The 72089-nt window shown below is 43.4% G+C and overlaps 1 protein-coding gene across 1 annotated transcript; it reads left to right on the forward strand.

The window, feature by feature from the left end:
* Positions 1-9366: 9366 nt before the first annotated feature.
* On the forward strand, positions 9367-49603 carry LOC126188645 (odorant receptor Or2-like). Its single transcript, XM_049930247.1, has 4 exons — positions 9367-10157; positions 25204-25303; positions 31620-31721; positions 49421-49603. The coding sequence occupies exons 1-4, from the start codon at positions 9367-9369 to the stop codon at positions 49601-49603; spliced, it is 1176 nt and encodes a 391-aa protein (XP_049786204.1).
* The last annotated feature ends 22486 nt before the right edge of the window (positions 49604-72089 follow it).

Genomic DNA, 72089 nt, shown 5'->3' on the forward strand with positions numbered 1-72089 from the left:
CTTGTAACTTTCATGGAGCTCAAGTGGATCCGGACTGGGAATTTAGTCGAATGTACTTACCACATATAGATTAGGAGAATTTCTCGCTATAATACTCTTGGTAAGGAAGGCCCTGGCGGTCGGCTTAATGTCAGATCGGAGGAATTAAGAAAGATATCCAAAATACTTGTATGCGCTGATATGAATATATTGCCAAGCGACCGCTACGGTCGCAGGTTCGAATCCTGCCTCGGGCATGGATGTGTGTGATGTCCTTAGGTTAGTTAGGTTTAAGTAGTTCTAAGTTCTAGGCGACTGATGACCTCAGAAGTTAAGTCGCATAATGCTCAGAGCCATTTGAACCATTTTTGAATATATTGCCATGAGGAAAATATTATTGATGAAATAGTATGGGACGTGGCGAATGTAATTACCGACGTAGCGGTCGGGGAGCTGTGGTTTCTTGTACAACACTTTCCTCGTTTGTAAAGACAAACAGAGCCTATGCCGTAAACTTTCAAAAAGTTTCATATTAAAAGAGTAAGTGGATAAACTTGTTGAGCAATGACTCCAAATCGTACACTGCACGCACCTAACTGTGAAGAAGGGAAACTCACAGAATTGCAATACTTATGCGCGATAGTGTTTTATGTGGGAAATCATACCGACTTTGAGTGCATGAAGCCGTGAATGGGGTCACACGGAGAAGTATCGTGTCATTTGAAGGCCAGGAGGGAGAACAGACTTAAAGGTTTCGTCTACAATAATATCACTAGAAATGAGGCACAGTTTCGGATTGGGGAATGACGGGGGAAAGAAATCAACGGTGTTCTTTTCGAAGGAACTTCCCTATCATTTGACTAAAGAGATTACCGGAAATCACGGAAAATCTGTTATTCACGCGCTCTAAGCTGATATCTGGTGCGGTGGATTATGAGAGTGATCATTGAGGCATTACCCATTTACTATTTCTCCCATCAGCCATAGCTATGAGTATCAGCTCAAAATGCACAAATAGTAGATATGGATGACCAAGTGAGAATTTGAACTATCTTGCAGTCGGATTCCAGCCCACTGACATACTACTGCACCGCGCGGGATTAGCCGAGCGGTCTCGGGGGCTGCAGTCATAGACTGTGCGGCTGATCCAGGCGGAGGTTCGAGTCCTCCCTCGGGCATGGGTGCGTGTGTTTGTCCTTAAGATAATTCAGATTAAGTAGTGTGTAAGCTTAGGGACCGATGATCTTAGCAGTTAAGTCCCATAAGATTTCACACACATACACTGCGCCAATTCTTTCGGTTACCCTTTGCAAGACAAGGACTCATGGAGCAGTCTCTCGACTGAGTCTACTGAGTTACCGCCCATGACACTGTTTAAGACAATTGATGGACATACATATTATCGAATACATCTGAGACTAGATATAGACAGGTCCTGAATTCGCTCCACGGACAGTTTTGTAGCGACCGTTATCATCCACGAAAGTGTGGCCATGGCCATATGGTCCAAATAAAAGTCGATTTAAGGCGACATATATATATATATATATATATATATATATATATATATATATATATATATATATATATATACCCACAGTACTGTTCCTGTGTTGGAATAAACGGTGGCATTCTCGAACTTATTAGAACACGTGCTCAAACCATATCTGCCCACTGACTGTGAAATGAAGTGGGTCATAGGCACAGCCAAGCATAATATCAAGGACATTAGGGTCTCCGCCAGCTGCAGTCCATCACCTGGTGATGAGGGACCCAATCTCATGTAGCAACAACCATGCCTAGGTCACTGGCCTCTATTCGAGATGCTTCTGTGTGACACAGAAGGTGCTGTTTTCCACATCGTCAACCCTGTACAACTGCCTTTAAACCCCCTCTGGTCACCCTGTCTTGGTCGAACAGCTGATCTTTGGTATGACGTCCAGCACGTAGCTTGCAACAGCGTACCAATAATGCACCTGCCACCACCACCAACACCGGAAGTCGAACTTTTAACAACTGCTATGAGCACTCAGGTGCTTTGGCAGATGTGCCAAGGTTGGAATGGAGAACCCTTCCGCCTTCTGTCACTGGCCAAGATGCAACCTGCCATATTCTCAGGGACAGTAACCGACGCTGTGGCTAGCTTTTTATCACTGAGGAACACAACCCATCCTCTGTCGTGCACAATCTGCCCTACCACTGACCGGGCCAGACTGGGACGCCAACACACCAGGAGATCCTCTGTCCAATCACCGCCCACACAAAGCCACCCTAGATAACGGTTATAACAGTATCACTAACCCCAGTATGGCTTGGACAAGACAACGTATTGACACCTGAATCGATGAATACAATGATTTAGTGCAGCGCGGGATTAGCGGAGCGGTCTAGGGGGCTGCAGTCATGGACTGTGCGGCTGGTCCCGGCGGAGGATCGAGTCCTCCCTCGGGCATGGGTGTGTGTGTTTGTCGTTAGGATAATTTAGGTTCAGTAGTGTGTAAGCTTAGGGACTGATGACCTTAGCAGTTAAGTCCCATTAGATCTCACACACATTTGAACGTTTTTGAACAATGATTTAGTCAACGTAGTCACAGAATAATAAGTAAAATAATTTGTAAACTGCCCATTCCGAGTCAGAGTCTATGAGAACCTAAAACAAAACAAAACAGTTTAACCAGAATGTCCAAGAACCCAGAACCAACTCTTATCCGATCACTATAGTATCCACAGTAGTAAGCAGGTATGCATCCAAGTACAGAGGCTATCGGAAGGTTTCTTTGGTCAGTTCAGTCACTAGCTGCTTCTTGATCCAAAGTGAACTTGCACTTCCGTTGCACATCCCTATAAACTGCCCGCACGCCGCAGTTCAGGGAATTTGGAAATTTGTGGTAAATTCCTATGGGACCAAACTGCTGCGGTCATCAGTCCCTAGGTCTACACGCTACGTAATCTAACTTAAACTAACTTACGCTAAGGACAACAAACACACACCCTCCGACGGGGGGAGCCGCGCGAACCATGGCAAGGCGCCTTCAGACAACGCGGCTACCCCGAGCGGCTGCAGTTGAGGGCAGCACTTGACATATTGTGAGCGCCTCCTAATACAGATCACAGTGTCTCGATAACGAAATCTGAAGCGGAGTTTGAGTCACCGTTTAGCCGGGATACGATAGTAATGGGATCACTGTTTTCTATGCAGCAGTCGATAACCCAAATTCGCACGTTATACTGAAGTGGGAATCACTATGAACCAATGTCAGACGTTCCAATCACTATAGTGGCTTCCAGTTTCCGAGCATGCATTTCTCGCAGAAATGAGAGCATCTATAGCACCAGCGAAGTCGGAAACAGTTTTTGCAGACTATCTTTTCTGCAAATGCACCGAGTATTTACCTTTTTTTCTGTATTTTACACCTTCATTGACGTCATCAACGGCTCTTCCATCACATGTAGAGCCGAGCAACGAACCAATCAGTTTTAGATATATTGAGATTGTGTCTTGTAGCCATTTTAGAATAAATTACCTAGTGAATTTAGCAGCCTCACAATCAGTATTTCTGCCACATACAAAGTTTTACTCTGACCGCGACGTACTGGATGACTGCAAAAAAGTGAAATCCGATGGCGTTGTTGCGTTTGTCACTGGTACATATCGCTCTTCAGTCATTTGGTACCCTCTGCCAATAGCGTAGAGCAAATAAATACTGGCACGTGGTTTCCAAGCAGCTGTCTAACTGACTATGTTGTCTTATGCTGGATGTGAGGATTTTCCACATGAAGCAGTTTGTGTGCGATTGCTACTGAGTTAATGTTGTTTACTTTCTTGTTAACTTATGACGTGACTTTCTTCTCATAATTCAAGCACACGTTCTTAACAATTACAATTTTATAAATGATGGAACTCTTTGCCACTCCATCCCTCAACAAGACAGGACAATGAATCGGACGAAAAATTGCATTTGTAAGAAAAATCCGGAGCTTCTTTCTATCAACTTGTAATCCTACAATTTAGATAAGATATTCCTGTTAGTATAAATAGAATAAGAATGCATACTATCATAGTGTTCGTATAAAGTACAGCCTCACCTAGAACCTGCAATCAATGATAACGCTTTATGAAGAGAAAGATGTTAAGCATACTGTATTGTATAGAGCCATGGGAATTCACTACGTCGATGTTTGACTGTGAGAAGGAGGCGGAGGAGATTAGTGTTTAACGTTCCATCGACAACTAGGTCATTAGAGACGGAGCACAAGCTCGGATTAGGGAAGGATTGTGGAAGGAAATCGGCAGTGCCCTTTCAAAGGAACCATTCCGGCATTCACCTGAAATGATTTAGGTAAATCACGGAAAACCTAAATCAGGATGGCCGCAGACTGGTTTGAACAGTCGTCCTCCCGAATGCGAGTCCAGTGTGCAAACCACTGCGCCACCTCGCTCGGTCTGACTGTGAGAATAGGGACATATTGGTGAGTGAGAAGACGCTACTTGTCCTGTATTCCAAAACTACGTTAAAATTGCAACACAAGAAGAATAATAAATAAAAAGATTTACTTAGTGTGGTTATACAGTATGACAGGAAGAATACATAATTAAACTCCTGGGAATTAACTCGTAGAAGAGTAGCGACACAGAAATAAGATACTGGAATAGATTTAGTGTTGGAATCCCCCTTCTAGTGTTAAGTTCTTCATGGTCTCCACAAATCACCTAAAGCAAATATCGAGACATTTCTTTGAGGAAAGCGTTTCCAATACAGTTCACTCTCTTGCTCCAACAGAAAAGTACCTCTATCCTTACATACATATAAAACAGGATGTATGAATGTATGATCGATTTCAACATATACTGCTTGTTATATGAGAATCAGCACTGTCGGGGGGTTTGACGCGACAGCTACAATAGGAGCAGAGATATGAGCCAAAAACGGATTTCTGCACCTGACCTGTAGGCTGTTCTACATAACAGGCATATTGTTCAGGTAGTATCACCATACCTTTCAGAGGTTGCATGAGTGGATGGGAGGATGAAGTGAACAAAGAAAGAGCTAGAAGAGAATGCACAGAGGGGGAGGATGAGATGGACAGAGAGAGAATAAGCAGTACAAGATGGACAGAGAAGACAGGAGATGTGTTGTGTGCAAGTAGTATCGACATGCCTTACAGGGGCTACTAGTGTGGACGAGTATAGCTGAGCAGAGAAAGCGAGGGTTGGGAGGAAATGGATAGTGAGAAAGAGAGGGGGAAGATGAGGTGGACATGAGAAATAGAGGAGGAGGAGATGGACAGAGAGAGTGGGAGGAGGGTATGGACAGTGGAAAGGAGGAGAATGGGATGGACAGAGAGTGGGTGAGAAGACGTGGACACAAATGGAGTGGGGAGGGAGGAGATTTGTAGAACATGTGTTTCGAATGCGTACACTAGTGAAGCTGCCAGGGAAAAGACTGCTGTATCATAATAATGCATGTATGTGTATATAAGGTATGCCCAAAATGAAAGGAAACCTTTACTGAAACAGCGTTGTATGTAATCCCAGCGGTGAATGTTTTTACCTAGAGGTCGTGTGGTGTTACTTCCAGTTGCACAAGAGAAGTTAATGGCTATGCAGCAATTTCTTCATATCTGGAGAGTTATTTCCGTAGTCTGCTGCATGATGAATTCCTACAGGTCAACACAATGAGCGGTTACCCAATTTCTTCGTGCAGAAGGGGAGCGTGCTTCACATATTTGTAGCGAGATGAAAGAGTTATATAGAAAGCAATGTCTCGCACGGTGCCTAATATTCCGGTGTATCACAGTTGTGAGGCGAGATGTATAGCCAAGAAAATATTGAGCTCCTTCTAAAATTTCATAACATCCTCCTTACAGCTCCGATATGTGCCCATCTGATACACGTATCTTTGGCCCCATGAAACAATCTTTGGAAAGTCAGAGTTTGACCTGTGACATGGAAGCGCAGAACATTAGAAAACTGGATCCGTCAGCAACTCAGGAGTTTCTAAACTGGAGCTATCCACTGCTTTCAGAAGCGCTGGCGATTATGTGCAATTGTGCTGTTCCACATCATTGTAATTATAATACTGTTCTTAAAATTCCTTTCCTACAACTTTAGTTTCGTTATCATCACGTCCTAAACCATTCCATACTTTTCAGTTAAACTTGGTACACATATCGATTACTGTCTGTAAAAAAGCGCTTTTGAGATAAGAACTACCTGGCGGCCAGGGTGATAAAAAAGCATAACTAACCGCACCCAAATCCCAGATTATACTTGTTCAGTATGTGAGATTGAGAGCACTTTGCCGGCCGCTGTGACCGAACGGTTCTAGGCGCTTCAGTCCGGAAACGCGCTGCTGCTACGGTCGCAGGTTCGAATCCTGCCTCGGGCATGGATGTGTGTGATGTCCTTAGGTTGGTTAGGTTTAAGTTGTTCTAAGTCTAGGGGACTGATGACCTCAGATGTTAAGTCCTATAGTGCTTAGAGCCATTTTGAGAGCACTTTGTGCCTTGTAACTAACTTTATATATGATCTGAAAGCCATACGAAACTTTCTCTCGCTGACATCGCCCTAAAATTTTCGTTGTTCTTGCAGCAAACCGATACGAATTCCGGTGCTGCCACTCATTCCAGAGGATACTTTTTGACAAGATAATGCACACATACTGTTTTTGTAACCCAACATGATCTGCAAAGTGTTGACATGTTGCCTTGGCCTGATCGATCACCAGATCTGTCTCTCCAATCAAGCACATATGGAACATCATTTGACAACAACTCCAGCGTCGTCCACCAACATTACTATGGATCCTTGTATTGACCAACAAAGTACAACAGTCATGGAATTCTATCTCACAATCTGTCATCAGGCAACTATACAGCACAATGCATGTACGTTTGAATTCAGCATTCTGGCGGTTACACCGGCTATTAACGCACCAGCATTTCACATTTGCAATGTCTTATCTAGTGCTTACATTAACTTGTGATCTGGGAGCCTTAATCACTTAAATATGTTACCTAGACAAACGTATACCCGAAATTTTATTACTCCACATTAATTATTTGTGTTTTGCAATTTCTTTCTGTCAGTGTATTTCGCAGAGTCTTCCCGTCTCACAACTTCGAACAATAAGGATATTTGAGAGGACATATCAACATATAATGTGCCGTGAGACCTGAAGTCGTCACCTTTAACAGTTGCTGTGTTCTTACGTCGTTGTTCCAAAGTGTAAGCTGTTGTTGTCAATAAAGGAGCTAAAAATTCATCTCAGACTATTAATGTCTAACTTCAAAGTACTCACTTTAGGATCATCGGCCGAGCGTATCATCTTTAATCTGAAGGCCTGTAATTTTGGTTATATATTGTTGTGTATTATGGGCTTACAACGCATGAAAGTAAAAAAAAAAAAATAGCATGAGAGGGAAGGAAAGCTGCCTATTATTGTGACTGTATGATCATTGGATACGTGGTAGGCCTCCTACATTTAACCAAGTCACTTAGTTCTTCTACATTACTCTCGTATGCAGCTACTCTTATTGTTTGGAGCAGTTCTCTCTCATAACTGAATAAAAATTGGTCCCACTTCATTTTCTTTTATTATGAATAAGATTTTCATGATGATATAGCGTTACGCTTGTCAGCAAAACAAGTGCTGGAAAGAGAGATCTTTTTCCACAGTTTTCCGAATTGCTCTCCGATGACCTATGGAATTTGTCTGAAAAAATAAGTCACACAATTCAATATGCTATCTTGAGGAAAAAATTTCTGAGAATGTATGTTTGGAGCACTGCATTACATGGTAATGGAACGGGGATATTTAAATAAACTCCGTTTCACCCTATTTTACATTCAACGGCTGCATTACATTTGCATTAATAACATCATCATTTATTATATTATACTTAAAGACTGGGAAAATCGGAACAGAAGAGAATCGAAGCATTTGAGATGTGGTTCAACAGAAGAACATTGAAAATTAGGTTGACTGATAAAGTAGGGACTGAGGAGGTTCTCCGCGGTATCGGCGAGAGAAGCCGACAGTAACAAGAAGAAGGGGAGTGATGGCAGGACATCTGTTAGGCTATCAGGAAATAACTCCCATGACACTAGGGGGAGCTGCAGAGGGTAAAAATGTAGAGAAAGACAGAGATTGGGTATATCGAGCAAATAACTGAGGACACAGGTTGCCAAAGGAAAAAAAATCTTCAATTAGGAGAAGTTACCTTATCTAGTGCCTCAACGTAGCCTAGTAGCCCATTGGTTAGGAAACTTATTTAGACGGTATTGGAATTTATGGAAAGCGAAACGCAATACACGTAAAAATGTTGGTGCTCCTTCTTATAACTATTGTGGGACTCAAACGTACTACAGAAAATCTAACAGTAAGAATCGGTTTAGACCTTTTGTTTATAGTTATTAGTACTTACATAATACTGAAAAAGACGAACGACGCAATTTATTAAAAATTAAATTCACGTGTAGCTGTAATCAGATCCTTTCCTCATGTCAGCAGTGAGACTGTTGGACTAAGTCTCTATCGCGTGTTACTTCCACGGTATTCCTAAAAATTCATTATGATTTGATTTACAGGTTAAATGAAGTCTAGTGCGGTACCAGCTCCGAACTCAGATATACTTGCTTCAGCGCGTAGGTGACTTTTATTTGACAGCAGGGGAAAGTCAGCTGTATTATCGATCTTCTATTCATCTGTTCGGAGAAACAACGGTTCTTCGTAATAAATTAGGAAGTAGAATTTCAAAATGTTTCATTAATCAGTTTAAAATATAGATATAGCTGTACAGAGCTAGGCTGTGTTTACAAATGGTTTGTAATTACACGTAATGTTAAGTGCGTCTTGTTAACTATTCACTCGTGAATCTTCTCGTTGTGGCGTGTGAAGTAAGATTTGTACCGAGAGTAATATTCCCTTTGAGCACGATATTGTAATGAAACCTCACGAAGCAGAACTCGATATCAGGATGTATCACTTATGCATTGCCGCATATAATTCTAGTTACTCCTACACAACAGTTAACGTATAGCAGATGTTCTAAGCTACGTACGTTGGAGTGACGTAAGACCACTACTGTCACTGCACCATACACCTTTAATTAACAAGATTCTGCTAAGCTTATTAGGAATTCTCTTTATGGTGCATCGATGTCAGCACGACGGCACGTAAGCGGTGAACGAAAAATGCTTACCGTCTCTGTATTGATCTCTCGTCGGTTTCCACTGTACAAAAAATGATGGTTCGGGGGAGAACACATCCACCGGGTAGGACACTCTTCCGTATTGTCGATCTGTGGAGCTGGCAGCGGAATAGAGCTTAAATCTAAAGGTACTTACTTCCGCCTGGACAGTCTGGTGTAAGCTGCTGTCCGCCCATGGGCTGGGATTCGGAAGAAAGTCAGCCACTGACGTGGCAGTACACGGGGGGCTCCGTGCTCAAGTGCGACCTGCGCATGCTGCACCTGATTGGCGTGTGGCCCCTTTCAGGTACGCGGCTGTATCGATGCCTCGTGACTGTCGTCATCGCTCTTTGTTTCGGGCACTTCGTCGAGGCCGTGATCCATCTCTGCACGCTGGACGGATATCTGGAAGACTTCACCTTGGCTCTGTCCAACATCTCGTTTGTTATCGTGGGTGTCCTCAAAGTGACCTTCTTCTTGAGGTATGAGTGTGCCTACTGCCGCCTGGTGCGATGGCTGGACGACCTGGTGACCAGCCAGAGGGAGTACACTCGAGGAAGACCACAGCTCGAGGAGATTTCCGCTGGAGCCCAGAGGCTCGCTCGGCGCATTACCAAAGCGTTCACCGTGTACGACGCTATTGTGGTCCTCGCATGGACGCTGGTGCCACTTACAGCGCCACCCGAAGCCAAAAGATTGCCTTTCGAGCAGCTGCCCTTGACGGAGGAGAGCCCGTACTCCCTTTACGCGCTGTCCTACGCCATACAGGGCGCCTCCACGTTATGGATCGCTGTAATCAGCGTTCAGATGGACTGCTTCTTCACGGCCGTCATGATACACGCCGCTTCTCAGCTCAGGATACTATCCTTGCGCATATCTGACCTTCAGCTGGGAAACGGTCACCTGCAACTTGAGGACAATGGCTCACTTGATGGCATGTACGAGGAACTACGTTTGTGCATACACACTCACCAGGATATCGCAAGGTACATATAGGCAGTAAAGCTCTTTGCAATAGCTCATTGATGTTATATAAATGATGAAACCGAACTCAACCGACTAAATGTCGATTGTTCAGGAATATTTTCGGAGTATTTGGTACAAGGGAACCGTAGTCTCTGGTGGCTCAAGACAGAGAAATTAAACAATTATACTTTATTCCATTTCTTGTCCGAATTACCTAAATATCTGTGAAAATACCTTCATAACTGTGCGAAAGATTTCAGTATGCAATCATTTGAACTCGAAAGGATCCGGTTCTTGTAGGCACTTTTTTACAAACGAAAAGCACTGCAACATAGTTGCCATCTCAGAGAATCAGTAAATATTCCGATGAAAAAACTCACGTGATATCTCCTAAAATCTCGTAGGACCTCCTTTCTCCTGGCGTAGTGTAGCAACTCGACGTGCGTGACACGGGCTCAACAAGTCGTTGGGAGACCCCTGCACAAATGCTGAGCCACGCTGCCTCTGCAGCCGTCCACAATTGGGAGAGTGTTGCCTGTGCAGGCTTTTGTGCACGAACCGAACTCTCGATTATGTCCCATAAATTTTCGATGGGATTCATGCTGGGAGACGCGGGTCGATAAATCATTCGCTCGAATTGTCCAGAATGTTCTTCAAAAGAATAGAAAGCATTTGTGGCCCAGTGATATGGCGCATTGTCATCAATAAAAATTCCGTGGGTATTTGGCAAGTTAAAGTCCATAAAAATGGTCTCCAAGTATCTGATCATAACCATTCCCTGCCACTTTTTTACGTAAAGACAGCTCACAAACGCAGAAGGACTGCGACGTAGTTGTCATCTCAGTGGATCAGCACAGTATATCGTTTTTGCGTCGATTTCGTGTCCACTGGACTCAGAGAATGCGGATTCCGTGTAGGTCATCTCTTCACCAGTAAGCCTATCAGTACTGCTGTGCATCACTGTTACCATGCACCTAACACTGCCGGAAAGACTAACCCGAGAAAGAATCCATCAGGACTGAATGCAAACTTTAGTCGAAGTGGGTGTTACTGTTGTCTACAGTGAACACCGTGAGCAAATGGAACACGTTTGTTTCCAAACAGGACGCATGGCGCATAGGGTCGACAATTTTAACTACTATGTAGATGTTTTCAGTGCTATACGGAAAGGTAAACAGAGGTGAGAAATGCAATTACTGTGTGACGAGCAAAAGTTATGTCAAAATAGTCCGAAAATATCTCTGAACAGCCTCTGACATTCAGTCGGAGGTGTTCTGATTCATCCTCTATACTGTATTTGATCCATTTGGTTGCAACAAATTTCAAGTTTTGAATTCTTAGTTTGTGCTAGAAAATTATGAATTGCCTCGGGGAAACGATCTGTTGATACACACAATGCCGGCCGCGGTGGCCGAGCGATTCTAGGTGCTTCAGTCCGGAAACGCGCTGCTGCTACGGTCGCAGGTTCGAATCCTGCCTCGGGCATGGATGTGTGTGATGTCGTAAGGTTTAAGTAGTTCTAAGTCTAGGGGACTGATGTTGAGTCCCATAGTGCTTAGAGCCATTTGAACCATTTTTTGATACACACCATGGATTCTGAAAATATCGTTCTCGTGAAGCACAATTAGCTCATTATTCTCTAGAAGTAATGAGTCATAACCGGCCGGGGCTCTCAAATTGATCCAGTATTTCTATATTCCAGAAGCTTCTAAGCATGTCGCGAGAGTGGGGAGTATCGTCTTAGTTGTGCTACTGGTTTTGTGATATCCTGTCAGAAAGGTCAGATCTGGTAATAACTGATGGAAAGTCATCCACTAAAACAGAAGCGATGTCTGGCGTTCCCCAAGGAACTATTATTGGCCATATGCTGTTTCTGAGTTATATAAATGTGGCAGGAAACAATTTGAGCTCTCATCTCAGAGTTGTTTTACAAATGATGCTGTCATCAGATTATCAAACCAATTGCAAAATGATTTAGTCGAGGTATCTGCACAGGTTTCATATTGGTTTTATATATGCTGAGAAGACCCTATACAGATTGTCATTTTATTATTATATAGTCTTGTGTTGGTCTTTCTACATTTGATGGTACTGTTTTGTTGCGGTGACATGAAAATATAGAGATTTGGGAACCAGATTTTAAATTGTAAGACATTTCCAGGGGCAGATGTGTACTCTGACCATAATTTATTGGTTATGAACCATAGATTAAAACTGAAGAAACTGCAAAAAGGTAGGAATTTAAGGAGATGGAACTTAGGTAAACTGAAAGAACCAGAAGCTGGAGAGAGTTACAGAGGAAGCGTTAGGGAACTATTGACAAGAAAAGGTGAAAGGAATACAGAAGAAGAATGGGTAGCTTTGAGAGATGAGATAGTGAAGGCACCAACGGTTCAAAATCAAATGGCTCTGAGCACTATGGGACTTAACTTCTGAGGTCATCAGTCCCCTAGAACTTAGAACTACTTAAACCTAACTAACCTAAGGACATCACACACATCCATGCCCGAGGCGTAGCGGTCGCTTGGTTCCAAACTATAGCGCCTAGAGTCGCTCGGCCATCCAAGGCAGCAAAGGACTGAGTAAGTAAAAACACAAGGGCTAGTAGAAATTGTTGGGAAATACAAGATATATTGAATTTAATTGATGAAAGGAGAGAATATAAAAATGCTTTAAATGAAGCAGTTGAAAGGGAATACAAACGTCTAAAAAATGAGACTGACAGGAAGTGCAAAAGGCTTGAGCTGGCATGGCTTGAAGACAAATGTAAGGATTTAGAAGCATATACCTCCAAGGCAAAGATAGATGCCTCCTACAGGAAAATTAAAGAGACGTTTGGTGAAAAAAGAACTACCTGTATAAATATCAAGAGCTCAGATGGAAAGTAAAGTCCTAAGCAAAGAAGGGAAAGCAGAAGCTGGAAGGAGTATATAGAGGGTCTATAGAAACGAGGTATATTTGAGGTCAATATTATGGAAATAGAAGACGACGTAGATGAATATGAGATAGGAGATATGATGCTGCGTGAAGAATTTGTCAGAGCTCTGAAAGACCTAAGTCGAAACAAGGCCCCAAGGCCCCGGGAGTTGACAACATTCCTCTAGATCTATTGATAGCCTTGGGAGAGCCACCCATGACAAAACTCTTCCATCTGGTGAGCAAGATGTATGAGACAGGCGAAACACCCTCAGGCTTCAAGAAGAATGCAATAAATCCAATTCCAAAGAAAGCAGGTGCTGAAAAATATGAAAATTTCCGAACTATCAGTTTAATAAGCCACGATTGCAAAATACTAACACGAATTCTTTAAAGAAGAATGGGAAACCCGGTAGACACGACCTCGGAGAAGATCAGTTTGGATTGCGGAACAATGTAGGAATACATGAGGCAATGCTAATCCTACGACGTCTTGTAAAGGATAGGTTAGGAAAGGCAAACCTACGATTATAGCATTTGCTGACTTACAGAAGGCTTTGGACAATGTTGACTGGAATATTCTCTTTCAAATTCTGAAGGTGGCAGGGGCAAAATACAGGGAGCGAAAAGCTATTTACAATTTGTACAGGAATCAGATGGCAGTTTTCAGAGTTGTGGGGCATCAAGGGAAAGCAGCGGTTGGGAAGCGAGTGAGGCTGAGCTGTAGCCTGTTTCCGATGTTATTCAATTTGTATATTGAGCAAGCAGTAAAGGAAACAAAAGAAAAATTTGCAGTAGGATTGAAGTCCAGGGAGAAGAAAAAAAAACTTGGAGGTTTGCCAAAGACATTTTAATTCTGTCAGAGACAGTAAAGGATTTAGAAGAGAAGTTGAACCGAATGGACAGTACATTGAAAGGAGGACATGAGATGAACATCAACAAAAATAAGTCAAGGATAATTGAATGTAGTCGAATTAAATTAGGTAATGCTAAGAGAATCGGAGTGGGAAAAGAGACATTTAAAGTAGTAGATGACTTTTGATATTTGGGCAGGAAAATAACTGATGATGGTCGTAGTAGAGAGTATTTAAAATGTGAACTGGCAATGACAAGAAAACCGCTTCTGAAGAAAAGAAATTTGTTAACATCGAGTATAGATTTCAATGTCAGGAACTCTTTTCTGAAAGTATTTGTATAGAGCGTAGAGATGTGCGGAAGTGAAACATGGACGATAAACAGTTTAGATAAGAGGAGAATAGAATCTATCGAAATTTGGTGCAACAGAATAATGTTCAGATTAGATGGGCTGATCACTTAACTAATAAGGAGGTACTGAACAGAATTGGGGAGAAAAGAAATTAGTGGCACAACCTGAACAGAGAACGGATCGGTTGGCAGGACACTAATTTAGTACTGGATGGAAGGCTGGGGGTAAAAATCGTAGAGGGAGACCAAGAAATGAATAGATGAAGATTCAGAAGGGTGTAGGTTGCAGTAGTTACTCGGAGATGAAGAGACTTGCACAGGATAGAGTAGCATGGAGAGCTGCATCTAACCAGACTTTGGACTGAAGACCACATCAACAGCAACATGTGTATGGTGCGAGAAGTGCCTATTGACCACAAATAATGAAAAATGTGAGATCACTCGCATGATTACTAAAAGGAATCCGTTAAATTTCGGTTACACGATAAATCACCCAAATACAAAGGGTGCCAATTCAACTAAATATCTATGGATATCAACTACAAACAAATTGGAACGATCACATACATATGATGGAGTGGAAGGCAAACCAAAAACTGCGTTTCATTGGCAGAATACTTAGAAGATGCAACAGATCTACCAAAGAGACTGCCTACGCTACGCTTGCTAGTTCTCTGCTAGAGTATTTGCTGTGTGGTGTGGGATCCTTACAGATAGTACTGACTCAGAACATGGAAAAAGTTCAAAAAAGTGCAACCTGTATTGTATTATCGCGGAGTAGGATAGAGAATGTCACCAATATGATACTCGAGTTGGGGTACCGATCATTAAAAAAATACCTTTTTCATTGCGGCGCGAATCTTTTAATGAAATTTCAGTCTCCAACGTTCCCACGGGCTGATCGAGAGTGGAAAGGTAGAGAAATGGAGTGAAAGTGGTTCGATGAACCCTCTGCCAGGCACTTAAGTGTAAACTGCAGAGTAATCATGTGGGTGTAGATTAGGCTCATTTCCCGCTACATTATAGTTTCCTAGTTCCCCCTTAACTCAAACATAACCATACTGACGGAAAAAATTCCAACATCAAGAAGAAGTTGTATAAGGTAAACGGAGGTTAGTATATGGGTTACTACGTCTGAAAAATGACGCCTATTCAAATTTCGCGATAGTTGCGAGAGAAAGACAAGTGTGTGGATGCAAAACAGTTTTACTTTAAAGACACGCTGTAAAGCCTGTGAGCATTAGTTACCTTTGTGATTGGCCTGACGCAGTTATCAAAACCTCACTGAGGTTGAACTAACACATCAAAAAAAGTTTTGCATCACCACGGTTCCGAGAGATCCAGAACCTGTACAGGAAAGTGGAATAGAGATCAACATAAACATCATTTCCGCCATTTTTATTGCTCATGAAAACCAGACGTTGCATGTTATACCACCGTACAGCTAGACCTTCAGAGGTGGTGGTCCAGATTGCTGTACACTTCAGTACGTCTAATACCCAATAGCACGTCCTCTTGCATTGATGCATGCCTGTATTCGTCGTGGTATACTATTCACAAGTACATCAAGGAACTGTTGGTCCAGATCGTCCCACTCCTCAACAGCGAATCGGCGTAGATTCCTCAGAGCGTTTGGTGGGTCACGTTGTCCATAAACAGCCCTTTTCAATGTATCCCAGGCATGTTCGATAGGATTCATGTCTGGAGAAATTCTGGCCACTCTAGTCGAGCGATGTCTTTATCCTGAAGGAAGTCATTCACAAGATGGGAGCGCGAATTGTCATCATGAAGACGAATGCCTCGCCAATATACTGCCGTTGTGGTTGCACTATCGGTCGGAGGATAGCATTTGTTGTGGTTGGCAGGGGAGCCAACGCCGTTTTACTAAAGGAGGCCAAAATGCACGCGTTTTAGCTCACGCAGGCTGGCGTGAGGTCTGGAACAGGACAAGGAAATTAGAAATTAGAAAAACGGACGTAGCTGGTGGAATACTTAACTTTAATCCATCAATGATGAACGTCGGTCTTGACGGTACATGATTCACAATATCAATAGTAACTGATAATGGCGCCTTGCTAGGTCGTAGCAAATAAAGTAGCTGAAGGCTATTCTAAACTATCGTCTCGGCAAATGAGAACGTAAGTAGGTAGTGAACCATCGCTAGAAAAGTCGGCTGTACAACTGGGGCGAATGCTAGGAAGTCTCTCTAGACCTTCCGTGTGGATGCGCTCGGTCTGCAATCACTGATAGTGGCGACACGCGGGTCTGACGTATACTAACGGACCGCGGCCGATTTAAAGGCTACCACCTAGCAAATGTGGTGTCTGCCGGTGACACCACAGCATTCATGTATCGTAAAGCCGTTACGGCTTCCATGACCACCAGCGGCGTACGTCGGCCCCACATAATGCCACCCCAAAATATCAGGGAACCTCCATCTTGCTGCACTCGCTGGACAGTGTGTCTAAGGCGTTCAGCCTGACCGGGTTGCCTCCAAACACGTCTTCAACGATTGTCTGGTTGAAGGCATATGCGACACTCATTGCAGAAGAGAACGTGATGCCAATCCTGAGCGGTTCATTCGGCATGTTGTTGGGCCCATTTTTAGCGCGCTGCATGGTGTCGTGGTTGGAAAGATGGACCACGCCATGGACGTCAGGAGTGAAGTTGATGGACCTCGCCACGGCTGTTGGGAGTGAAGTTGCGTATCATGCAGCCTATTGCGCACAGATTAGTCGTAACACAACGCCCTGTGGCTGCACGAAAAGCATTATTCAACATGGTTGCGTTGCTGTCAGGATTCCTCCGAGACATAATCCGTAGGTAGCGGTCATCCACTATAGTAGCAGCCCTTGGGCGGCCTGAGCAAGGCATGTCATCGACAGTTCCTGTCTCTCTGTGTCTGCTCCATCTCCGAACAACATCGCTTTGGTTCACTCCGCGACGCCTGGACACTTCCCTTGTTGAGAGCCCTTCCTGGCACGAAGTAACAATGCGGACGCGATCGAACCGCGGTATTGAACGTCTAAGCATTGTTGAATTAAAGATAACAACGGCCGTGTACCTCCTTCCTGGTGGAATGCCTGGAACTGATCGGCTGTCGGACCCCCTCAGTGTAATAGGCGCTGCTCATGCATGGTTGTTTACATCTTTGGGCGGATTTAGTGACATCTCTAAACAATGAAAGGGACTGTGTCTGTGATACAATATTCACAGTCAATGTCTATCTTCAGGAATTCCGTGAATCGGGGTGATGCAAAACTTTTTTTGATGTGTGTAGATTGTGTAATAGGACTACGAGAAGCTGGATGTTCCCACCGCGATATTACATAAAGACTTGGCAGGAATGTGACTACTGTGCATGATTGCTGGCTGGAGGTCACGGGAAGGTCACGTGAAGATCGGGCTCCGGACGGCCACTTGGTGTTACTGACAGGGAAGACAGTCTTGTTCGGCGTGTTACTGCGCCGCATCGTACTGCTTCTGCAACAACAATTCGAGCAGCAGATGGGACACCCGTGGCACAACAAATTGTTACAAACCCGTTGCTTTACGGATATCTCCGAGCCGGATGCCCTGTTGCGTGCATTCCACTGAACTGAAACATCTGTTGTATGCGACTCCAGTGGAGTCAAGCGAGAGCTCATTGGATGGTGGAGTGGATGCCTGTGTGCTTTCTGACAAAGGCTGGTTCCGCTTCGGTGTATGTGATGGCCGTGTGTTGGTTAGAAGGAGGCTAGATGAGCGACTGCAACCAATCTGTCAGCAGCCTACAAACACTGGTCCTGCACGTTGGGTTTTAGTCTGGGTTGCGATTTCTTATGACAATAGGAGCACTGTCGTGGGTATCCCACGCACCCTGACTGCAGAAATGTACGTTAGCCTGCAGCACCTGTTGTGGTGCCGCTATGAATTGTATCCAATGATATAATGCTATTTAACATACCGCTGTTTTAACCCAACAAGGCCTACAAAGTGCCAACACGTTGTCTTGGCCTGCTCGATATCTGTCTCCAACCGAGCACATACGGGACACCATCGGACTACAGATCCAGATAACAACATTAATCATCGCTGTGTCGACCATGTAAGTGCAACAGGTATGGGACTCCGTCCCACAAACTGACATCCTGTTCCTGTACAACGCAATTCACGCAAGTCTGTATGCTTATACTGAACATTCTGGCGGTTACACCGGCTATTAATGTACCAGCTTTTCTCGTGCTAACATTAACCTGTGAACTTGCAACATTAATCACTTAAATAAGTTACCCAGATAAATTTATTGCGAAATTTAATTACACTATATTAATTATTCCTTAGTGTTAGAATTTTTATTCTTATTTGTACGTAAAGAACACCTTAAATACTCGAATTAGTACAATTCTTCTGAAGGTATGTTCCAGTTTGTGATGTAGAAGAATGTAGCATGATTTCAGATCTTGCTGCATAGGTTCACGAGGGAATGCTTAATGACGTTCGTTGTTCACTGATGGAAACGGCAAGCATCACACCACGAACACCTTCACAACAGGTTACCAAAGTGATGCTCCAGTATTTCTATGTGGAATTTGTTGATTAAAATTTCATCCTTGTGCTATCTTTTTTTTTCATTTCACATGAAGTCATCCCTACAAATGAAGAAAGATGTGAGTACCAGACCATGATTGGTTGTGTTTAACGGTTCGGATGTTTTTCAGCTTGAGACTGCAACATACCGTGCCCTGGACTTGGAGGAGGAATCATTGACGTAAAGGACTTGGGATCATCGTACAGATAGGTCACAAAGCTGTATTGCAATGACAGTAGACAGAGTGTTGACGATAAAGACGTAGGATTACAGTGTGTCAAGAATAGGGACAGGTCCCTGCAGATGGTCTACACCACGAGAACGTCGTACGATTGTTAGACTGGCTTTGCTGAATAGACGATGACAACGGTTGAAATTCAGGCAGATAATATAGACAGAGTGTCGTCACTAAACGTCAGGAACAGATTACCGGAAGCTGGGTTGAGATCTCGAGATGGCCTTCGCCGATTATCAGTGACACTCTGGCCGAAAGCCTAGTACACTACTAGCGACAAATTCGCGCGACACTGTATGTGGGTACTTCCGACACGTTGTATCGCGGCAGTCTCTGTACGGTGTCGTAGATCCACAGCTTCAGAATCAGTTGAACTACCGAAACAGGCAAATGTCAAAAGAAACAGGTTATAACTGGTATCAAGCGGCAAAGATTAGGTAACCAACGACAATAGCGGTACAAAATCATCTTTTATGCACGTAAAATGTGGTATTTTTATGTGGATGAGTGAATCTTAACTTACTTAATATACACTGAAGGAAAAAAATCGCAGTACTAAAAAATAATTAATGTAGAATAATTAAATTTCGGGAATACATTTGCCTACGTAATATATCTGAATAACATTGCAATATCACAGTTTAATATAAGCAAGAGGTAAACGATTGGAAACGTGAAATCCTGGTACGATCGGAGTAATCGCCAGAATGTTTAATGTAAGCGTGCAGATGTGCATGCGTTGTGTTGTACAGATGCTACATGTCAGTTTGTGGGATGGAGTTCCTTGCCTGTCGCACGTGGTCAGTCAATATAGGAACGGTTAATGCTGTTGTGGATGTCGCTGGAGTTGTCGTCCGATGATGTCGCTGACCTCCTTCTTACCAATACACGGCCATCACTACCACTGAAGCAGATCCAGCTTTCATCAGAAAACACAACAGATCTTCACCCTCCACCAATGAACTCTCGCTTTTCGCCACTGAAGTCACAAAAATACACTCCTGGAAATGGAAAAAAGAACATATTGACACCGGTGTGTCAGACCCACCATACTTGCTCCGGACACTGCGAGAGGGCTGCACAAGCAATGATCACACGCACGGCACAGCGGACACACCAGGAACCGCGGTGTTGGCCGTCGAATGGCGCTAGCTGCGCAGCATTTGTGCACCGCCGCCGTCAGTGTCAGCCAGTTTGCCGTGGCATACGGAGCTCCATCGCAGTCTTTAACACTGGTAGCATGCCGCGACAGCGTCGACGTGAACCGTATGTGCAGTTGACGGACTTTGAGCGAGGGCGTATAGTGGGCATGCGGGAGGCCGGGTGGACGTACCGCCGAATTGCTCAACACGTGGGGCGTGAGGTCTCCACAGTACATCGATGTTGTCGCCAGTGGTTGGCGGAAGGTGCACGTGCCCGTCGACCTGGGACCGGACCGCAGCGACGCACGGATGCACGCCAAGACCGTAGGATCCTACGCAGTGCCGTAGGGGACCGCACCGCCACTTCCCAGCAAATTAGGGACACTGTTGCTCCTGGGGTATCGGCGAGGACCATTCGCAACCGTCTCCATGAAGCTGGGCTACGGTCCCGCACACCGTTAGGCCGTCTTCCGCTCACGCCCCAACATCGTGCAGCCCGCCTCCAGTGGTGTCGCGACAGGCGTGAATGGAGGGACGAATGGAGACGTGTCGTCTTCAGCGATGAAAGTCGCTTCTGCCTTGGTGCCAATGATGGTCGTATGCGTGTTTGGCGCCGTGCAGGTGAGCGCCACAATCAGGACTGCATACGACCGAGGCACACAGGGCCAACACCCGGCATCATGGTGTGGGGAGCGATCTCCTACACTGGCCGTACGCCACTGGTGATCGTCGAGGGGACACTGAATAGTGCACGGTACATCCAAACCGTCATCGAACCCATCGTTCTACCATTCCTAGACCGGCAAGGGAACTTGCTGTTCCAACAGGACAATGCACGTCCACATGTATCCCGTGCCACCCAACGTGCTCTAGAAGGTGTAAGTCAACTACCCTGGCCAGCAAGATCTCCGGATCTGTCCCCCATTGAGCATGTTTGGGACTGGATGAAGCGTCGTCTCACGCGGTCTGCACGTCCAGCACGAACGCTGGTCCAACTGAGGCGCCAGGTGGAAATGGCATGGCAAGCCGTTCCACAGGACTACATCCAGCATCTCTACGATCGTCTCCATGGGAGAATAGCAGCCTGCATTGCTGCGAAAGGTGGATATACACTGTAGTAGTGCCGACATTGTGCATGCTCTGTTGCCTGTGTCTATGTGCCTGTGGTTCTGTCAGCGTGATCATGTGATGTATCTGACCCCAGGAATGTGTCAATAAAGTTTCCCCTTCCTGGGACAATGAATTCACGGTGTTCTTATTTCAATTTCCAGGAGTGTATGTGGTTTGGGGTCAGTGGAATGAACGCTCTAGGGCGTCTGGCTCTGAGATGTCCTTGAAGTAACCGATTTGTAACCGTTCGTTGTGTCACTGTGGGGCCAACTGCTGCTCAGACTGCTGGTGCACATGCAGTGCAATGCGCCAGAACATGTTATATCCATGGAAGGCAAGTAGAAACTGACTCGGAAAAAGTATAGACTAAAACGAGTTAAGTACCATTGGCGCATGTTTCCAGCTTCAATGGGGAACCTGAGACTTTTGTTTCGCGACAGTCGCGGAACACGAGAAAAATGTCGCGGAACAGCCCTGAAACTTGTCCCGCTACGTGTATACGATGCTATAGACAATAAAAGACTTGCTCGGCATAGAGCCAGAGTCAACTGGAACGCTGAATGGCGTTCCTGAACGGCCAGTGATGAATGTCGTATTTATGGCGGTCAGATCAACACAGATCTGACCGGTAGACGGATTGTAGAAACGTCGATTCACGAGACTGGATATCAGCGATTCCTAGAATCCAGGAGTGATCAACTGTTGAATATGGTTCAAATGACTCTGAGCACTATGGGACTTAACTACTGAGGTCATCAGTCCCCTAGAACTCAGAACTACTTAAACCAAACTAACCTAAGAACATCACACACATCCATGCCAGAGGCAGGATTCGAACCTGTGACCGTAGCGGCCGCGCGGTTCCAGACTGTAGCGCCTAGAACCGCTCGGCCACTCCGACCGGCTGTTGAATATGTAAAGAATTTGTAATTGTTAAACGGAGACCGAATGCTCACTAGTATGTAGCATGTTGTCGTAGCCTTGATGATTGGTGTCCTAAATTGCACTTTCCAGCAGGAAGCTGCTAGGACCAATATTGCAGTTCACACCACGAACACACAGAGTTCCACTACTGTTTAAAGAAAGTGAAACACCAAGACCGAGAGAGATGATCACAAAGAAATTTATTCGATCGATTAGAGACATGAGAGAAAAAAAAGTGATTATCATTACAGAGCTGTACAAACACTGTGACTAGAAATTCAGTATGGCTTAACGCCACCACGTGCTGCAGTCACTAGACATCGTGGAACGGAATCAAAGAGAGCCTGAATATGTTGTTCGGGAATACTCTGCCACGCGGTTTCTAGACGCGTCCGCAAAGCAGCAACTCTGGCGGCAGGATGACCTAAATGAAAAAGCCGCCGACCGACCATATCCCAAACATGTTCGATGGGCGATATGTGAGGCAGACGGGCAAGCCAGAAAAGCAGTGGTACACGCCATTCTTCGAAGAAGACTTGCACCTTCCTCTCTACATGCGGCCAGCCATTGTACTGTTGAAATATGCCAAGTGGAATGGCCTGCAAGAAGGACAGTGCCTCAGGCTGTAAAACCTAATGTAGTGGTAGCTATTCAGACTTCCCTCTAGACGTAGGAGGCAAGATCACGTGGTACAGGCAATGGCGCCCCATACCATTATATTTGCCATATGTCGCTCTACCGCTCAACAATATAGTCTGACCGACTATGTTCACCATGGCGATGTCAAACGCTTATGCGGCCATCACTGTTGGACAAGATGAAGCGGGACTCGTCACATAACACTATATTGTGCCACTCAGAGCGCCAGTGTCAGCGTTCACGTGCCCATTGCTGTCTGTGGCGGTGGTGTGTTCTGGTCAATGGAAGCAGTTGCAATGACATGCGTGCCACCATTCCAGGCCATAGGAGATGATGTCGAACCGTCAAAACAAACATGTCCATATCCATTGCAGTGCTCCAGTGTCGTGCCAACACTGTGGACAAAATGGCGGTCATCTCACAATGTGATCAAATTGCATCACCCAGTAACCTGTTGGCGCTGTGTATGGCCCTTTTCTCTCCTTCGCTTCCACATACATCTCACAGTTAAATTAGTGTCCTGTGTATTAACTGCAGTGTCACAGAACGACAGACACGCACGCCAAAGGCCAATCATTCTACCCCTCTCGAACGCTCTCACATGCCGATATTACACTCTGTGGTGTCAGCGAGACATAGTGGCACTTGGTTACACTTTTACACTTCGTATGCTGGCTCCGCACCGACTGAGCGTTGCGTAAGTTTGACCTGTCTGGTCACACAAAAGGGGGCGATGTTGGACCTACGTGCACGCCACCTTTCTGACATTTAAACAACTTATTATAGTTCCACTGTACTGCACCTGCTCTTATCATGGCGTGTTGCACACCGTTGCTACTGAACATTTCACTTTCCACAAACGGTGCTGTATACAGGGTTTTACAAAAAGGTACGGCCAAACTTTCAGGAAACAGTCCTCACACACAAAGAAAGAAAATATGTTACGTGGACATGTGTCCGGAAACGCTTACTTTCCATGTTAGAGCTCATTTTATTAATTCTCTTCAAACTAGTCTTTTTGCAGTTTGTCTGGGAGATATCTGCCTCTGTGTCAGATTAGTGTGGTCGACACGTTGCTCTTTCCGTTGATCAGGCAGTTTTTGCAAATAGTTCTTCTAGTGTACGAGATGAGTAGTATGAACGGCGATTCGCGAGGGTATCTAATCGTGTTTCATCGCGTTCAGTAGTGCTAGGGTACTGATGCAGTTTGCGTGACAGAGTACAACATGTTTGTCATCCTTGGTTCCATAGGCTTAAGAGGAATTATAGGAGAAACTGCAGACTGAATTGTGAGTAATAAAGAAATGGGATGCTTATTGTCACCTGCGACTCTGTTAAACCCTTACAAGCAATTCTGCAAAAACGGGAGGATTTGACGATGATAGCCTGCGTATTAGAGCACACAAAAATCAAGGTAAATGAGGTAATATAACAGGAAAACTCTAATTCAGAGTACAAAGTACCTCTTGCTTGTGTCATAGGTATCATGGAACGCAGCGAATGAGAAAAAAGTTTCAGTAATTGCCATACAAGCTGCCGTCGTCCGCCTAACATTGTGCACATCATTCCAGAAGAACAAAATAATCCTCGTTTTTCCCGGAAAATGTCCATTTAAACATACTTATCTCGTTCTAGTAGGAGACACATTTTTACACATTTACACAGCAAATGTTTGATATATGTAAGGTAGCACATTCTGTGCAGTACATTGTGACATTTTGTATTTCATACGTTGAGAAGGAGGAGATCTAGAGCCTACCCAGTGACTTACACTGAATTGTAGGTGATAAGGAAGCGAGAGTATATTGTGATAAGAAATTTTGTGTGGAGTCAGGGATCCTCCCAAATATGATTTAATAGATGTTGTGTTTCAGGGCGTGTGATTGGGAGTATATTTCAGGGATCAGTCCAACTCCCATGTGTACTCTGTTGTTGCACCAAAGAATCAAATAAATTCTTTAAACAGTTTAAAGGAATCTCGAAATAACTGTCAACAGACGTCTGTGAGTTTAGTTTGTATAACAGTAATATTGTATACCCTTACTGTCTGCTTTCGAGTGTATTTTGCATACTTTTAGAATTTTAGGTTTTGTAGGTGAAGCTTTCTTCACAAAAGTTGACAGTTCTAGAAGTTACTTTATGTTAAGAGGGTTCCTGCCACACAACTAAAACGGTAGTGAAATTGCTCGAACATGAATTACGTAACGTAACACTCAGGACCCTCAAAACTGAATAAAAATTGTTCTCATTTTCATTATTCAATGCAGATGGATAAAATGCCTAGGCTACTTGTGTTCTACTTTGAAATCGACTCGTCTTTACAGATTCGTCAAGCACCTGGAAAGCGTCATGAACCCTATCGCAATGATGCAGCTCGCTGTTGGAGTGTTTAACGGCTGCATGCTGATATTCCCGGCGACGTACGTAAGTACCATAATATATAGTATACAAGAACTCGGTTACTTTCTTAGATATCAGAAGAGAAAAAGTTACGTAAACGTTACCGCCAATATCCGTAACTTGCAGATTGCACAGCCGAGTGAAAGTCTCTTGTTGCTACCCATCATGTTAATGTTCTCTGTAAGATATTAACCTATCATTTGTTTGGCTAGAATCACAACTATTTCAAACCCCAAAGCAAAGAGGAAGCAATCGTCATGTGACATTATTTCCTCGAATTTCAACCAGTAGATAGCGTTCGATCCAGTGACATGGAAAAAAAGAGAGCAGCGTACAGCTTCTGAAAGAGTAATGTACAGTATTGTCGGCATCGGTAAAAATTATTTGCAAGTTTTATTCATCTGAAAAGATTTTCGGCAATCTACGTGATGAAGAAAAAATAAAGTTGAATGGAAGTCGACAAAAATGCAAATGAGATCAGGTTGACCGTATTGTTCTTAAAGCTGTATGATGTCCGTTGGGTATATATCATTTGGTATAATGCAGTATTTCGTACCACTATACGACTGGGGCTTTTGACAGTTGCAAGCATATTTCTTAATTGTCGATATTCACTTGTAACTTCCAAGTTCGTTTTTTGACGAATTATATTACTACTGGTATCAAGAGCCTTTTACAGTCGACTTCAAGATCAACAATTAAAATGTTTTTCTCCATCCTTCTCTCTCTGTCTGTTTCTTGCTTTCACTGTAGGACTTATACTTTTTCTCTTGTTAGATAAGCTTTTCGTGTAACATTTCGTAGTAATAATTTGTATCCTGAAGTTCTCAATAACCGCCTGCTATGTGAATATTTATGCCAATAATTTATTTTCTACTGCGGCAACACAGGAGTGCATTTCTTTCTTTGTGAACTGCTAATGTGTGAGGTCGTATAATCGGAAGACCACGCGCCGATAATGAAAATCGCTGTACGTATAACTGTAGTGAAAAGGCTTGGTACATTCTCCCAAAAAAATAAAGAAATTCTTCCACCTAATATTCAAACCAACAAATATAACAGTATCGATATTCTGTGATTTTAAATTCACGACTGTGTCTGTGCACAGCATTTCAAGTGCTGTGGCAACTATTTGACTTACTTCAGTATGAATTCTGTGTGTTTGCGTGTGTGTGTGTGTGTGTGTGTGTGTGTGTGTGTGTGTGTGTGTATGTGTGTGTGTATTTATTTCTGCTTGTCTGTGGCTATAGAACATCGAAAATAATTAAAGAAATATCGAAATAAGTTTAATCTCTGTGTTTTTTATCTTTGCCTGTAATTCACAGTCTATACACTCGAGTATGTGGACGAAATTTTTATCTAACAGAAATAGGAACAGGAAATTTTTTACAAATAACAGAGAAAACTCTTTCGGACGAACTGTCGGAAGTCTGAAACTTGCTGCCATAAAAAGAGTTTTTTTTTAATTTTTTCTGTTTATCATTCAGAAATTACATAATAACCAAAATCTACGTTCATGACCTACATACTTTGTGCTATTGCTTTTGCCCTAAAGCGAAACTCTGAGGTCTATACCAACATCTTTTTCAATGTTACTACAAAGAATAAGGATAAGACAGTGGTAGCAAACTTTGCAGGGCTCTTCAGAAAAATTCAATAAGAAGTACAGATATCAGATGTACTATAATAAAACTAATCTACCAAATTAAGAGACAGGTTTTCACTTTTTTGTCATATTACTTTCACTTTTGATTCTATCGTCTATAAAACACTTGTTCACCTCAGCTTTGACTCTGCGACTAACACTTTTATTTAAAAAACTTTAACGTATGTTTATTTTAATTAATGCTTGAGTCGGAAGTAACAATGTGAAAAGAATATTTCCTGACGTTTCCTTCTCTAAGTGTCCTGCTGGGGGGGGGGGGGAGAGGGGGGGGAGGGTAGTAGTACATACAGGATTATTCACAAGCACCTCAGAAGAGAACTACGAGATATATTGAAAACAGACATACATCAGTGTAGGGAGCAACACACGAAGTTTGTAACTCAACTGCTGGTGCTCAATGTGGGCTTCGTTTGTGATGTGGCAAGCGTCAGTTCGTGGTTGCAGGTTGTGGCAAAACGGCGACGAGAGTTAACAACGAAACTTGAGGACAGCACAATCTACAGATGCAAGGTGTAAGTTTAACAGTTCTTCTAACCTTTAGTAGGCTTCCCTTTACCAGTAGGACATTGATACGTAGCAACAAGTTGCAGCAAATTCCAACTGGTTCTCTGGTAACCTGTCATGGGACACATACGTCCTGATGGTAGTCAGAGGGAGACATGCGAACGTACAAGCTAATAGCAACGTGTTTTCCCTAACCTATTTCGTTCCAGTGTTGTGTACATCAGACACGAAGTTTTCTATATATTTTTTTTCGGAAGGTATTATACTACTTGCGAAATACAAAAATCATAGACATGGAAATTGTGAAGCTCCTTCAACACATGGATGATGAGTTTTATATAATAATATCATTTAGACTGCACTTTGTGACGTTAAACCTCGTTTTGCGTGTATGCAACACTGGGAAGGAAAGAGTTAACTGTAATTCTATACAGATGCTTACAATGAGTGAATAAAGCTAAGATATAATGGGAGGGTGGATTGATAGTCTGTAAAGAGCGTGGCATTTAACACTGTTTACGAAAATGAATATTTGTGTCTCCAGCTTCATTACCCTCACTAGACATGGCCCAATGAGATTTCAATATTCCTTTTGCCCCAGAAAAGAAATTTGTCTCTAAAGCTCCACCTTACCCATGTATAGCAGGATAGCGTCTTCGGTCGACGAAAACTGCATCCGTGAAAGACTTTTTTTGAGATTAGGAAGCAAAAGAAAGCTGAATTGGTCAGTAACTGGAAAATACGTTGTGTGGAATCTTATTTCTAAGTCTAATTCGCGTTCGTTTGACACTGCAATCGCGTTACGTGAGCTGATTCACTGTTTTGATTCGAGAAGTCTTCTCACGCCACACACCTGTTCGCTTCTAGTTCAACTGATTACTTAATCAGTACTGTAACGTTGGATAATAAGAATTCATCACTACTTTACCCTTTTCGAAAGAGTACGTACACACTAAGAATCTGAGTAAGACAGTCTAGTTTTCTATTTTCGTTGTCAAAATGGCTTTCACGTTTTTCAACTCATTATCGTTCCATACAAATACTGTGATGAGTACAGTATGGTCTCAAGCGCGTAACAGAGGATCTTAGTTTCGTCTATATTCAATGCTGGAAGTCGTTCGCATTATGCTTAAGCTATTCCAAAAAAATTTTGAAATGTCGTTCCTCGAGTGTTTTGTATCCGGTGTCGTATACTCAGTTTTTGCCTACCCATATTGTGTATCAGTTCGTGTAAGATGTTTGCCACCTCAATATTTTTACGAATCTTATTACAGTGTCTTCCTGTCACTATACTATGAGTTTTAGTGTTTCTACAGAAGAAACCACAATCAGAAACGTATTAAACCTGCAGCACTCCAGTGACTGCATGTAAACCCGTTTTCTGAACTAATCTGCTCCTCCCATGAAGACAGAGGATGAGTAGGTGAACCCTTTACCACTTCATCAGTTATTAGTAATACGTAGCAAGAATACGTGATTTAATCGGTGGTTACTAAGATCACGAATATTAAATTCCTTAGAGTTAACAAATAAAGATAATCACTGATTAATAAAATACATCATCTTGTAAATTAGTGTTTATTTGAACCCACATACACTTCCAATCCCCATCTTCATATTCTGCGGATAAAACAAATGGAAACAATCAAGCTGTGGATTCTAATATATCCACAAGATATGTATAACACACATGGAAGTTATTCGTACAAATTCCACTGTAGTAATAGTATTTCTAATTAAAAGGGGCAAGAATAGAAATATATTTCATGCTAAATGATCCATTAATTATACAAAACTGTTTATTTTTGAGTGTAAATGAATTGTTAACGGTGAAGAGTATATTGGACAAATAAAAAAGGGATATAATGTAAACAACGATACTGGAACCTGGCTGCGTAGTTGGTGACAACACGTGTTGTGAATAAGTTTTTGTGATATCAAATTTTTGCATGCTGTGAATATTTTTGCGGAAAAAGATTATCTGTAGGGTGTGTTTAGCGACTGAAAATTCTAGTTTCTTTTCTGTACATGTTGTGCTGTTCAATGATATATTGTGCCCAAAATACAACTTTTAGAGCAATTTATCGTGACAGCATCAAAGCTCTACCCAGAGTTGCTTATAATTTGGGGTAAATGTTTCATAAAAGAAAACGGTGACTAATCGCGGTTTCTTAAAATTGTCGGACCAAGGCACTGGAATATCGTTGGACCAATTGCATTAATCTACAAGGAGACTACACTGAAAAATAAAAAAGTTTAGGTGATGTAAGTACATTTTTTCTATTCCGATCCGAGAACTTTTCAAGCCACCCCCGTAATTTGACTCTGATAAACGATAACTAATAACAGTAAATGTGCTTTGACTGATTTGATATTAATAGTTTTTTTTACTGTCTGCAGATAAATGGAAAAATATTTAATTTACGTTCAGTAATGTGGCATAACTTTCAACAAGAATAATTTTACATTGCCATAATTACACTGCCGGAAAAAATTAGTACATCCTTTGAGACGTTTCCAATTCACTCAAGATTTATTGTTGCAACAGTGCGTATGAAGTACATGAACTGACTACATTTACAGATGAACAGCACAAGATTCTGAGATGCCAGGTATCGATCCATGTTGAAACACCCATATTAGTGTGTGGTGTAGCCTCCACGGGCAGCAATACATTCAGTCGATCATACAGATGGCGAATACTGTCCTGAGATACGTTATGCCACACCAGCTCGACATACTCACGTAGTTGTGTAAGAATTGTTGATTGACGAATCGCACGAGTCACTTCTCATGCCATCATATCCCACGTGTGCTCGATTGGAGACAAGTCCAGAGATCGTGCTGGCCAGAGAAACTGCTGCACGTTTTGCAAAGCAATTTGAGTTCCACGGGCAGTGTGTGGGCGAGCATTATGCAGCTGGAACAACACATCACCTTCCTGTTGGGAGAACGGCAAACGAACGGGTCTAAAGACATTCTGCAAGTATCGAGCGCTGGTCAGCGTTCCCTCCGGAAACACCGAGGGTGAACGAGAGTTGTAGCTGATTGCACCCCAGACCATAAGGCCTGGCATAGAACCAGTGTGTCTTCGACGAATGCACTCCAACAGACAGCGCTCACCAGGTCTACGTCACACTCGCAGACAATAACTCGCGAACACGCAGGATCTGCTTTCATCGCTGAAGTCCATGGCGCGCCATTCCATCTTCCAAGCGATCCTCTGCCAGCACCAATAGAGCTGCGCCCTTCGATGCTGTGGTGTGAATGGAAGACGGACCAGAAGAGTACGTGACCCCAGTCCGACTGCTAATAACTGATCTTCAATAGTTCGTGTTGACACGTCTGGTTTCACAAGCCCTCTTATATGTGCTGAGGTGGCTGTACGATCTGCAACTACTGCCCTTACGATACGACGACCTTGGCGGCCGTCTGTGGTGGGTGGACGTTCGAAACCTCGTCTATGGGTGTGAGAATTTTCACATGACCACTGATTCCAGCATCGTTGTGCAACTGACGCAGCAAGTCCAACATGTGTGCCAATTCACTGAAAAGATCATCCCTCCACTCGGAAGTCCACAACTTGACCTCTTTCAGATTCACTCAGTTGCCTATAGGAAGCACGAGTGCGTCTTCGTAGCTTGGTCGCCTGCTTGCTTCACACGTTTGCACCATACGGAGCCTTCTGGCTATGAGAATTCCCTATTAAAGGGTAGACACAGCTGTCACTGTGGTAGCTATGCCACTACGATATCTGTTGCAGGACGAAGCTGAAACCATTATCAGCACACATACTATCTCTCCTATCCCCATGTGCATATGCCATCAACGGACCACAATCGACGTCATCTTTTCAGTGGTACTAATTTTTTTCGGCAGCCAATGTTCACAATGTATTTAGTTCTTCCCAAAGTACACAGCACAGAAGAATAAGTTTTAATAAATGTGTGTGTGTGTGTCAGTAAGAAAGAGAGAGAGGGAGAGAGAGAGAGATAGTGCATGTTTGTTCGTTTTGGGAAAGGGAAGTGAGGAGAGATGAGGAGAGAGGTGGAAGGGAGACAGATGTTGTAGTTAACAAGTGGCGGGCGCTCCTAATAATATGACAGGCTCCTCATGAGCTGAATTCGCAGCTTCACTGACTGAAGTACTTTTTTCTGTGTGTGTCCACAGAGCTCGGAGAACGAAGCCCTGTTGAAGTGCTTGGCCGCCGCCCCCACCATCAGCGCTCAGCTGCTGCTCTACTGTCTGGGGGCGCACAGCGTGCGGGAGCAGGTTAGCAGCAGCTGTGTTCACCATTTTGTTTCTCTTTCCTGTAGAAGCGAATAATGTCTATAACCAAAATACAAGCTGCTGTCCAAACATTCCGCAAATTTCTATTTGTTCCCAGTGCTTTCCGGCGTAATACTGTTTCCACGAGTTGTGAAAACGACTGAAACGTATCTGAGTTGTTTTCGGATTTGTTGTGCACTCTGTCTCTGTTGTTACTCAGGTCAGACAGCAGGTTGCGTAAATATGTGCTTTTATCTGACAAGACGGTCTTAATGACTGGGCCACCTCAAATTCTTTTACAACTTATAAGACTTATAGTTGTTTCCACAACATAAATCTGTTAACTCAGTCCGACACAATTCTCAAAAAAGAGGATCGCCTGCTGTTAAGTACAAACTCTTAGACGTAATTGTCATAGTCATCGGTAACTAAGTGCGTTGCGTCAAATCGGATGAGAGCTACGTCGCTGAGTCGTATCTCGTTACTATCAACTTTGGTTTAAATTCTGTATTTATTGGTAAATGGAAATTACAATAAAAATATTAAATCATTTTTCTGGGGAAAACAACATATCCTTCTTTTTAAAACTATGACAACTTTCTAATACAATTTTTGTTATTTTAGACTACCGGCCGATGAAAATATATAAATATTTGTTCTCGACATACGAAATATATAACTCTGAAAAGAAACAAATACACACATCAAAAATACTGTTCACTCTCTAGAAATATTTCGTATTTTAATAGCACTCGGAAATATAATCTTCAAAGATGGTTTTTTAATTTTTTAAAGAGAAATCACCTTGTTGCTTTAAAACACTATTGAACTGATGTCCGACCACTGCCCTTCAAACCTTACAAGTATTAAGAAAATCGATAAGCGCAGAGCAATCCATGAGGCCCTCTCGTGGAAAATATCCCTTCGAAGTGTAAACAAGAATGTCATGAAAACTAGTACAGTTTTGAAGTAGATCATTCTCCAGAAAGAAACGATGCCAGATTGTACTGCTTTTAGGAATTGTAAACAGAAGCGAAGGTGGATTTCGTACGCTCTCATTTCTACGGAATGACGAAAGAAGAAATCAATAGTCATTTGAACTAAACAGAGGCAACACAAACCACACAGGAAATTATTACTTAAATAAAAGTCAATTTTCAGTATACCACGTTTCTAAAACGGACTAAAGGTATCAGATATGTTTTCAAAGTGCCATATAGATTCATCATCCCATACAAATAGTCCTAAAAACTTATGACTGAGAATTTTTAATAGCTATGGAAGTGCAAGTATGATTTGAAACGAGAAACGTGGGGTGCATGCTGTAGATAACAGTAGAGTGGTGAGCTGTTCATGCATCAATTTGTAAAAAGTGTAGTAGTAAAAAGGTGAACTATTCGTGCAGCATTATCTATTGAGTGCACCACAGGTTTTATGTTTGAAGCGTCATAGGTATTAAAAATTCACAGTCACACATTTTATCGACTATCTGTATTGCGTTAAGAATCTAGGAGAAATTATTTTATGTTTTTTAATTCGATTTAACAATGTGGTATACTAAAAACTAATATTTATTTACATAACTGGCTTTTTCCCAGCGGCTTCGCCCACGTACGTGTTGGATACATATCTCGTCAACTCTTCCTTCCCTTTCTCTTGATACATCTCCTCTTCTCCCCCCCTCCGTTCCCACCCCCTCTGCCCTCTCTCTCTGACCATCTATCTCTTCCCTGCCCCACTCTATCCATACTCTTCTCCCCTCTTGTCCCTCTCCATCTTTCCCTCTTCTATGCCGATCTCCTCTCATCCTCCACTCTGCCCATTTCCTTCTCACACCCCCGCCGCCCTCTCTAACCTTCTTCTCCTCCCCCTCTCTCTGGTCATCTCTTTCGCCCCACGGTGAAGGCAAAAAGAGAGATTCGTATCCACACTGAGCCCTCTTCCCACGAACTATTGGCGACTGGAACGGGAAAAGGGGGAAATGGCGGTGGTGCACAAAGTATTCTCAACTTTCAAACACCAGACAAATGGTTCAAATGGATCTAAGCACAATGGGACTTAACATCTGAGGTCATCAGTCCCCTAGACTTAAAACTACCTAAACCTAACTAACCTAAGGACATCACACACATCCATGCCCGAGGCAGGATTCGAACCTGGGACCGTAGCAGCAGCACGGTTCCGGACTGAAACGCCTAGAACTGCTCGGCCACAGCGGCCGGCTCACCAGACGAAACAGTGAGTTAACATTGCATTGTCATACAGTGCTGAACTACGCTGAAAGTTTAAAATCTCTAGCTCACTGGGAAGTTCATATCGCAAATGATTTTAGAGTTTAAAATCAGTTGCAGAATTTTTATCGAACAGACGAACAGAAAGACAAGAAGCGACCTAATAAAAACCTGTTGAAACGAATTTGCAGTTTACTAGGAGATTTTTCTGTGGCTTTTTTCAAACCTTATGAGTCTTTTGAGTATCAGAAGAATCTAGTAAATGACTCTTCTGAAGGATGTCTGTCACACCTGCATCTTTACTTTACTCTCTATGACTCTTAATGTTTCAGGTAACTGTTTCAATTTCTTCCAGTAAACATCGTTAGCAATGTAGGGATTTTTTCAGACCCTACATGTTATTAAAATCTCTTGCATACAACCAGCTGGCTTCATGGAACCTGTATCTGCAGCCCTTATTGGTAACGTAAGGTTTCGGTTTTTACTTTTCCACGGATGTCCGAAAATACCATGTCTATCTCAGTTCTATCACGGTCCAGAACACCAGGATTTGTTTCAGTTTGTTTATTACCACTGACTGTTGACGGGGATAAATTTTTAGCACTTTTATTTCGCATCTGTAATTGGTTGCTTCAGCGCTGTTTACAGTAATTAATCGTACACTTGAAGTTTTTTGCTGAACAAATCACCTTGGCAGTTTGTTATAGTCTCACCACGCCACAAATGCACGTTCATTGTCTAAATTGAGACATTCATATTTATAGCAGGATAGAGACAGTTTTCTACTTATATTTGTTCTTTTATTTTAATATTGCAGTGTAGTTTAACATTATGGGATATCAGTTCTTGTCATGCTTAAAGTTACCCTGAAAGACATTCAGTCTGAATCCGCAACTGATTCTGCAAAAACATCGTATGATTACCTTTTGTTACGCCTTCAGACGTTACGATGTTATCTGCCGTGATGTGTACTTCATTTTTAACATTTTTATGGTTGATATGGAAAACAAACTCTTACATTACCAAAAATTTTAGTCTATGTCCTTGTTAGCACAGCAGTTTGTCTTGTGAACTACACTGACGGGAAGATACCGTAACAACAAGAAGGAGTTTTTCGACATAAACAAATTTTGGTTCAAATGGCTCTGAGCACTATGGGACTTAACATCTGAGGTCATCAGTCCCCTAGAACTTATAACTACTTAAACCTAACTAACCTAGGGACATCACACACATCCATGACCGAGGCAGGATTCGAACCTGCGACCGTAGCGGTCACGCGGTTCCAGACTGAAGCGCCTAGAACCGCTCGGCCACAACGGCCGGAATAAACAAATTTTCCTGGGTGTGTTTCTACATCTGAAAAATGATGTCTATTGCAGTTTCGCGGCAGTCGCATAAGAGTGGCGCTAGTAGGATACTCTGAGATGCAAATCAGGTTTCCTTTAAATACACGCTGTAATGGTCGTGACCGTAAGTTACCTTTGAGACTGGACGTGGTGAGCTGATGTAACTCAAGAATGCCTTTAAGGCGACAAAGACGCCATTATCAACACCTCACTGAATTGAAGAGGTCGTGTAACAGTCACGAGAAGTTGGATGATCCTTCTTCGATGGTGCATAAATACTGCTTGGCATGAACGTAGCCACTGTACATGATTGCTGGCAGCGATGGTCACGAGCATGTACGTTTGCAAGAAGCCTGGGCTCGGGATAGTCACGTGGTACTATCGAGAGGGAAGACCATCGTGTTTGGCAAGACAATAGGAGTACTGTCGTGGCTATCCCACGCAGCCTGACTGCAAATTAATACGTCTATCTGGTGATTCGACTTGTTGTGCTGCTATTCAGGAACAGCATACCATGGAGTGTTTCCAGCAGAATAACAATCGCCCGTATACCGCTGTTGTAATCCAACACGCTCTACAGAGTGTCAAGATGTTGGTTTGGGTTGCTCGATCACCATATCTGTCTCCAGTCCAACATCATCATCGGTCGGAAACTCCAGCGTCATCCACAATCAGCATTAACAGTCGCTTTACAGACTGAAAAATCAACAGGTATGGAACTCCGTCCCACAATTCTGGCATCCTGCACCTGTACAATACAACGCATGCATATTTGCATGCTTCCAGCAACATTTTGTCTCAATAACCTAGGTATTTCAGCGACTTTATACTTCGGTATCGGCCGTTCATGCATTCCGTAGCAATTTGGACGAAATATAGCCACCATAGTTGCGTTTGGTCACTCACCCTACGCGCGAACGCTCTGTGCTTTCTTAATTTAGTGTGGCGAGTAGCTGCAAGATGAGTGCTTAGGTTAGTTTTTGGTGGGACCTTTTCCGTCGTCATGTTTCCATGAGTTTGCAGTTCTGCGCTGGATGATCCGAAACATCAGGGTGTCTGTATAAAGTTTTGTTTAAAACTTGGAAAAACCGCTGCTGAAAGGCAACAAATGTAGAAACAGTTAAGAATAATGTGCTGTTCATTCCAGTTCTGTTCACTTCTGTTTCTAAAATCATACATAGTTATTTTAATTCCTTTCTGCTTTCTTTGCGTTTCCTATTTCCAACCGGGTTTTCTCCATGGAACTGATCAACACCAGCTTTCAAGCCATTCTGAAGACGTTTCAAAAAATGTGATATTAACTTCATGGGGATTTCGCTGGATCAGTCGTGAGCATCTGCGTTGTCAGGAGTGATAGTACAATTATCGTACATTTTAAGTATCTTCTTCTAACGTTTCACCTCATCGACAGTCCTTGTGACTTGATGCGGCAGTTTCTTCACGTTCTCTCTTGTACTGACTGAACAGAAATAGCGTCTAGTATCTTTGGTTAGTTGTACACACATCAAAGAAAGTTTTGCGTCACCACGGTTTCGAGAGCTCCGGAACCTGTACAGAAAATTGGAGTAGAGATCAACATAAACATCATTTCCGCCCTTTTTATTGCTCATGAAAACCACGCATTGAATGTTGTACCACCACACAGCGAGACCTTCAGAGGTGGTGGTGCAGACTGCTGTACACATCTGTACCTCTAATACCCAGTAGCACGTCCTGTTGCACTGATGCATGCCTGTATTCGTCGTGGCATACTATCCACAAGTTCATCAAGGCACTGTTGGTCTAGATTGTCCCACTCCTCAACGGCGATTCGGCATAGATCCCTCAGAGTGGTTGGTGGGTCACGTAGTCCATAAACAGCTCTTTTCAATCTATCCCAGGTATGTTCGATAGGGTTCATGTCTGGAGAACATACTGGCCACTCCAGTCGAGCGATGTCGTTATCCTGGAGGAAGTCATTCACAAGACGTGCACGATCGGGGCGCGGATTGTCATCCATGAAGACGCCAATATGTTGCCTATATGGTTGCACTATCGGTCGGAGGATGGCATTCACGTATTGTACAGCCGTTACGGCGCCTTCCATGACCACCAGCGACGTACATCGGCCCCACATAATGCCACCCCAAAACAGCACCGAACCTCCACCTTGCTGCACTCACTGGACAGTGTGTCTAAGGCGTTCATCCTGACCGGATTACCTCCAAACACGTCTCTGACGATTGTCTGGTTGACGGTATATGCGACACTCATTGGTGAAGAGAACGTGATGCCAATCCTGAGCAGTCCATTCAGCATGTTGCTGGGCCCATCTGTGCCGCGCTGCATGGTGTCGTGGTTGCAAAGATGGACCTCGCCATCGCCATAGACGTCGGGAGAGCTATTGCGCATCATGCGGCCTATTGCGCACAGTTTGAGTCATAACACGACGTCCTGTGGCTGCACGAAAAGCACTAAACACGGTGGCGTTGCTGTCAGGGTTCCTCCGAGGCATAATCCGTAGGTAGCGGTCATCCACTGCAGTAGTAGCCCTTGGGCAGCTTGAGCGAGGCATGTCATTGACACTCCTGTCCCTCTGTATCTCCTCCACCAACATCGCTTTGGTTTCTCTCCGAGACGCCTGGACACTTCTCTTGTTGAGAGCCCTTCCGGGCACAAAGTAACAATGCGGATGCGATCGATCCATGGTATTGACGGTCTAAGCATGGTTGAACTACAGACAACACGAGCCGTGTACCTCATTCCTGGTGGAATGACTGGAAATGATCGGCTGTTGGACCCCCTCCGTCTAATAGGGGCTGCTCACATGCATGGTTGCTTACATCTTTGGGTGGGTTTAGTGACATCCCTGAACAGTCAAAGGGACCATGTCTGTGATACGATATCCACAGTCAATGTCTATCTTCCCGAGTTCTTGGAACTGAGCTGATGCAAAACATTTTTTGTGTGTGTCTATCTGGTTATTTAAAAATTAGTGTTAATCATATGGCAATTTACACATCATTTTATACATACTGCGAAATCCCCTGTTCGTGATTTTATCTTTCAGTGCAGAAAGCTAATTGTGGGCAGCCTTACTTTTCTAAGACTTAACATATGAATTTACATGTGCGCAATCTGAGGTGGCAAAAGCCATATTATACCCTAGGTGTAGATCCTAAAGTGGGGATTTGCATAATAAATTCGTGTGACTAGAAGGTACCTGAAAAAAAAACTGATCTGTCGTTTAAAAACTCAAGTGTATCGCGATTAATAAAATGTTCCGGGCTATTATGCCGTGGTTGAATTGATTTCAGCTTAAAAACAATGTTTCGTCCCCATCTGTGGAAGATATTTTCAGGAGAGACCGTAGCTACTGTCAGTAGCGAGCCAGGATGTGATTCGTCAACCTGAGACTCAAATTTAATCCCACAACATCGTAATGGATAAACCGTGGCTGAAAGCTTCATGAGTGGGTAATCAGATCCTACATTCAAGACACGAACATTGAATCTGCGACAAGAAGTCGTATGAAATTTCAAAAGTGCAGATCAAAATGACCGAATTCGCCTGTGCCACTTTTGATGCTCACCGTAAAACTTGGAGAGATTGCAGGGCACTCTCACTTCCAATTTGGTGTTATGCCGCTTCATGTTCTTAGGGAATATGATCTTTATTGCAATATTGACTTCATACATCATGATGATGGTGGGTAGTAGTTAATGCTCGTGCTTGCATGCTATAGGGAAGGAATAATAGTAAGCGTTACCTGTGTTCAAAGAAATAGGGCGCCGATTTAAACGACTGCAGTAAAAGTGCACGGTGACGGTAAGCTGAAGGAAGCACGTTTTTTTCTGCGGAAGCTAGGGGAGACATTTCGGATGGCCCAGTTCCGCGGTCTCATTGTGCAGGCACGTTGGTTGGCGCTGGTCGGGAGGCAGCCGCGTCCAGGTAGACTGACTAGCTCCAAGAAGTCGCCGCTGCAATGGCCAGCGCATTGTAGACCAGCGATAAAGCAGAGGATGGGCCATTGTTAGGCAGGAAGCAGACAAAACAAGTGTGAGCGTCTGCGAATTTCTGTGGGACAGGGCCACCGCAGCCCAGACGTCCAGACTCTGTTACAAAACATATTTGTGAAAACACGAGGCTTTTAGCGAGTATAGGACTGTTCACTGGAAACTTTGAAATGGATGCAACAGGCGAGATAATAAGGTTTTTATGGAGGGCTGTAGTTCTATCCTGGTCATTTTGTTAGCAAAAGACATGGCAAACACGTGGGAAAGAGGCCGCGAAGGTGAATATTTTTTTCCTTTTTCTCCCAATTAATTTTAAAGTCTCTATCGGTGTATGCAGAGCAAGGGCCACTCTACAGCCTCGTATACCAGGCTCCAGCTCGTGATTGGCTTGTGCTAAAGTGGGGGAAGTCTAAGATGTAAATGTGCTTTGCAACCGAGCTGAGGAGGAAGCGGACAGAAAGAGAACACACTCTTGTACTGGTACTTCATTAGTAAGGAACTGCAGGTCTCTACCTAAACGGCGAGACTTACGTCCTTTGCCAGTGTGCCACTTAGAGCCTGTGCCAGTTACCTTCTGAACTGTCAGAGGTACTGCTTCTAGCATCACGCATACAATGAGTGATGTGGGTGTACTTATTTGTCTTGAGTCGGCCATCTAAACGTTTGACATATTCCGTCACGCATAGTTGTGACATGGAGTCAAATTGGTTTGGCAGACCAGCAAACGGTCCACCTGCACACTTGAATCCACAGGGGTTTCAGAGGCCCATAGGAAAGTACCTGCATTCCGAATCAACCAAAAACAAGACCGCGCACTTACATTTTTCAGGCGCGCGCAATTAATAACAGATTGTGGCTGTCCATGACTTCAGTCGCCGAACGCATCGTGGTGTGCCGCCCTAACCGTTTTAGAAAACAGGTGGGGGCTGTCTACAAAGTCGGCCTGCAGAACATAAGAAAACCATTCTGCCCACAGCTCGGTGCCTATCTGCCCCCTGGCATTCTGCTAGGCGGCACAGCATTGTAAACCAGAAAGTGGCTTAACGCCGCCTGCTGGGCCACACCAGCAGTCCTTATCACGAATGGAATGCCTGGGCCTTCCAGTCGCAGCGCAAAGTGATATTTCTGGTCGCTCATCTCAGCTCCAGTCCTGTGTCTTCCCATACACATGCAAAAAAAGAAAATTAAAAAACCAGATAGTGCTTCACCACATCAAAGAAGGGAAATTACGCAGGGCATCTCAAGATCAGTTACTACTGTACAAGTGCCTTTTAATGAGTATTCTCAAAACCGCTAAGAAATTTATGCACTCTCATTCTCTAAACTATTAAACCAATATTACAATTAATGCAAACAGCATGCAAATTTGCCTGCTGCATGTCTATACAAAAAAGTACGTAATTTATAAATTTGTAGACGTGTTATTTACATAATTGATCACATCTGCTTTAGTATCCAACAAGGCCCGGGAGTTTAAGAATACAAATTTCGAGGGCAATCTTTAACAGTATGTCTGTCAGTTTGTCTAGGAAAACGTCGTATACACTCCACAGTGAATACATTTCGTTATCTGGTCGCCGCATGTCCCGTAGTTGGTCCGGATCCTGTTAAATGTACTCCATATTCTACACGTTTGTTTTCTACTTGGAGAAAGTTATGAACCTGTGGTGATGTGTTATACCATTACTGTGCCCAATCTTGGCGGAGACTGAAGTTATGGTCAGCCATGCTTCTAGCTTTCCTGAGAGGAGAATGTCTGGGGCGGAGTATGTTGATTTGGACAGCAGGTATGTCCTGATGAACTGGCAGCTGCTGATTTGGCACATTTCTTACACTCCTGCAAAAGGATATTCTTGCTTCTCAGGTTAGATGGTGGAATGCTGCTCAGGGCAAGAATCCAGAATATTGGAGTGGACTTAATTGCCCCAGTAACAATCCGCATCCTTTTTGATTTAGTTGCGCACCTGTTAATTTCATGTAGCTCCGTTTATCCAGTCACGGCTACTGTACTCTGTCGCTGAGCTACTGTACTCTGTCGCTGAGTAGAGAAGGTCAAGGACAAATGATCGTAAGATCGAAGCTGCAGAACCCCATGTGACACCACATATTTTTTGCTGGGTAATATTTCTGGACCTGAGTTTAGCTGCAGTCACTATATGATGCTGTTTAAATGACAGTGTTCTGTCAGGTATGAGTGGATATTTGTTGTGGGCCAGACGATTAGCCTAGTAATATGTATCCATTTAACGGCTGCCTAGGTTATTACTCAGATGAAACCATGGGGATTCTGTACGAAAATATTGTCCCGTTATACTTAGACCCTTTCTTGCTACATTTCCGGTGACCTCTGTTTGTGCTGTGCTGCTGTTACATGTTATCAGCATAATCAAAACTTCGTGGACTTAGGAGTATCTGAGGTAACTGCAATGTACAAGCTAAACAATAGCGGAACAGCGACTATGAATTGAAGTAGGCCATGGTTAAGAGTCTTCTCGTCAGTAGCCTCTTTGCCTGTTGTTACATGAAATGGTGTGTCAAGCAACATATTGTTAAGGAGTTGGGCTATTCTTCTACCCAGCTTCTACGTAGTATTACAAGGTGCAGACAGATCAATAAATACTGCATATGTCTTCAGTTGTTTCTGGAAGTCAGCTTCCACGTAAGTTGATAATGAAAGAACTTGATCGACACAGTTACAGTTTATTCGAAATCCGGCCTGTTCAACGAGAATGTTTCCAAGTATCTAGATGCGTATTCTGTCATGCGGCAGCCTCTCAGTAATTTGTATGTCTTACTCAGAAGATAGGACGCAACTTTGACTTTCTTTTGGGTTTACGTGGTTTCGAGACACCAGAGACCTTAACCTGTTTCATAAATTGTGGAATGGATTCTGTTTGCAGAATATTTCAGAGAAGCTGGACTAGTCATACCTTTGTACAGTTACAATAGTGCAAAAGGAATCCTGGGCGTAAGCCATCAAAACCTGGAGCTTTACCTGATCTGATATCATGTAAGGCCGTTAAATGTCTTCAGGAGTGAATGTTGATATTGGCTACGACGTGAACATCCTGTCATCATGGTTCTCAGTTCTCAGTTAACTTCTATGGCATGAGGACGGGAGAGAGATAGTTTAGATGTTGTGATGATGTGTGCAGCAAATGTATTCTGTTTTATCGGGCTGTTATTTCATGTTATACTATTTGCAGTTCCTATGTTATGTACACTACTGGCTATTAAAATTGCTACACCAAGAAGAAATGCAGATGATAAGTGGGTATTCATTGGACAAATATATTATACTAGAACTGACATGTGATTACACTTTCACACAATTTGGGTGCATAGATCCTGAGAAATCAGTACCCAGAACAACCACCTCTGGCCGTAATAACAGCCTTGATACGCCTGGGCATTGAGTCAAACAGAGCTTGGATGGCGTGTACAGGTACAGCTGCCCTTGCAGCTTCAACGCGATACCACAGTTCATCAAGAGAAGTGATTGGCGTATTGTGACGAGCCAGTTGCTCGGCCACCATTGAGCAGACGTTTTCAACTGGTGAGAGATCTGGAGAAAGTGCTGGCCAGGGCAGCAGTCGAACATTTTCTGTATCCAGAAAGGCCCGTACAGGACCTGCAACATGCGCTCGTGCACTATCCTGCTGAAATGTGGGGTTTCGCAGGGATCGAATGATGGGTAGAGCCACGGGTCGTCACATCTGAAATGTAACGTCCACTGTTCAAAGTGCCGTCAGTGCGAACAAGAGGTGACCGAGACGTGTAACCAATGGCACCCCATACCATCACGTTGGGTGATACGCCAGTATGGCGATGACGAATACACGCTTCCAATGTGCGTTCACCGCGATGTCGCCAAACACGGATGTGACCATCATGATGCTGTAAACGGAACCTGGATTCATCCGAAAAAATGACGTTTTGCCATTCATGCACCCAAGTTCGTCGTTGAGTACAGCATCGCAGGCTCTCCTGTCTGTGATGCAACGTCAAGGGTAACCGCAGCCATGGTGAGCCGAGAGTCCATACTGCTGCAAACGTCGTCGAAGTGTTCGTGCAGATGGTTGTTGTCTTGCAAACGTCCCCATCTGTTGAGTCAGGGAACGAGACGTGGCTGCACGATCCGTTACAGCCATGCGGAGAAGATGCCTGTCATCTCGACTGCTAGTGAAACGAGGCCGTTGGGATCCAGCACAGCGTTCCGTATTACCATCCTGAACCCAGCGATTCCATATTCTGCTAACAGTCATTGGATCTCGACCAACGCGAGCAGCAATGTCGCGATACGATAAACCGCAATCGCGATAGGCTACAATCCGACCTTTATCAAAGTCGGAAACGGGATGGTACGTATTTCTCCTCCTTACATGAGGCATCACAACAACGTTTCACCAGGCAACGCCGGTCAACTGCTGTTTGTGTATGAGAAATCGGTTGGAAACTTTCCTCATGTCAGCACGTTGTAGGTATCGCCACCGGCGCCAACCTTGTGTGAATGCTCTGAAAAGCTTATTATTTGCGTATCACAGCATCTTCTTCCTGTCGGTTAAATTTCGCGTCTGTAGCACGACATCTTCGTGGTGTAGCAATTTTAATGGCCAGTAGCGAAATAGGTCAAAATATTTCTGGTGGCTGGTGGCGCTTGGCGCCAAGACAATATTCATGAGATATTTTTTATTCTCTAGCTGAGAGGAAGACCGCAGGCACCATTGGCGCATACAGTTTAAGATAACCTGTTAACAAACCACGAAGACCTATATCGACTCAGGAAAAGCAAAGAACAGCCACAGTTCAAAGAATCAAATGGTGGTGAAATAGATCAGCTAGGAAATCGCAATGATCGCAGCAGGCCTATAGGTATCAATAAGAAAATAACAGTTAAGACCTCCAAAACTGAAGTTCACATATCGAAGCTGCAGCTTGCCGGTTCTAAAGCTCTCTCACTGGTGTGCCACGTCGCAGAGCTGGCTGGCCAGGCTGCGCACGGAGACGGCGCTCGAAGTCAGCCATCGATTCAGATCGGTCCACAGATATGCCCAGCAGCCACTCGCCGGACTCTGTGCCCAAAACGCACGGGCGAGTGCTCGCCTTGCTCGCCGGGCGGACCTCCCACACCGTCCTCCTCGCTCCGTTACCACCCCGCAACTCGCCACCCCAAGACGCGCCCCGTCCCCCGTCAACAGTCTCGAGCAAAGATCTTAGTGGCCTCAAAGCAGGACATCACACGACATATTGACCTAGTGGCGCTAGGAATTCGGAAGGCGACGCCAGCACGCTTTTTAATTAAAACAAACGTCATAAACACTCTACATCTTTATTCGTCATGCTGCTTATTTAATGATCAACATAGTTAGCCAGACGATGAACACATTTCTCACAACGAGAAACCAATTTGCTGATACTCTCATTGTATCACGGCTCAATTACAAAGGCCTAAAATAGTTTATGGTTCCTTGTAGTGGCGATTTTAGAATATGAAATAATAAAAATGGGAAGGGTGAGCTCATTTGTTTCAGAATGGAGACAATGAGTGAAGGAGGAGCTGCCTTGAAATCAAACAAATGGACAACCATCTCAAAGAAACCCCCTTGTGCTACAGTCACTTTACCACTATTTGCTCCCACATAAGCAACATGTAGTCAACAGTGAAACATGATAAAGATTTTAAACAAGCTTATCGTTAACCCTTTAACAACTGTTGTTCTGCCTACCGGACACGAGTCTAAAATTGAGAAACGATTCTGAGGTGGTGACTTCTACAAGAAAATATGTGTACTAAACGCGTAACGCAGAAATGTGTTGTTCAACAAAAGGTTCAAATGGCTCTGAGCACTATGGGACTCAACTGCTGAGGTCATTAGTCCCCTAGAACTTAGAACTACTTAAACCTAACTAACCTAAGGACATCACACACATCCATGCCCGAGGCAGGATTCGAACCTGCGAGCGTAGCGGTCGCTCTGTTCCAGACTGTCCAGACTGTAGCGCCTAGAACCGCTCGGCCACTCGGGCCGGCTGTTGTTCAACAAAATCATCATTAAGTACTACGCGTTCTTTACCTACCATATTTTGCTGTTCCATGTTGAGTAGTTTCACGTAACATACCAACGAAAAAAGTGAGTCACAGTTCATACTACCTAACCTCTGTTTTAGTCTCTGCGTATAGAAAATGTAATCATTACAGTACATATCTTTTTTTGTCTATGGTGTCGATATCGTACATAATTATTTCCAGTTGTTAACTTTCATTCATATCCCATTTGCATACCCGTCCATAAAAACGGTTTATGTTCGCGTTTTAAGTGTCTGTGGCTGCACAAAGACCTTGATTATTGGTTTTGAAACTTAATCTCAAGTGCGCATGCGAAACTTAAAAATACGGTGGCGGTCACAAAAGTGATGCTTACGCGTTTTTTATATGAAAAAGCTATTTAAATAAAACAAATGCTGTAAACATTTCTCATCTTTACTCTTCATGTCACATTTACAGCCCTTCGCCCTTGTAGCGTGTAACATGGCTGTGTGTAACGTAACTCTGTCGGCGCGTCAGAAACAGGGAGCGTCCACCCAGGAAACACGCTCTCCATTCGCATGCCAGTGCCGGACCACACACGAGCCCTGCAACATCTGCAACAACATTCCGACGCCTTGGACTGACTATCATCGTTCATCCTCCACACAATCCCGACTCGACCCCATACGGGTTTTATCTCTTTCCAAAACTTAAAGAACGGCTACGACGACTTCACTTTGACGAAACAGTGCAAGCAGAGGTGAGGCCGTGGCTCCGTCAATAAAGTCAGACACTCTATAATGACAGTATCAGCAAACTGATTTCTCATTGTGAAAAATGTGCTATTCGTCGGACTAATGTTGATCAGTGAATAAGCAGACATGGACAGTGTTTATGACGTTTGTTTTATGTAAATAGCTTTAACAGTTTACATATAGAAAATTCGAAAGCATTGCTTTTCAGTACGCCCTCGTAGCAAGTACAATGATCTTGACCTTCTCAGGTGTACCCCAGCTCCAAACACCAAACTAAAAGGCGATCACAATCAGCACAGTTAACTTTCTGACCGTGTCTCGTCTTGTGCAAGTGTGGGTGTAACTCACTTACTTCGCTGCAGAAATCTGCATGTTCTGGGGTTCTTCAAACAGGTGCAAGGTCACAATCTAAAGAATCAGGTTGGACACAAGTTTCAGAATTTTGAAATAAGACAATTTACAAAAGCCAAACACTTCACCTCTGAAAGCTGAACCAGTACTACCGTTCAAGTGGCCCCATCCACGCTTCTTCATTTATATTACAACAATGAATTGCTCTTGTTGACATTCTTGATTTCATACCTTTTGTGAAAATATTATTATAGTTTGGATAATCAACGAATTTCGAAATGAAAATATGGTTGACGGTTTAGAAAGCACTTTAAAAGATAATCATATCATGAATCCATCAACATTTGAACACTCAAATATTTAAAGATAATTACAACATATTACTAGCAGGTAACAAATACGAATTACTGTTACTCTGAGATGACAAAAGACAGTGGATAGAGACATTCACGTATACAGATGGCGGTAGTATCGCGTAAACAAGGTAGAAAAGGCAATACATTAGAGGTGCTGTCATTTGTGCTCAATCCCCCAATTCGCACGACGGGAATTAATAGACTTTGAATGTGGTGTGGTAGTTGGAGCTAGACACGTGGGACATCCCATTTCGGAAATCGTTAGAGGAATCAATATTCAGAGATCTACTGTGCCAAGTGTATGCCGAGAATAGCAAATTTCAGGCTTTACCTCTCACCACGGACAACGCAGTGAACGACGGCCTTTACTTAACGACCGAGAGCAGTGGCATTTGCGTAGAACTGTCAGTGCTAACAGACAAGCAACACTACGTGAAGTAACAGCAGAAACCAGTGTGGGAATACGTTTTATAACGTATCCGTTAGAACAGTGCAGTCTTTGTCTTTAATGGGCTATGGCAGCAGACGACTAACGTGTGTGTCTTTGCTAACAGCATCGCCTGCAGCAGCTCTCCTGAACCCGTGAACATAGCGGTCGGAGCTTATACGAGTGGAAAACCGTGGTCTGGTCAGATGAGTCCCAATTTCAGTTGGTAAGAGCTGATCATAGAGTTCGAGTGTGATGCAGAACCCCTTGAAGCTATGGGCCAAAGATGTCAACAAGGCACTGTGCAAGCTTGTGGTGGCTTTATAATGGTATGGTCTGTGTTTACACGGAATGGACTGGGTCCTCTGGTCCAACTGAACTGATAATTAATTGAAATGTTTATGTTCGGGTACTTTGAGACCATTTGAATTCATGGACTTAATGTTCCCAAACAACAATGTCATAGGATCACAGCTGTTCGTGATTGGTTTGGAGAACATTCTGGACAATTCGAGTGAATGATTTGGCCACCCGGATTGCATGACATCAATCCAGTAGACAATTTATGGGACATAATCGAGAGGTCAGTTCTTGTAAAAAAAAAAACCCGCACCAGAAACACTTTCCCCTTTATGAACGGCTGTAGATACTGCACGGCTCAATATTCCTGAAGGCCACTTCGAACAACTTGTTAAGCCCATTCCACATCGAGTTGTTGCACTATCCCAGCGCAGAGGAGGTCCAATACGATATTAGGAGGATCCCATGACTTTTGTGACCTCACTGTATGTTACTGTAAAGAAAACGGTACTGACATATTCTCCGTTATTTTACAACAATTACTTTTTTACTGCGCCAAGGTTTTTACTTAGAAAGGTCGTTAAATCTCAATTTCCAGTTCGTTTATGTCCTGACAATGATGAAACGTTTTACAATCAGATGATTTCGCGAATATTTCATCAATTTTTTTACTTAATAGCTTAAATACAAATTCTGAGTAGAAAAAGTGTTCTGTGTGGTGTCACCGCCAGACACCACACTTGCTAGGTGGTAGCCTTTAAATCGGCCGCGGTCCTTTAGTATACGTCGGACCCGCGTGTCGCCACTATCAGCGATTGCAGACCGAGCGCCGCCACACGGCAGGTCTAGTCTAGAGAGACTCCCTAGCACTCGCCCCAGTTGTACAGCTGCCTTTGCTAGCGGTGGTTCACTGTCTACATACGCTCTCATTTCCAGAGACGACAGTTTAACATAGCCTTCAGCTTCGTCATTTGCTACGACCTAGCAAGGCGCCATATTCAGTTACTTCAAGAATGTATTCTGAACAGATAAGATTGTGAATCATGTACCGTCAAGACCGACGTTCATCATTAATGGATTAAAGTTAAACATCAAAGTAATTACGTCCGCTTTCTGAATTCTAATTCGTTGTCATGTTCCAGACCTCACGTCAGTATAGTTCTTCCATCCTCACGCCAGCCTGCGTGAGCTAAAACTCGTGCATTTCGGCCTACATTCGTAACACGGTGTGGGCTCTTCAGCCAACACAACATTCAGCTCTTAAGTATACAACGAATGTGAATCTAAAAGTGTTCTCCCATGAGCCGGCCGGGATGGCCGAGCGGTTCTAGGCGCTACAGTCAGAAACCGCGCGACCGCTACGGTCTCAGGTTCGAATCCTGCCCCAGGCATGGATGTTATGATGTCCTTAGGTTAGTTCGGTTTAAGTAGTTCTAAGTTCTAGGGGACTGATGACCTCAGAAGTTAAGTCCCATAGTGCTCAGAGTCATTTGAACCAATTTGTTTTCCCATGAGTAAATGCAATACGCGATATGAGTATCACAATCTCCAGTTATAAAATGCATCAATAGATTAGTTTTGTCCAATCCCATTCAGCTACATTTCAAATGTTAGTGGACTATTTACGTAAAGTGGGTGGTTGTGATCTGTGAGGTGCATGTCCCAAGGACAGAACGCTCAGATGGTTTTCTTTTCCTCTGTTTTTGCGACATTGTTATTTATGCACCAATTGCTATCAGGAGTGAAATTATTGATGTACCACCTCCAAAAGGACCAGTGATATTGAAAGTTCAAACCAATGTTTGGGTTGAGGACAGCTATACTTTTACTGACTATTACTGCATGTGTGTGGGTGGGAACAGTGTACAGAGTGAACTATGAGGACAGCAACTGGGCTTCTGCATTCGCAGGGAGAGGCGGTGTCGCTGGGGGCCTACAGCTGTGGCTGGCAGGACGCGAGCGCCGGCTTCCGGCGAGCGCTGTTGGTGGTCATGGCGAGGGCGCAGAAGCCGCTGACGCTCACTGCCGGTGGCATCTACCCCATACAGAGGGCCACCTTCCTGTCGGTAGGCACCGCACTAGCACAGCCTTAGATTAGTATTATGGTGATTATGGAAACACGCTTTCTTGAGAGAGTTGTCCATGGGCTGGCTTAGTATTGTTCCATTGCCATGTTTATCCCACCACGAACGATAATTCGTTTTAATATCCCATCATTCATATTTAGATAGTTGCTGGAAGTAGAGAACTACGCTTCTTCTGTAATGATGTGGCTTGGTATCAAATTACAACCAAAACTCTAACGCCGTTATACAAATTCATCACCAGTCATTTATTTTATAGCATTGCAAACATCAGTGGCGCAGGCCTGTAGACTACCTGGGCCCCCACGGATTGTAAAGTTTAACTGTCTTGTTGTCGATTTCCGCACGTGAGTAATAACATTTATAGGATGTACATTCAAACAGTCAGATACCATTCCAACACCTACAGTTTATAGAGACTCTAAGTACAATTGCTTTCCACTTTTGCCTCTAACGTTGGATGTCTATTTTAAAATATCAGTATTCAATGTGATTTGCACATAGAATATATTTTTTTATTATAGAGGTGTCAGTTGTTTCCTCTAGACTCTAGTAATGAATCTTTTGCTTACTTCAAATGGAAATGTTTTGCATTGAACCCAACAAATGGTTCAAATGGCTCTGAGCACTATGGGACTTAACATTTGAGGTCATCAGTCCCCTAGAACTTAGAACTACTTAAACCTAACTAACCTAAGGACATCACACACATCCATGCCCAAGGCAGGATTCGAACCTGCGACCGTAGCGGTCACGCGGTTCCAGACTGAAGCGCCTAGAACCGCACGGCCACATCGGCCGGTTCGTTGAACCCAACCTTCAAAATTATGACCATCACCAGGAAACCACATAACTGTGACCAGTTACACTTACTGATGTTCACATTCTGTGTTTCAAAGAACGCTACCTACGTCAGAGTATGGAATTCTTGAAAGTATCAACACTTAGACGTGTTGCACATGTCACTTTTCTAGGCAGCCTGTGTCACCATCTTTCAGCACCTACAAGTTGCTTTTCGCACCGTATCTTACAAACGGGTACTATACTGAAGCGCCAAAGAAACTCGTATAGGCATGCATTTCAAATACAGAGATATGTAAACAGGCAGAATACGGCACTGTAGTCGGCAAAGCCTATATAGGGCAACACGTGTCTGGCGCAGTTGTTAGATTACTTACTGCTGCGACAACGGCAGCTTATCAAGATTTAAGTGAGTTTGAACGTGGTGTTATAGTCGGCGCATGAGCGATGGCACACAGCATCTCCGAGGTAGCGATCAAGCGGGATTTTTCCCGTACGACCATCTCACGAGTGTACCGTCAATATCATGAATCCGGTAAAACACCAAATTTCCGACATCTCTGCGGCCGGAAAAAGATCCTGCAAAAACGAGGCCGACGACGACTGAAGAGAATCGTTCAACGTGACAGACAAATTGCTGCAGATTTCAATGCTGGGCCATCAACAAGTGTCAGCGTGCGAACCATCATCGATACTGGCTTTCGGAGCCGAAGATCCACTCGTGTACCCTTGATGATTGAATGAAACAAAGCTTTACGCCTCTTCTGGGCCCGTCAACACCGACATTGTACTGTTGAGGACTGGAAACATGTTGCCTGTTCGGACGAGTCTCGTTTCAAATTGTATCGAGTGGATGGACGTGTACGGGCATGGAGACAACCTCATGTTTCCACGGACCTTGCATGTCGACAGAGGACTATTTAAGTTGGTGGAGGCTCTGTAATGGTTGGGGCGTGTGCAGTTGGAGTGATATGGGACCCCTGATACGTCTAGATACGACTTTGACAGGTGACACGTACGTAAGCCTCCTGTATGATCACCTGCATCCATTCATGTCCATTGTGCATTGCGACGGACTTGGGCAATTTCAGCATTGCTACGGAGTATCTCCAGGACACTCTTCTGAGTTTAAATATTTCCACTGGCCACCAAACTCCCCAGGCATAAACATTATTGAGGGATTATTGTGGGATGCCTTGCAACGTGTTGTTTAGAAGAGATCCCCACACCTTCTTACTCTTACGGACTTAAGGACAGTATCGCAGGATTTATTATGTCAGTTCCCTCCAGCTCTACTTCAGACATTGGTCGAATCCATGCCACATCGTGCTGCAACAGTTCTCGTGCCCGTCGGTAGGGGGGGGGGGGGCTACACGACATTAGGCAGGTGTACCAGTTTCTTTGGCTCTTCAGTGTATAAAGTCTTCATGGTTTAGTTTAATGTCTATGCAGTGTATACATGACTCTAAATACAGCCTGTAACCACTAAAAAAAAAAAAATGGCTCTGAGCACAATGGGACTCAACATCTTTGGTCATAAGTCCCCTAGAACTTAGAACTACTTAAACCTAACTAACCTAAGGACATCACACACACCCATGCCCGAGGCAGGATTCGAACCTGCGACCGTAGCAGTCCCGCGGTTTCGGACTGCAGCGCCAGAACCGTTGGACCACCGCGGCCGGCAACCACTAGAAGACAGTCCCACATATTGCTCAGAAATGTCGTATGTACAAAACATCTACAGGTTGTTAATTTAAATAAATCCATCAGATACTGGAAGGAAAAGCAGTAAACAGGCGCCGCAACTGCAGACAGATAAGTCTGTGATGGTGGCCTAATTGTAAAGTACATTCCTGGTAAGGTTACCCGAAAGTTCGTTGGATCGTATACCGATCGAACTATAGATTTTTAGTCTGCGTTATTACTTAATGTTCACTCCTCAGTGGTGGTGGGGATTCCCCAGAAATGATATACTGTACATATTGCATCCGTGTCCAAAGGAACTGCCACTATGGTGACTACAGCCGTTATGAACTACATTAAATATATTCGCAACTGCGAATAATGACAACCATTAGCTGTAGAACGGAATGACGACAATGAAAGTCGTACTCGCATGGTCGACGACATATGGGAGTTTGAGTCTGGCCTCAAGTCGTGCACGGGGAGCCAAATGGTGAGACGACCGCTCGCGATAAGCGGGAAATCCGGGTATGTGTCCCGATATGGCACAGACTTTCATTGTTGTCATTCCATTCTACAACTGATGGTTGTCATTGTTCCCAACTACGAATACATTTAATGTATGTAATGTATGTAGTGTTGATCGTGTTTAGTGTTTTTTGCCAGGTCTGATAGGATATATAAGGCGAGAGAACAGTCTCAGATGTTGAGTGATCATTGTGAAGGACACGAAGAAGCCATGTACTTATGTGAGTCGGCGTTATCAGCACCTGGCAGACTTGGGTCTCAATTTTGCCAGATTGTGGATGCTTAGTACGTGTCATCTGTCAGAGTTGTACCTAGGCGTATCAGGGTCCTATATCACTCCAACTGCACACGTCCACACCATTACGGAGCGTCCACCAGCCTGAACAATCCCCTGCTCCCATGCTGGCTCTATCGATACATGAGGTGGTCTCCATACCCGTACACGTCCATGCGCTTGATACAATTTGAAACGAAACTCGTTCGACCACGCATCATGTTTCGAGTCATCAACAGTCCAATACCTGTGGTGACGGGCCCAGGCGAGGCGGAAAGCTTCGTATCGTGCATCATCAAGGGTACACGAGTGCTCCTTCGGCTCCGAAAGCCCATATCGACAATGTTTCGTTGAATGGTTCGCACGCTGACACTTGTTGATGGCCCAGCATTGAAATCTGCAGCAATTTGCGGAAGGGTTGCATTTCTGCCTCTTCAGTTGTAATTGGTCCCGTTCTTGCAGGTTCTTTATCCACCCGCAGCGATGTCGGAGATTTGATGTTTTACTGGATTCTTGATATTCACGGTACAGTCTTGAAATGGTCGTACGGGAAAATTCCCACTTCATCGCTACCTCGGAGATGCTGTGTGCCATCGCTCGTACGCTGACACTACGTTCAAACTCACTTAAATCTTGATAAACTGCCATTGTTACAGCAGTAACCGATCTGAAAACTACGCCAGACACTTGTTGTCTTATGTATGCATTTCCGTCCGCAGCGCCGCATTGTGCCGGTTTACATATCTCTGTATTTGAATACGCAAGCCTATACCAGTATCTTTGGCGCTTCAGCGTCGATCTTGATAATTTCATTATTTATAGTATAAATGAATGTCCTCCTTACTGGATGCTTTGATGTAAGCGCCTCTTGATATTAGCATTGACACCTCTTAACATTTACGTAATACTATAACCTAAATCCAATAGTACGATAACACTTTCGTTCACGCTACATTGTACATAAGCGTTATTTTCTTTTAAGCTATGCTTACCGTGCGTGAGATGTGCTCCAAAACACTGAATAACGTTCCAGGCCACATCGGGTGCGTCGCGAATTGGTCTTGCCACAATGCGTTGTACCTGGAAAGCTCTGTCGGCTCTTAAACGCATCTTCATATGTCTAAAAACATGCGCAGAAGGTAGATGTTGCGTTGGAAAACGTTGTGAATACAACCTTTGGGTCTCAGCTGCATTGCGTAGCGTCTCCTAATAGATCACCATAGTCTTCCCTGGAATACATTGCAGTTTTTACCTGTTTGACTGTAAGACCTAACTTGAACTACAGACAGATGATTACGCGACCCTATCAGAGCAGAAGGAAAACGCAGCACGCAGATGGCGACACAGTTCGGCGGAGGTTCGCTTGTACGTGCGCTTTCCTTTGGACACCAGTGACGAGGCAGCCCTTCTTGTACTAACGTTTGCGTGAAACATAAAACTACAGAGGATGAGTTGCATGGGCCACATGGTATATGTGTTGCAGAAAACTTGGCTTATAGCTTTTTTCACAAGTATAAACATAATTGAAATTGGTCTGTGGAGCAATGGAAAGAGACCGTTTAATGAAGGATGCGTTGCATTGGTTCAAAATGGTTTAAATGGCTCTGAGCACTATGGGACTTAACATCTGAGGTCATCAGTCCCCTAGAACTTAGAACTACTTAAATCTAACTAACCTAAGGACATCACACACATCCATGCCCGAGGCAGGATTCGAACCTGCGACCGTAGCAGTCGCGCGGTTGCAGACTGAAACGCCTAGAACCGCTCGGCCACCGTGGCCGGCCGTTGCATTGGTCAGATTTGCACTTTTATAGGATGGGGAGGCATGATAATGACCGCAAGGTGTTATGGCGGCAGTCAAATTAGAGGGAAATACTCTGATGATGTAGGGGCCGTTTCTCATAGTTTCGGCTTGGACTATTAATTCTCCGTGATAGTGAAATGTACACTGGTATTGTGAAAAGAATATGGACAACAACTGACCTCTCGTACTGTGGAGTCAGACCTTTTCTGCATCAACACGATAACGCACTAGTCTACGATACATCTATTTAAGAAAGTGAAAGGCGTGGTTTTCGTGGACCTGCCAGCATAAGTTTCTCCAACTGCGTCCAAATTCACCCAACAATACACTGAGTTGCGAAAGTCATGGGGTACCTACTAACAACACGTGGGACCTCCTTTTGTCCAGCGTAGTGCAGCATCTTGATGTGGCATGGACTCAACAAGTCATTGGAAGTCCAATGTGAAAATATTCATACTGCCTCTACAGCTGTCCACAATTACAGAATTGTTGTTGGTGCAGGATTTTGTGCACGAACTGACCTCTCGATCGTGTCAGATAAATGTTTGACGGGATTTATGTCGGGTGATCTGGGTGGCCAAACCATTCACCCGAGTTGTCCAGAACGTTGTTCAGACCCGTGGCAAACTCCGGTGCCATGACGCATTGTCATCCATAACGTGAAGGCCATGATTGGCTGCAAATGGTCTCCAAGAAGCAGTCAATGACCGGTTCAGTCGGACCAAAGGAACCAGTCCATTACATGTTAACACAGCCCACACTATTATGGGGCCACCACCAGCTTGCATAGAGCCTTGTTTACAAACTGGGCCCATGGCTTCAAGAGGTCTACGTCACACTCGAGCCATACCACCACCTCTTACCAACTGAAATCGGGACCCATCAGACCAGGCTCCTGTTTTACAGTCGTATAAGGTCCAACCTGTATGGTCACGAGCCCAAGAGATGCGCTGCAGGCGATGTCGTGCTGTTACAAAGCTACTCACGTCAGTCGTCTGCTGCCATGTCACTAACACCAAATTTCGCCGTACTGTTTTAAAGGATACGTTCATCGTGCGTATCACATTGATTTCTAAGGTTACTTCACGCATTGTTGCTTGTCTGTTAGCACTGACAACTCTAAACAAACGTCGCTGCTCTCTGTCGTTACGTGAAGGCCGTCGGCCACTGCATTATCCGTGGCGAGAGGTAATGCCCGGAATTTGCTATTCTCGGGGCACTCTTGACGCTGCGGATCTCAAAATATCGAATTCCCTAACGATTTCCGAAACTGAATGTCCCATGCGTATAACTCCAGCTACCATTCCGCGTTCGAAGTCTGTTAATTCCCTTCATGCGGCCATGATCACGTCGGAAAGCTTTTCATATGAGTCACGTAAGTACAAATAACAGTAGCGCCAATGCACTAAAAAAAAATGGCTCTGAGCACTATGGGACTCAACTGCTGTGGTCAAAAGTCCCCTAGAACTTAGAACTACTTAAACCTAACTAACCTAAGGACAGCACACAACACCCAGCCATCACGAGGCAGAGAAAATCCCTGACCCCGCCGGGAATCGAACCCGGGAACCCGGGCGTGGGAAGCGAGAACGCTACCGCACGACCACGAGATGCGGGCGCCAATGCACTGCCCTTACATACCTTGTGTACGCGATGCTACCGCCATCTGTTTATTTCGCCACAATGTATGTCAATAACTATTCGCTGTTCTTCAGAAAGAACGGAAATATAAATCTCTTCTTCAATAATCAGAGTTCAGTACAAATATTTTCCTGAAGATTAAGCTCTATAATAGTGGCAAAATAAATCGATTACGCTAACATCTACACATATGATCTCAAAAGAGTTTGTATGCTGTCCTTTTTGAGTGAATTTATTTAAAACCTGAAAATTTGAAACGGTAGTGACGAACTTTGTCAAGTTCATCTGTTGCCATCCTTCTGTTGCAGCTGCTCAACGCAGGCTACTCTTACTACGCCGTGCTTCGGAACTTCAACAGCCATTAACAACGCGTCATCCAATAGCAGTAACATTTTCTCTGCCTCTGTCACCAAGAAAAATGAGTCCTCGTTGGCTTCACTGCAGTCCTACAAACCCTCTGTTGTGGGTGTATAACGTTAACCTCAGAAACTGTAGAAATATGTACACCATCAACAACGTGTCACAAAAGAATGATTTAATGTATGAAGGTCACTCAAAACTATCGCTTTTCACAATGTAGAGCCAAATTAATGAACAAACGTTCAGATTCTTTACATTAAACAAAGCAAATGTTTCCATAAACACGGGCAGATTTATCAGTAAATATTGTATGTGTACAACATGTGTGTAAAAAATTCTGATGCAATCTTGCCGAAATACAAAGCATGCTTCTTTACATATATATTCTTCCTTATGGAGCGTCACATTGCTTTAAAAGAAAATGATGAATGGAATTTTAGTTGTAAAGTTCCAGTGTCCAAAATCAGAAAAGTCGTAAAGCAACATTACTCGTTATCACCTCTGGTACTGAAGAAGCAGTAAAGAGATATAAATAACTTACTTGATGTGGTATTCGTTTATCATGGTCAGATAATAAGTGTGATGCAGTGGGTGACGACGTAACAGTGGTGCTAAAAGTTAATAGGGACTGAGCTGGAAGCTTAGTGAAGCGGAACATGTGTTGGCTTTCCTGTAACATGTACATCAATGAAACAATAACATGAAGGTGGTGATAGGTGTGCAGTATATTGAAACGTTCCTGTCTGGAATTTAGTGTACAAGAGAAAGGTCTGGAATATTAGTATTACGAAAATTAATTCCAGTACGTCACGGAAAATAGAAATACTGATTATTATGCAATTCCATGACAGACGAGAGAAACGTTCAAGGACGACAGACCTGAGCAAAAAAGACAGATGAATGACATTAATGATTAAACTGTCAACGGATGTCACTCACGTGCTCACGTAATTATGAGTTTACGCTGTATTAATATCGTGAGAGACGATACATCAAGCCACTGAACGAAGGTAACTGACCAGTCAGCCTAACATGATTATTATGTAAAAAATATACGTAAGGAATGAAAAGAAGTGATCGGCAGCTCGATCTGAGGATGGTTCTGTTTAGCGATATTGAATGGATAATCCTTCCTTTACGATCTCTGGAAGAAAAGATACAGAAATTCATACAAATTTATGGTTATTATGATGGGGTATTATCAGGTTTGATGCCGTAATTAAGTTACACTTGCACATTTGAAAAAAAAAATTATATTTTATCTAAAGGCGAGGTATATAGAAACGTGTGCTTACTTTGCTGCAGCGAGACAAGAAAAGACGCCACAGAATGGCGAGAAGAAATGAAATGCCACACCTTTGGTTTTACAGCAAAAGATAAACAGAGCTCGTTTCCTTTTGGCCTCTTTAGCAAAACTCTTTGACCAAACCATTTTATCACATTTTAATTAAAAAACGTATTTTGACATAGAAAAAAACTGAAATTCGGAATACATCAGTGTATTGACATGTTTCTATTGACATTTTTTATCTCAGTTTTTACACTGTTATGAAGTCACGTGAGGGCTATGTATGTATGTTTTTCATGGCTAGCATATATAACCTTATAATGTGAACACTATAGATGTTAAATCTGCACAAGAGATTCTGGCAGAGGTGGATGGATTTTATTACATTATAATATATGTTAAACGATGGTGCAAGACACAACAGACTGCACAAACCGAAAGGACTTTTTATAAAATTAAACCACCATCATCAAAAACTGAAACTTTATATCCATCATGAGAAACATCATGAGAAAGTACAGCTATACATCCGTGTGAAACGTCAATTGGGCGGAAGACAGAAATAAAACAACTGGAAGTTTCTTAAGTGTGATGTTACCAGGGACAGTTGAACATCAGATGGATTCGTCGAGTAAGAAATGAAGTCATCCTGCAATGGGTAACGATAAAATAGAGAAAATTCTGAATAAAACGGAGAGCATGGTATGGCACATATTAAAACATTGATCAATGAAAAAAAAAACTGCTGTTGAACAGATGGTGGAAGGAAACTGTTGAAGCCCGGGTATGAATGCCGTGGGGATGAATCTTATTGTTGTTAGAAACCATGTGCTGGGAAAACTAGTTATGAAGTCATCAATTATACTCTTAGGTTGTCTCTGGAGGTTACTTAAGTTGTGGTAGACTAGTTGTATTATCCAGTTTGAGAAACCAATTACACATTAATAGTGTATACATTAACTTTAAAATCAGCAGTTACCAAGCATTTTCAGTGAACACATATAAGTATTTTGTGTGCCAGTTGCGGGAATGTAAATAGAACACATTACAGCTGTTTTTATTTTCACAGAGTTGGTCTTGATGTGGATCACAGATAAACTGATTGCAGATACCCTTTCTAAAACGTATCATAAGCAGATTAAAGAGAAAACAATTACACCTCACTTTTTAATAGTTATCTGAAGACTGCATTACAGGGTGTTTGTTATTACTTTGAGACAAAAGAAAAATTGGTAGACAGACTTTTACTTGACTGCTTTATTGCATGTCATTACCCAGCGAAGATCAGCCTGTACACAGCTTTGGATGACTGTGCATGAAAGTTGTCAAGCTGTGGTCATTGTGTATCAGTGGCTGTGGCCCGGGCTGAACCAGACCTCTGATCACTTCAAAAACGACCAGTCATGAGCAACCTCACTGCAGACGATGCCGTTCACATCAATCCTAGCACTAGCAGCCAAATGGATCACAATATGTAACGTTGCATGTATGTAGGTGAGCTACTCAGCCACCTAGACTGGTACGAGGTGAGGTGAATTTATTTGCACAGCTGAACGCTAGCGGCTGGTCCCAGGGCCCTCAGTATGCTGCCGTCGCGCCCGCTGGGGCCAACATTGCTGGTCTGCCCGAGTACAAAGGTAGGCAGCATGTAGCCGGGAATGGGTAAACTTCAAAGTTGGGAAATTGGACGACAGTTGCCCGCATGGCCTTCGTGCATAATATGTACAAGAAATGGCGCCATTTCAAGTAGTCTAAATTATGGCTACTTACAACTCTTAGAAATTCTATAATAAATCACAGTAACATAATGAAGTAGTTTTGAATACATCAGTGATTTCAGGAAAATAAGATACATCCAGTGAAACAATGACATTTTCAATATCTTAAAAACTACTGAACTAAATCATTTACAATGAACAAATATTGTCACCATTAACCTCAGAATTGACAGCTCTTAAACGCTTCATGCGATTTCAACAAATGATAACTCGGCTGACAGCATTGCACTATGGCTATCATCCGTGAAAGCTGTGTATCTATAACCATTTTATTTATCGATTTATTACCTTTTAGATCTTTCTCATTGTGCAAGTGTTTCCTCTATAAGTACACAGCAATTGAATGTAGCATGAATATCTCATGTTTTGTCGTATTTCTGTAGTTATTTAAGGAATATGCTACTATTAGGTTGGTCCATAAGTTTCTGGCGTTTTTATTTTGCATGTTGGTATTCCGGTATTTATCGATTGTCATTTTTAATCCGTAGTTCACTATTGCTATTTGAGTTTAGGCACTGTCATTTTGTTTGAGTTCAATGTAGGGATGACAGCAGTAGAGGCAGGCAGAAACGTTTGTGTCGTGTATGAGGATAGTGCCACTGGACAGAGCACAGCAAGGAAAAGGTTTCTCTTTTTAAGGAGAACCGTTCTGACATTAGTGACTCTCCATTTTCAGGAGTACATTCGGGGTTTGATAAAGACTGTTGAAATGCATTAATCCACAATGATCCACAACAGTATACTCGAGAATTGGCAAACGTGATTATTCCACCATCGTGCGACATTTGAGTGCAATGGTGAAGTTTCAAAAACTGGGTGTATTTTTACCACATGCCCTAAGCCAAAATCACAAAAATCTGTGGGTGGCCACATGTGTCTCTGAGCTTGCTCTTCTCAACTGGATCGTGAATAACACCGACCACTCTTATCCTGTATCATTACTGGCGACGAGAAATGCTGTCTATATCTCAATATAACAAAAAGAAAGGAATGGTTAACCCCAAACAAAACAGCAACTCCCTATACAAAGACCTGTGTGCATCCACACAAGAAAATGTTATGGAACAGCGGCGGTGTCAGCCACTGAGATGTCTTGCAGATGCAGTCCAAGAACAACAATCAGGAAGACTGCGCAAAGTGTTGCTACTCCACGATAATGTCGATTCATATTCTGCTAGACTGACGAAATACACTCTGCAGGAATTCGGCTGGCACCCACATTATTCACCTGATTTTGCGTCCTCAGATTTTCACCTTTTCCGCTCTCTGTCGAACAACTTTCAAGAAACTTTCTTTCCGAAAGAAAATACACTCTGAATGTGGGTCTACGAGTCTTTGCTTCATCGTTACGTGATTTCTACAGTCGGGGAATCGAAATCTGAACCCGAGCGTTGGCAAAATGTTGTAAATAGGGAAGGAAGATATATTATTGATGACTGAAGTCTCTGTTATGTATATCTGTTTATTACACTTACGAAAAAACGCTACTAACTTATGCACCAACCTAATATTTTACCAACAGCCTTTTTTAAAATGTTCATTACAGTTGGTATTAGAAACCGTGGTAGTTTAAAAGTGGTCAATCGCACGTGATAGCGGAAACCACCATTGAAAAGGTAACCAAAAGACGCTTCTATCAAGTAGACATAAATAATGGTTTAGGCAATACTTAATGACACTTTTTTGTCATTTAACGTGAGTGTACTGGTGCAAGAATGATTGTTTATTTAATTATGAACAAACCTTTATGTTTATTGTGCATGGTCTGAATGTAACCTAATATTTATAGCATATTTTTATTTAAATATTGTTGTAACGTATTAGTTTAGCGAAGAAAGTGATCAAGTCGAGTCAAAATATTGTCTGTAGAACATAAGAACGATGTATTTTTGTGGGAATAGCCTTCAGCCAGTGGAGAAGCAGACAGTGGCGGAACAGTACAGGAGTCAAGTGGAGATAGACACTTTTTGAGGGAGTGCATCCAAGGGAGCGATTTGACACTTTATGTCCTTTATGTCCTTCCGGAAGAAGGCAGACCTGGCTGTGGCCCAGTACGATGTTTGGTTGTGTAGATGATAGATTATGGGCGGTGAACGGCAGCTACGGGACTTTAACTTATAAAGAAGCTTTTACATTAGATTTTGAAGATGGCAGACACTTCAGGACGAGTTCTTGAAGGAGGCAGACCTGCCTGTGGTAACATGCGTTATTTATTCATGTGGTTGACAGACTCTGGGCGGTGATCGGCGACTAAAATTCTTTAATTTTCTATGGGATTTTAACTATGAAAAAGTCTGAATTTACTGCACTACAGAACATTTAACTTTTCCGTTTCCATGTCGGAAATGAGTTTAGACACACTGCGAGTTCCTATGTGTAATTCATCATACTGAACTGTGAACTTCTGAACTGGCGAATAATTCGTGTCTTGCACTTAGTTTTTTCGAGTCTCGAATGACTATTTAGCTCCGGAATTCTGTAAACATTCCCATTACGCTCTCAATGCAACTTTGCGGTATTTAATTAAGTTATCACACTATTTGTAACATAGCTGGCCATCGCAGGATCACATTCCGTTGACTTGAGTTTTACTTTCTTGAATGAATGTTATTCATCAGTTCTCTGTCCTCTACATCAATTACAGACGTTAGAATACTACCCTTTCTATTAATTATTCGTATATCTTTTATTTTATTTGTCTGTTTATTTTATTAATTCGCAATCCTAGCCAATGCAAAGACTGTTTTGCTGCAGGATCACAGCTACAGGTTATTATCTGCAGCGAGATAGCTGCTGGGTATGAAAGGAGACGTGTGCAACTCGACCCTACGACGTTATAGAGCTATTCTAAACAGATCCGTGCGTTGGCCAGTTACCTAAGGTACGAGTAACCGCATGCGAAGTCACAGTTGGTTTGCTCCAGTTTCTGTCATACGCGACTACGTGGCGTGTTTTTTAAGTAAGTACCGTTTTGAAATTTAAAAAAAGACGTGGTAAGCAATCTCGATAATTTTATTTTTACATGAAAGCCTGTACCGTAATGTACTTTTCTACAGAATTTCCGTCAATATTGAGGCACTTATCATAACGTTGTACCAGTTTTTGAATACACTCCTCATAGAAGTCTGCCGCCTGCCTTGTTAACCACTGCATCATCACTGTTTTGACTTCGTCATCGTCTTGAAGACGCTGACCGCCCAGGTGTTTCTTCTAGTGTAGGAACAGATGGTAGTCACTGCGCGCAAGATCGGGGATGTACGGAGGATGGTCTAGAGTTTCCCATCGAAAAGATGTGATGAGATCTTTGGTCTGATTCGCCACATGCGGACGGGCATTGTCTTGCAGCAAAACGATGCCCTTGCTCAACTTCCATGGACTGTTGCTTTGATTCTGGTGTGACATAGGCCACCCATGTTCCATCTCCCGAAACAATTTGGTTTAAGAAATCATCACCGTCATTGTGGTACCGCTCAAGGACAGTCAATGCACTGTCTAAACATTTGGTTTTGTGCACAACCGTCAACATTTTCGGTACCCAACGTGCGCACAATTTTCGGTAATTCAAGTGCTCGGTCACAATGCCATACAAAACACTACAAGAAATATTAGGAAAGTCATCCCGCAAGGTGTAAATCGTATAGCGTCTGTTTTCTCTCACCTTATTGCCCACTTCCTGCACCAAACTTTCATTAACGAGCGAAGGACGCCCACTCTGTTGTTCATCAAGCACATTTGTGCGGCCATCTTTAAATGCTCTCACCCACTTTCTTACTATTCCATCACTCATAATGTTTCGTCCGTAAATTGGACAGATCTCACGATGAATATCGATCGCTTTTAGGCCTTTAGCACGAAGAAATCTTATAACAGCGCGTACTTCACAGTCAGCGGGACTCACGATTATCGGAGGCATCTGAAACACTCAGTACACAACGTAAACATGGAAGAATCAGACTGTAATGGCGTCAGTGCGTAGATTAAGGTACAGGCTTTCATGTAAAAGTTAAATTATTGAGATATCTTACCACGTCTTTTTTTAATTTCAAAACGGTACTTACTTAAAAAACGTGCCCCGTATTTTTGTTCTCTACAGCTTCATTTAGCACCATAGAGATCAATCCCTGATGCCTTAACACATGCCGTATCGTCGTGTGCCTTCTTCTTCCCAGTGTTTTCCATATGTTCCTGTCTTTGCCGATTCTGAGGAGAATCTGCTCATTCTTTATTACTTTATTATTAGTACACCTGATTTTCAACATTATCTTGTAACACATCTCAAACGCTTCGATTCTCTTCCGTTAAGATTTTCCCACTGTCTGTAATTCACTACCATACAGTGCAGAGCTACAAACGTACATTCTCAGAAATTTTTTCTTTAAATTGAGGCCTATGTTTCATACCAGTAGACTTCACTACGCCAGGAATGGCCTCTTTACTGTGTTAGTATGCTTTTTCTGTCCTCCTTTCTTCGTGTGTCGTGGATTATTTTACTTCCAAGGTAGCAGAACTCCTTAACCTCGTCTACGTCGCAGTAACCAATTCTGGTGTTAAGGTTTTCGCTGCTCTCATTTTGCTACTTCTCTTCTCCAGCTTACTTACAGTCCATGTTCTTTACTCATTACATGGCTCACTCCATTCAACAGATCTTGCAATTCTTCAATTCCTCTGAGATGAAATCTCATCAGAAAATCTTATCATTGATGTTCTTTCCTCCGGAACTTTAATCAGACCCTACATGTATTCTTTTATTTTCGTCGTTGCTTCTTCGATGAACAGACTGAAAAATAGGGGCGAAAGACTGTATCCTCTTCTTACATCATTTTTAATCCAAGCACTTCGTTCTTGGTTTTCTAATCTCGCTGTTACCTCTTGGTTCTTGTACAATATGTGTATTACTCATCCGTCCCTACAGTGTACTCCCAAATTCTTAGAATTTCGAACATCTTGCACCATTCTACATTATAGAACGCTTAGTCTAGGTTGACATATCCTATGAATGTGTCTTGATTTTTCTTCTGTTCTGTTTACATTATCACGGGCAATGTCAGAACCGTTTCTGAGGTGCCTTTGCCTTTTTTAAAACCAAACTGATCGAAATCTAACAGAGCGTCAGTTTTCTTTTCCATTCTTCTCGTGATGACTGGGTATTGTGTGACGTCCTTAGGTTAGTTAGGTTTAAGTAGTTCTAAGTTCTAGGGGACTGATGACCATAGATGTTAAGTCTCATAGTGCTCAGAGCCATTTGAACCATTTTTTCCATTCTTCTGTGTATTATTCTTGTCAACAGCTTGGATGCATGAGTTGTTGAGCTGACTGTACGATAGTTCGCGAACTGTGTCTACCCTTGCTATCTTCGGAAAAGGGGTAACCTTCCTCCAAAAGCCTGATGGTACGTCACGAGTCTCATAGATTTTACACACGAACTTTACAAGTACTTTGATTGCCACTTCCTCAGTGATTGTAGAAATTCCGATGGGATGATATCAATCCCTTCTGCCTTGTTTGATCTCGAATCTTCCAGAGTTCTTTTAAATTCTGACTCTAATACTGGATCCCTATCCCTTCCATATTGACTTCAAGTTCATCTCGTGTCACGTCAGCAGGCGAGTCCTTCCCCTCATAGAGGCCTTCAATGTACTCTTTCTACCTGTCCACTCTCTTCTCTACATTTAACAATGGGATTAACATTGAACTCTCAATATGACCACCATTATACACTCCTGGAAATTGAAATAAGAACACCGTGAATTCATTGTCCCAGGAAGGGGAAACTTTATTGACACATTCCTGGGGTCAGATACATCACATGATCACACTGACAGAACCACAGGCACATAGACACAGGCAACAGAGCATGCACAATGTCGGCACTAGTACAGCGTATATCCACCTTTCGCAGCAATGCAGGCTGCTATTCTCCCATGGAGACGATCGTAGAGATGCTGGATGTAGTCCTGTGGAACGGCTTGCCATGCCATTTCCACCTTGCGCCTCAGTTGGACCAGCGTTTGTGCTGGACGTGCAGACCGCGTGAGACGACGCTTCATCCAGTCCCAAACAGGCTCAATGGGGGACAGATCCGGAGATCTTGCTGGCCAGGGTAGTTGACTTACACCTTCTAGAGCACGTTGGGTGGCACGGGATACATGCAGACGTGCATTGTCCTGTTGGAACAGCAAGTTCCCTTGCCAGTCTAGGAATGGTAGAACGATGGGTTCGATGACAGTTTGGATGTACCGTGCACTATTCAGTGTCCCCTCGACGATCACCAGTGGTGTACGGCCAGTGTAGGAGATCGCTCCCCACACCATGACGCCGGGTGTTGGCCCTGTGTGCCTCGGTCGTATGCAGTCCTGATTGTGGCGCTCACCTGCACGGCGCCAAACACGCATACGACCATCATTGGCACCAAGGCAGAAGCGACTCTCATCGCTGAAGACGACACGTCTCCATTCGTCCCTCCATTCATGCCTGTCGCGACACCACTGGAGGCGGGCTGCACGATGTTGGGGCGTGAGCGGAAGACGGCCTAACGGTGTGCGGGACCGTAGCCCAGCTTCATGGAGATGGTTGCGAATGGTCCTCGCCGATACCCCAGGAGCAACAGTGTCCCTAATTTGCTGGGAAGTGGCGGTGTGGACCCCTACGGCAATGCGTAGGATCCTACGGTCTTGGCGTGCATCCGTGCATCGCTGCGGTCCGGTCCCAGGTCGACGGGCACGTGCACCTTCCGCCGACCACTGGCGACAACATCGATGTACTGTGGAGACCTCACGCCCCACATGTTGAGCAATTCGGCGGTACGTCCACCCGGCCTCCCGCATGCCCACTATATGCCCTCGCTCAAAGTCCGTCAACTGCACATACGGTTCACGTCCACACTGTCGCGGCATGCTACCAGTGTTAAAGACTGCGATGGAGCTCCGTATGCCACGGCAAACTGGCTGACACTGACGGCGGCGGTGCACAAATGCTGCGCAGCTAGCGCCATTCGACGGCCAACACCGCGGTTCCTGGTGTGTCCGCTGTGCCGTGCGTGTGATCATTGCTTGTACAGCCCTCTCGCAGTGTCCGGAGCAAGTATGGTGGGTCTGACACACCGGTGCCAATGTGTTCTTTTTTCCATTTCCAGGAGTGTATTTAATTTCACCGAGAGTTGTTTTGACATTTCTGTATGCTGAATCTGTCTTTTCATTCCTTCACATTTTTTCTGAGCTGTTTCGCCTTGGCTATCCTGCGCTTCTTATTTATTTCACGCCTATGCAATTTATGTCGCTGTATTCCTGTACTTCCCTGAGCATTGTTGTACTTCCTTCTTTCGTTGATGAATTGAAGTATTGCACCTGTTACACAATATTTCTTCACAGTTACCTACGTTTGTCTATCCAATCTGTGACTGGCCTATTTAGCGATGTCCAACCCTCTTCAGCTGAACTAACAACCGTAGTATTCCTTATCGCAGTATCTACACCTGAACTGTCGCTGTTGGAGGTGATTTATAATCGAATCTTATGAGCACAACCGTATTACTGAACTGTTTACCGTAGCCGACTCGTTGTCCTACCTTCCTGCCCATAACCCTACTCCCTTTATACCATTTTCTACTGCTGTTGATATTACCCTATATTCGTCTGACCAGAAACCTTTATCGTCTTTCCTCCTGACTTCACTGGTCCCCACAGTATCTGTATTGAGCGGTTGCATTTTCCTTTCAGGTTTTCTAATTTTGCTACTACGTTCAAACTTCTGACACTCCATGTGCTCTGACTCGTAGAACGTTACCTTTTCGTGGATTATTTCATGTTTTTCTCATGGTCACCTCCCGCCTAGCATTCACTGCCAGAGATCTGAATGGGGGATTAATCCGGCATCTTTTGCCAATGGAGAGATCATCATGACACATTTTCAATTACAGGCTGCCAGTTTTAAAGGGGGGTAAGGAGCTGGACTATCGCTTCTCTAGTTATAATGAGCATCCACAAATGTTTAGATAATATTTACGACTATACTGAATAGTCAGAGTAAAAGAGTTTCCTACATGCTATAAGAGTAATGATTGCTTACAGTGAGCATTGTTACTTCTCAAGCTTTTAATAGGGAGGACTGAAAATCTTTGAATCCAGTTAATCACAATTTAGCTGGAGTAGCTAGTGTGATGCTTTATAATCTCCTTACTGGTTTTTTGGACTTTCTAGTTTCTTGCTTTGTTTCACAAGTAGCTTCTAAAAGATCTTTGTGACAGTGTACGGAACATCGCTATGAGCACTATGGAAGTACATATAATCTATATGAATATAATTTTAATTTCTGGTGCTGGGATTACTTAACTCACAGACGCTAATCTTTCTGACAATAAGTGCCACTTCAGATCGTTGACGATCCGTGTCCTCCAAAACAAACAAAAACACTTCTACGAATCTTTGTAACTCAGTAGAAAATTCGATTATAAAATACATAGCTTATGTTTATTCAGAACGCGGGAATCACTTAATTTCTCTCCATAGACTTCAGGTGACTACGCATAGTGTAAAATTTTTACATGCTGTACAAAGATCTGTTGTGTTGGCAGAAGAGCCAACACCGTGTTACTAATGGAGGCCGAAATGCACGCGTTTTAGCTCACCCAGGATGGCGTGAGGAGGGAAGGACTATACTGACGTGAGGTCTGGAATATGACAAGGAATGAGAATTCAGAAAGCGAACGTAATTAGTTTGATACTTAACTTTAATCCATTAATGATGAACGTCGCTCTTGACGGTACAAGATTCACAACATTATCTGTTCAGAATATATTCTTGAAGAATATGGCGCCTTGCTAGGTCGTAGCAAATGACGTAGCTGGAAGGCTATGCTAAACTGTCGTCTCTGCAAATGAGAGCGTATGTAGACAGTGAACCATTGCTAGCAAAGTCGGCTGTCCAACTGGGGCGAGTGCTAGGGAGTCTCGCTAGACTAGACCTGCCGTGTGGCGGCGCTCGGTCTGCAATTCACTCATAGAGGTGACACGCGGGTCCGACATATACTAACGGACCGCGGCCGATTTAAAGGCTACCACCTAGCAAGTGTGGTGTCTGGCGGTGACACCACAAGATCAATATCTGTTTTCCTTTGAAAACTGATATTCATTCAATGGTTTTCGATTCTCTTTCATAAAGCAAATTCAAAGTATCGTTTTACACTTTTGATAACATCTAACGGCCGTAAACTGCCGTCTATTCCTGTTGCAAGGAGCCGCCAATAGATGACAGTGGTACGGTAAGAAGCGAAGGGGAAGTGTGCCCATCCTATTTCCTTGTCTGTTATCTGCTGTTCATGAGTCCCTGAGATCGAGTCAAATGATATTTACTGCCATATTGGTCCTATACGTCGTTTGTATGACATAAGAAGTATAATTATTTTCGTAAGTTTTGTGTTGAATAATTCCATAGTGCCTCGCTTTTGGTTGTGTTTTTCAAGCCCAGAAGGAGGAAAACATTACAGGTTGTGTATGAAAGAGAGATGCTGTAAGAAGAAGACTGTGTGATGAAAATCTGCAGAGCAACCTGGTTGCTCACAGCAGAAGCTCGATTCTTTGCAGTAAGTACAATTTTCATGCATCGTCGTAAATTACAATATTTAAGATCCACTGACGTGTATAACACGTAAGAAAGACCTGCAGTATTTTAAGTTTAACAAATTTATGACGAAAATTTCTAAATAATGTTGTTCTTGAGGTATCGATGAGTTTATTTGGAGATAGTTGTAGGAAACACACAAAAAATGATGTGCAACTGAGCGAATAAAACAAATACTTCTTTCGGTTTGCAGTTAATGTGCAATTTCTGGAGCATGCTTTACCCATTCTTTTACTTTGATGCATCATTAGTGGAGACAAAGATTGAAACAAGAAAAACGAAAGAGGCATGCAGATGTACTATCAGCGTTTTGGGGCTCTTTCGGGTAAATATTACATATTTCGTAGTTTATATACGATTTATTTACTCATTATGTATCAAAATAGTCATACAAGACTCGTTCGTTTTCTAATAGGCCTATATGTTACTTGGAAATTTGTGGTAAATTCCTATGGGATCAAACTACTGAGGTCATCGGTCCCCAAGCTTACACACAACTTAATCTAACTTACGCTAAGTACAACACACACACCCATGCCCGAGGGAGGACTCGAACTTCCGACGGGGGTAGCCGCGTGAATCGTGGCAAGAGCGGCGGCCCATATATTATCCTACAGATCGCGTCATGTAGGAAAGCGCGATAGGAAGGAGTTTGCGTAAGATTGGCGGCAAAGAATGTGCAAACAAAATTTGCTGCGGACAACAGTCAGTCAATTTGCCTACAGTGGATCGTATTGTACATTAACGGGAAAAAGATCGCAACATCAAAAAATAATTAATGTAGAGGAATGAAATTTCGGTGAATAAATTTGTCCAGGTAACATATTTAAGTGATTAAGATCGCATGATCACATGTTAATGTAAGCGTGAAATGAGCCATTGCAAATATGAAATGCCGCTAAATTAATAGCCGGTGTAACCGCCAGAATGTTGCGTGCTGTACAGGTGTCGCATGTCAGTTTGTGGGATAGAACTCCATGCCTGTTGCACTTGGTCGGTCAGTACACGGACGGTTAATGATGTTTGTGGACAGTACTGGAGCTGTCGTTCAGTGATGTACCATATGTGCTCTATTGGAGACAGATCTGGTGATCGAGCAGATCAAGAAAATATGTCGACACTCTGCAGAGCACGGTGGATTACAACAACGGTATGTGGGCGAGCGTTATACTGATGGAAAGCAACCACTGGAATGCTGGTAATGAATGGCAGCACAACAGGTAGAATCACCAGACCGACGTGCAAATTTGCAGTCAGGTTGCTTGGGGAAACCATGACAGTGCTCCTGCTGTCACACGAAATCGCACCCCAGCCGTAACGCACCCAAACCGTAACGGCGTAACACCAAGACCACTGTTTCGGGGCTGCACGCAGATTAGATGCAGGCGCTCACCAGGCCTCCTACTAACCAAGACACAGCCATCACTTCCACCGAGGGAGAACCAGCTTTCTTCAGAAAACACAGCAGACCTCAACCCCGCCCTCCAATGAACTCCTGCTTCACCCCACTGAAGTCGCAAATGGCGGTGGTTTGGGTTTAGTGAAATGCACGATATACGACGCCAGGCTGGATGTCCTTGAAGTAATCAATTTGTACCAGTTAGTTGTGTCACTGCGGTGTCAACTCAAATTGCTACTGCAGATGCAGTACAATGCGCCAGAGCCATACACTGAACACAATGGTCTTCCCTCTAGGTAGTGCCATGTGGCTGCCCGGAGCGCGATCTCCTTGGGACCGTACATACTCGTAACCGCCGAGACCAGCAATCCCAAGCAGTGACTACATCCCTGCCAAGTCTTCCTGCACGATATTGTTCAAATTGAGTGAGATGTTGATAACGGCGTAATTGTCACTTTTAAGCCATGCTTGACTAACATCAACTCACCACAAACAAGTCTCAACGGTAACTAACGCTTGCGACTGTTATAGAGGGTATTTAAAGAAAATCTGATTTGCATCCTCGTAGTGGCGCTACTAGCGCGAATTTTGCACAGACTTCATCTTTCAGATATAGAAATATGCCTGCCAACTTTCGTTTGTGTTGCACAACTCCTTCTTGGCTTTGCCATTTCTTTTCCGCCAGTATGTGTTCGAAACTATGAGAAGAATAACAAATTTTAGTTTACGTGTGGACGATGCGTCATGTCGGATCTTTATGAAGACGAGAAACTCGTTTTTCTTAAAAGTGACGATTGTCTAACGACAAGGTCATCGATACCGGTTACAGTATTTATCATTTTCTTCCGTTTGGATTATGTTATAAACAAAAATGTAAAACACCATCATCTATTGATAAGAATCTGAGCTCGAGTTCATACTTTACAGATATTAAGCGTTCAAGCGCTGCAACTTTTCGTGCTACAGATAATGGCAGACTTCGTTGATGAAAATGTAAAAAACCTGAATTGCTTTTTGTACTTTCGTTCACTAATTCTCTGATAAGTCTTCTTAGAGAAAGAAAGTATGTAGTAGGGTAATTAGTGGTTTTTCATATAATGCACACTGTAAACCTTTGTTCTGTGAACAAAGAATCTTGACAGTAATAAACACGGTGTCTCACCCAAACTTTTCACTGCCAGTGTCTCTGAAACCACAACAGATATTGACAAACTTCTTTCATGGCTACGAATGTACGTCAGGGACTCACGAAAGTAAATATTATGAGACATTCTAAACCATGTACAAACATTATTTTCAACACAAACTTATAAATTTT

Source organism: Schistocerca cancellata, chromosome 5 (genome assembly GCF_023864275.1).
Source record: "Schistocerca cancellata isolate TAMUIC-IGC-003103 chromosome 5, iqSchCanc2.1, whole genome shotgun sequence".
Classification (NCBI taxonomy): domain Eukaryota; kingdom Metazoa; phylum Arthropoda; class Insecta; order Orthoptera; family Acrididae; genus Schistocerca; species Schistocerca cancellata.

Coding starts and splice junctions, on each gene's coding strand:
- LOC126188645 (XM_049930247.1), top strand. CDS start 9,367: ATGGGCTGGGATTCGGAAGAAAGTCAGCCACTGACGTGGCAGTACACG. Junction 25,304..31,619: donor TGATATTCCCGGCGACGTAC/GTAAGTACCATA, acceptor GTGTGTCCACAG/AGCTCGGAGAACGAAGCCCT. Junction 31,722..49,420: donor CGCACAGCGTGCGGGAGCAG/GTTAGCAGCAGC, acceptor CTGCATTCGCAG/GGAGAGGCGGTGTCGCTGGG.